At 46.5% G+C, this 61,121-nt stretch overlaps 2 protein-coding genes and 1 pseudogene across 2 annotated transcripts; 1 reads left to right on the top strand and 2 right to left on the bottom strand.

Moving 5' to 3' along the window:
- Positions 1–384: 384 nt before the first annotated feature.
- Positions 385–29,748, bottom strand: LOC138777119 (sodium/hydrogen exchanger 6-like; the record flags this gene model as incomplete). Its single annotated transcript, XM_069956229.1, has 15 exons — positions 29,353–29,748; positions 17,439–17,638; positions 16,304–16,381; positions 14,593–14,669; positions 12,429–12,541; positions 10,451–10,556; positions 9,440–9,581; positions 9,135–9,240; positions 8,680–8,768; positions 6,654–6,767; positions 6,066–6,177; positions 5,308–5,461; positions 3,480–3,510; positions 1,432–1,511; positions 385–490 (listed from the first exon to the last, which is right to left on the bottom strand). Coding segments are annotated over exons 1-15 (1,785 nt in total), but the record flags the coding sequence as incomplete, so codon positions are not given.
- Positions 29,749–41,585: 11,837 nt separating this feature from the next.
- LOC138777117 (ER membrane protein complex subunit 5-B) lies at positions 41,586–48,173 on the top strand. Its single transcript, XM_069956228.1, has 4 exons — positions 41,586–41,731; positions 45,829–45,881; positions 46,256–46,359; positions 47,209–48,173. Exons 1-4 carry the CDS (start codon positions 41,653–41,655, stop codon positions 47,369–47,371), a joined length of 399 nt encoding a protein of 132 aa, XP_069812329.1. The 5' UTR covers positions 41,586–41,652; the 3' UTR covers positions 47,372–48,173.
- A 6,154-nt stretch (positions 48,174–54,327) lies between these two features.
- Positions 54,328–61,121, bottom strand: part of LOC138777120 (integrator complex subunit 6-like) — a 17,386-nt pseudogene continuing 10,592 nt past the window's right edge.

The raw sequence follows: 61,121 nt of genomic DNA, 5'->3' as shown, positions 1-61,121 counted from the left end.
ATGATAAGTACGTTAAATAATAATCCTTGTGATCTATATAGCAGTGTCCCTAATAAAACTGAGGGTGGACTGTACTATAAAATGTCTATAGCACAAACTCTTAAAGTGTACATGTCATGAACGGCCCGCTGCAAATCAAATGAGATTTCCCTCTCTTAAAGCCAGAAGTTGGGGTATCATTGGATACAACATATGAATGACCCTTAATGGAATAGGAATAGGGTCAACACGCATTACGGTCTCATTGTGTGTTCGCATCCATGGATACGACCTTCCGGATTCAGCCAGGAGATCGCCGATGCTGGGCCGTCACTACAGGTACACTTTCACATAAGAGATCTGATGACTATTCTCTCTATATCTTCTCACAGGTCACCATCTTACCTCATAGGCTTGAGGACTTGTCAGGCATCTTGCAACTGGGCCACAACAACTGGGAAGTGTAGCCGTGAGAGGAGGGCCGCTGTGTGTTAGCAAAGGTTTCAGATAGCTACAAATGTTAAGAGAAACTGCAGAGAGATATATTATGGAAGACAAAAGAACAACAATGGAACTGCACTGGTACATTATTGGTCATCTCCTCAAAATCAATCTTAAAAGTTTTGATTGGTCGGAGTCTGATTGTTTAGACCCCAGCCCGGGGGGTAAGCTTGAGGCAATTTGCTTCTCTCCTAGGCTCCTTGTGATCCCCATCCTGCTGCACTAGACACACTCCATTATAAGTCTGTGGAGCCCAACGAGTGCAACTGGATGGTGAGCGGATAAAGTGAAGCACACAGACGTGCACTTCTCCCAGCTCGTACTAATGATCAGTCAGGGTCAGAAACTTTTACCATGTGTCTGCGACATGTCACATTTGTTAAAGGGGTCTTTGCAAATGCAATGCATTAGCAAAATTTCTTTTTAAAGTCTGGTCCCTTTTTCTCATGTTAACAGCGGTCGCCTAAGATCCCGACCACCCCCATCAGCTATGCAGCGGGACTGGCCGATGGGACCAGGTAAGTATGTTTTTACCACTTAGGTCTCCCTCTGACATCCCACAAGTCTTCAGGCTTGGATTATCCCCGGAGGCATGGGTAATGCCAGAGGGAGACAGAGCAGTGCAGAGTCTCGACCTTGCTCCCTCCACGCTGAACCATTAAGAGAAAAGGTGTACCTGAGCAGAATGTAGGGAGATGGGACAACCCCTTTAAGTGACAAATACATGCTATTTATGTTTGTAGGGTTAATAGGGAGTGCCAACTATTAATAGTGCCCCACAACTAAGCAGGTTCCCAGAAAGCAGCTCACTTGTAGTCTAATAGAAGCCCCTTTTTATTAACACTATGAATCCTGACTAGATGTGTGAAGAGCAATTATATAAAGAGTTCTATATGACCATATATAAGTAAGAAATAAATCAGTGAAAGCAAACCACAAAACAAAGGATACTTGTGATCAAAGTTGTACCAGAGTCTAAAAATCCAGGCACTCTCCGCTTTGGTACTCCTCCGCTCATTCTCCGGAACTCCCTGGAGAGACAAAAGGGTTAAAATAACCTCAAACCCGCGTTGTGGTGCTTCATGCAGAAGAACGGGCACCCGCCATAAATCCTTAGGGACTCTGCTCCAGCTTATCATACATGATGGCTGTAACATATATATACAGATTAGACACCGATACGCTTTTTTTTAAGCTTCAGATTCCTATATTTAAAGTTTTAAACATTTTTAGGATTCTTCTAGAGACATGTTTCCACTTTACACAGACAGAGCAGTCTGCCCCCCTTCCTACAGCTGTTGGCTGGAAGTTTCCAGGAATCTGCAGATAAATTGATATGTACGATGGTAATCCCTATCAGATTACACTGTTTTTCTTCTCCCATGTTATTTGATCATAAAGGAACATGGGGGCGCAATGTCGGTCAATCAGGAGAGCCGCCTACGCAAACACATGAAGCCGCGTGGTCTGTTTGCATTGCTGCGGCATTACATCACAAACAATGGTGATTTTGGTTTACAGTAGCATTCTATGCTTTCTGTAATCTTCTCTTGTATATTATTACTATTCCTTTCAGCTTGATACACTACAAAAAAAAGTTAATTTACAGCTACATCACTGGGCTAATCTCCTCTGAAGTCAGCACTGACCTTTCTGACCTCTGAACACTGGCCTTCACACAGCTCCAACTGTGTAATCCTTTGTTCTCTGCACTCTGCTGCCGACTAATCTCCCTCCTCCCCCCTCCCCTCTCCATAGAACAGACAGGGGCATGTCTGCTACAACAAGACGTGATTTCCTGATAATGAGCAGTGAATAAGAGAGGAGGGAGGGGGGAGGGGGGGGAATGGGAAAAGTCTTTTTAAATGCAGATAATGGCATATTTGCCTAATAAACCCAATGACAAAGTTTCTTAAAATCGCCTGTATTATTGATTTCTGCAAAAATTTAAAATCTAAGTCTTCCCATACTTATCAGCTGCTGTATGTTCTGCATAAAGTGGTGTTTTCTTTTTAGTCCGACACAGTGCTCTCTGCTGCCACCTCTGTCCGAGACAGTTACTGTCTCAGACAGAGGTGGCAGCAGAGTGCACTGTCGGACTGAAAAGAAAACACCACTTCATGTAGGACATACAGCAGCTGATAAGTACTCGAAGATTGGAGTGTGATAGCTTGGGTGGAAATGAGAGAGTGTAGTGATGCTGCGGGAGGATCCATTATAGCTGACTGTGCTGCATTGCCGGGGACCCTGACAGGACACCGCAGGGCTGCTAAGGAGCAGACACCTAGTAACAGTACCACCACAAGGCATCCAGAGCAGCAACCAAGCTACCCCCACTATGGTAACCTCTGCTCCTGGTACTACCAAAGGGGAAAAAGTCTGATGTTTTCATGGAAGCAATATGTCACTATCCAAAATATCTACTTCTACATATTACTTTATTGGCTTTTTTTTAATATAACCTTTAACTGTGTCACTTTTTCAGCGTTAAATACATTCAGACATCGTAGAACATTATAAGTCACACACCTATGATCACAGATCCCAGTAGACATGGCAATGGATGTCACTATGATTTTTAGACTTCTGCTTCCAGAATGGACATGAGGAGCAAGGGGGGGGGGGGGGGAAGGGGTGTTCATACTAGTAGCAAGGCTCCTGTATTATTCCCTACAGACCTAGAGAAAAGCATACTAGATCCTACTGATTTAGCGCTATGCTTATATGTGTTGGATCTGGCAGAGATTTCAAACCTAAGGACAGTCTGTATCTCCTGCTTTGATATTCTGGAACCTTTTACAGATCTCTGGCACACTGGGCATGCTGAGCAGACACCAGAGAGGTAAAAAGCCTTTTTGTAGCAATTTGTGTAAAATTCTGTATATGCAGAAGTGTACCAAAAATAATATATACTGTACATCCAATAGACGTCATTCCAAGGATATGGAAAAAAAACTTCCACACTTAAGATTTTAAGTAACATGAAAAATGATATTTACCATTTGGTCGAGGTCTGTGTCCACTCCCACTCTGCAAATGAGAATAAGGCATAGTTATATAGGTATAATAAAGACCACCCCCAGGCCAGCATCAGACAAACATCCTACCCTACCTCCAACCTGACATAGTCATAGTTATAAGAAACATCTTAGGGACAGCGGCTAAAGCAATGAGTATAGGCTCGTACATGCAGCACCTGTCTCAAGGAACACGGATCGGGCAGTCTGCAGGTATTAGGACTACTTTATTGGGGGATCCAGTAAGGGATCCGATCTGTTCCTGGTTTTGTTATAAGAGTGCAGATATGCTGGTGAAAGCGGTGAAGTGACATCTAGTGGTTGATTCATAAAAATACATTATTCACGTTATTTAGCACCTAGATCCCTACATTTATGTAATCATGGCTTATAAACAGTATGGCGGTGAATTAAATAATAGAAATAATTCTTTTCCATCATGGAGAATCAATCTTGTTTATGGTAGTGAAAAAAAAGAAGGAAGGTCATATGGATAGTTGTGTGCTCGCATGGGTACAATTAGAAACATAGATTGTCGGCACAAAAAGACCACTTGGTCCATCTAGTCTGCCCTTTTACTACTCTTTCAGTAAAGTAATATGTTGTCATGTTGCTACTTATCCTTTCCCAAACTAATCTCTCACTGTGTACTCTTGTTCTTAAGTTCAGTTTTATATTAAATACACTTTCCTTTGAATCTTATTAAGTTCTTTAACATATTAAAGGTTTGGATCATGTCCCCCCTTTCCCTTCTTTTCCTTCTTTCCTGATATGGTTTATGCCTGACATCCTCCACCATTTTGTGGACTGTCTTTGGACCTGTTCTATTTTATAAATATCTTTTTGTAGGTGAGGTCTCCAGAAGTGGACACATTATTCCAGACGTGATCTCACCAGAGCTCTATACAGCGGGATCACAATCTCCTTCTTCTATTTGCCTTCCCCACCACCTGGTTGCACTGGTGACTCATTTTAAGGCTGTTAGAAATCACTTCCCCTAAATCCTTCTCTCCTGAAGTCTTCACCAACACAGAACTGCCAATGTGAAACTTAGGGGATTCCTCCTGCAAAAGTGCTTTATTTTACATTCGGAAACATTGGATAATACACCATTAACAATAACCTTCTGATATCTATCCTGCAGCCAACCACAAATCCACTAAAATATCTAGGGAATAAGTCCACTTTTCACTAACTCCTCCATCAGTTCTTTATAGGGAACTGTGTCAAAGTTTTTAGTCATATTGTCACAATTACTATAAATGCTAGTCAGCACCTAGTTTTATGATACTCATATGCTCTTCAAACACCAGCCCGTACGTAGGACCACTGACTACCACACAACTGTAGAGACTGCCCAACAGCTGTATTCACTGGTCTGTCTTAGGCTACAAGATATGTTACGTTAGCGCTCTCTCTCTAACTGTGCCTGCAGCTGACATCAGCAGGGAGTTAGTAAAGGACTGCAGTAGTTCTAGTTACCTCCTAGCATCTCATATTCAAATGTACAGTCTGCAGGTAAATTAAACTAATATACATCAGACACACTGACACTGGGGCACAGAACCCATTACCAAATGCCAGGAAGTACAGAAATGTTTGTTAAAGGGGTTATCCAGCACTACAAAAACATGGCCACTTTCCCCCTACTGTTGTCTCCAGTTTGGGTGGGGTTTTGAAACTCAGTTCCATTGAAGTAAATGGAGCTTAATTGCAAACCGCACCTGAACTGGAGACAACAGTAGGGGGAAAAGTGGCAGTGTTTTTGTAGCGCTGGATAACCCCTTTAAAGACAATCAAATCTCCATACCTGATATGTAAGCATGATAACATTGCGGTCGTTCCTCCTCCAAACACCCACACAGTGAAAAACACTATAAGAAGGGTGGTTGAGAACATTGTCTGTCTAGCATAGGTGGCAGTGTCTCGAATAGCCAGGGCAAAGGCCATTGCTCCACGTAAACCTGAAAAATGGGGGAGGGGGGGAACAAATGAAAAAACAACAACTACCAATTCATATCATATGTGTCCAGTGTGTAAAGAGCATGTCATTCTAAAGTTAAAGGAGAAGTCCGGAAATTTCAACCAGCCAGCAGATAATGAGTAGGCACTTACCTCTTGCCGTGCCAGCAGTGAGTAGCGGGACCGGCCTTGGGACCCCCATCGGAAGGGGTTTTCCTGCAAGTTGTGATGACACCATGTCTCAGAGGAAAAGGCCTGTCTCGGCTGATGGACTGACTGCTCAGCCAGTGACTGAAGCAGCGTCTTGCCCCAGTCACTGACTGGCTGAGCGGCCAGTCATTCAGCCGGGTCATGAAGTGTACACCCCAGCGATCCCAGAGCCCAAAGGGGGTTCCGAGGCTGCTCCCACCACACAGGGAGAGGCAAGTTCATACTTGCTGTCGAATTCCCCTCCGCCCCAGACAGATTTTCAAAATCCCCGGACTCCTCCTTTAAATGAATGAAAGCATTGGGATAATATGGGTCTGTAGGATTTACTTTTGAGAGGCTACAGAAAATTAACCCTTTTCTTTGCTTTATTAATACTGTCTAAGTAAGCCGCCATACCTGCAAACATCATCATGTGTTGGAAGTTGGGGCTAATCTTGTTTCTTCTCCCCAGGTTTAGTAAGAATGAAAGTGGATAAATATTAGCTGCTCTTCCAAGGAACACTGCAATCTGTATGGTTACCATTAAGGACATTGGAGCTAGAGTCTACAGATAAACTGGTCCCAGTATTATAAAAGTGCAGTAGTGGTCTTATAAATGATAAGAAATCCTTTATATATCCTTTGGATGTTGTTTCACTGAGTCTTATTTTGTTTTCACTTCTAAGAATTTCACAAGGGGATAACTCTTCAAGGGTTTTATACACAATAAAGTAGTATTTCCTTCACTCCATTAACAGTGCCTCACACTGGGTAACAGCTGTACCTGGTGTCACAGCTCATCCTGTTTACTTCAACACCAGAAGCAGCCGCTACCCAGTGAATGGCAGTGTATAGTAGGATATATAGAGGCCACACTGATCACACATTTGCCGAGGACCCTCCAATCAGCTGATGAGCCGGAGTGCAGGAAGCCAGATAGTGATGGCCATCAAGAAATAAGAATCCAATCTGTATAATTTCGATGTATATTTTAGGAAAGGATACAAAAGTTCCCAATATAAATGTGGCATTGAAGCTGTGATTCTGAAACGTGAAGAGTGTGAGACCCATGTAGGAGAAAATGAAATTTTCTGCCAAAAAATTCAAAAGCTCAAACAGCTGAGAAGAAAAACAAGAGAAAGCGATTAGTGTGGAACAAGAACGACATTCTCATCATGTAATGTTTCTATAGAACAGAACAAATCCAGAAGAGGCCTGTGACTGTCCAGAAGATGAGGGAATATCAGAGCCACCTAGCCGAACATTAAAATCTAGACAGTCAGTCTTGGTGGTATCTGCTTACCATCTTATGTCTATGGACTGTTAGAAGAGAACTAGAAGAAGAAAGAGAACTAAAAGGGACGGTTTACCAAAGAGGGCTTTAAGACAGTGAGCTCTCAGAAGGCTTTCCATACACTGGAAAATATGCACTAGAACCTTGCACATTTTTGACACACCTTAAAGGGGAACTATCAGCAGGTTAGACAAACCTTACCTGCTGATAGCCCACTATAGCACCGGGGACGCTGAGGAGGAAGGTATGTGTCTTACCCTACTCCTTGTCACCGGTCCCGCACTGTAAGTCGGTGTACTCTTCGGCCAGGTGCACTGCCCCACCCCCACAGCACCATCCAGCCTGTGGGACAGTGCTCCTGGCCAACTAACAGCAAGCGACCGCTGCCGAGAAGGAAGGTAAGACACATACCTTCCTCTTAAGCAGGGATGCCAAATTTAGGACCTCCAGCTGTTGCAAAACTACAAGTCCCATCATGCCTGGACAGTCAAAGCTTTAGCTTATGCTGTCCAGGCATGATGGGAATTGTAGTTTTAAAACAGCTGAAGGGCCTGAGTTTGACACGTCTGCTCTTAAGTGTCCTGGGCACTATAAGGGGCTATCACCAGGTTAAATTCATCTAACCTGCTGATTGTTCCCCTTCAAGACATATGCCTTCTGTTAGACAATGGAGAAAGGTGCCTAAAGTAGTGTGTAAAATGTAAAATTATTATCATTTTTTTATGCAAATCATGCCAGAATTCTGGACCATTTATAACATCATTTAAAGGGAACCAATCACCTCAAAAATGCATATATAGCTTTTCAAATGTGCCGTTAGAGCACACAGCACACTTTTCATACATGTTTCTATATACTCCCTGCCTCCCTGTGTAATCCATAAAGTAACTTTATAAAACTGGCGCCCGGTATGCAAATTACCTCAGGTAGTCACCTGGGCGGTGTTCGGTTAGATGGTAGTCACGGTCACTCCGGGTCCACTGGGCGTTCTTCGGCGGTAATCACGCCCCTTTGGGCGTGATTCAAATCACCCAGTAGCTCTGACATCACTCGGGAGTGCGTCGTGCATGATGTGGGCGCGCCTACGTTCTTCGCCGCCGCGCATGCGCAGTACAGCCGCTCCCATTCTGGCTGTACTGCGCCTGTGCAGAATAGCCTTGAACTCCGGCTCACACTGAGTTTGAGGCTATTCTGCACAGGCGCAGTACAGCCTGAATGGAAGCGGCTGTACTGCGCATGCGCGGCGGCATAAAAACGTAGGTGCGCAGACGTTGTGCTCCCGAGTGACGTCGGAGCTACTGGGTGATTTGAATCACGCCCAGAGGGGCGTGATTACCGCCGAAGAACACCCAGGGGACCCGGACTGACCTTGACTATCATCTAGCCGAACACAGCCCAGGTGACTACCTGAGGTAATTTGCATTCCGGGCGCCAGTTTTATAAAGTTACTTTATGGATTACACAAGGGAGGCAGGGAGTATATAAAAACATGTATGGAAAGTGTGCTGTGGGCTCTAACAGCACATTTAAAAAGCTATATATGCGTTTTTGAGGTGATTGGTTCCCTTTAAACATCTGCCCATATATATATCTGCCCATATATATATATATATATATATATATATATATATATATATATATATATATATATATATTTCAAACAAAAAAAGGTAATTTAAAAATAAAATTTAATTAACACACAAAAGTACAGATTTACAATATAACATGGCAGAATACCTGTTTTGTACGAATCTGTGATTCTGTGGACAGATTATTATAGGTGTAATGTGCCTGAGTAATGCCACAAAACAGCACCGCCACAACTCCTGCAATAAAATCAGAAATGAAATCCATTAAGCCTATGGCATGAAGCATTATACAAGGGTAAATGATTACAATGACCAAACTAAGACCAACGAAACATGATCAGAGGGAAAAAACAAAGACAGCAGGGCAGCTTGCATCATAATTTCAAGCTTTTTTACACCAAAACTTATTTTATCAAAATAAATTAAAAAAAAAAAGCGGTGTGAATAAGATAAATCTCCTTCACACTTTTTATATACGCTAAGGAACCTTTTCATTATTTCCATCATAGATGTGACATCTACGCTGCAGACATAATGAACCATCACCATGAATGGCCATCATTGAATAAGGTATCCTGACAATATGAAAATCAGCCACCAAACCTGTGTAACCGCACGCTTCAGCAAGGAGGAATGTGCTCCAAGACATCAAGAAGAACAGGCCCGTCTCCAGCAGAGGAAACTCCCGCAGCTTGGTGAACTTTGTCACGTGCAAAATGGTTAAGGAACATTTCTAGGTCATGTACATCACTACCAATACACACTGCACAAGTAAATGATGGTGTATAGGAGATAAGGTGCTATTTAAAAATGATATTACAGAGAGCTATACTTGTCTTTTTTTTTTTAGGTTAGACTGTAAGAACCCCCATAGTGTAAGGTGAGCTGCCCTAAACAGACAAGGATATTATTGCAGTGAGCAGTCCTGTGGCTGCGCCCATAGCAAATGATCCACTGAAAACTCCCAGAAACATTCCCACAGACTTTAACATGGCGGTGATGTCAAACGTATGGCTGTTGTCTCCAGCTGGCTGGTATGCCACGATTGACCTGAAAAATAAATTAATAAAAAATAAATAAATATATACAGAATTAGATGTTAATAACTACCTGTTATGGTATAGAGACATATAGTACAAGTGCAGTGTATACAGCTCAGCACTGCTGAAAACAGTCTAAATATTAAAGAGTTACTATTACTTAAACTTGACTTGTTCAAAGTTTTGAACAGGCGGATTCTGGGTGCTGAGGTGTCTACTGATCTCTGGAACAAAACAGGGAGAAGTGCTTGACTGAGCGCTTCTCCCTCAACCTCTCCTCGAGACTGGTTGCAATGATTTTCTATAGCATTAGGGCCATATTAGATGGCCTGATGTCTCCTGTAAGCAAGCCTAATAAACGGCTCGATAATAGTTTAGCAAGGGCATGCAGCCCTTGCCCTTAAACTGTATACATATCTCTCCACAGTCTCTTGTCTTCTAAACTCTGCTCACTTCCCAGACCTGCCGCTGTGGCTTCAGAGCGGGTCTCTGAACTGACAAGCTACTCAGCCAATGGACGGCCAGAACCACTGAGGCGGCCTGACGGTTCAGAGACCCGCTCTGAATCTACAGCAGCAGCTCCAGAAAGTGAGCAGAACGAAGAAGAGCAGGGACTGTGGAGAAGTATGTATATAGTTTTTCTTTTTACACAGTCATCAGCCATTGGCCGTGCATCGGTATTACACGTTGATCTCCTATAGCGAAGGGAGAGAAGCACTCAGTTGCGAACTTCTAACCAGTTCTAGTGATCAGCTGGGATCTGAACCCAGTCTAAGTTGACCAGTCACACTACTGAGTGACTGGTCATAAAATGCTTTGGTAGAAAACCCTTCAATAAAACAACAACCAATTAACTCCGGAAAAAAGTGAAGAACTTACGATGACAGGACTATGGCCACGGCATCATTTAGGACACTTTCACCAAAGAGAAGAGCGTACAGTTCCACATCTACTTGCAATTCGTGAAATATGGCTAGTACAGTCACTAAAACATAAAAAAAATTACATTCTCAGTAAGTCATCTGACCAAAAAAAAAACATCAGATTTGCAATAAAACAAAAGCATGACCTTATCCAACTTGTAATTATGACTGGCAGACATACAGATGGAAGAATAAAGAGCCTTTCATAAGTGAGGAAGATGGAGCCAAACCGAAATTACAGGCTGGTGTCTCAGGCAGACCTCAGACTTCATACAGAAACAGCAAGTAAGCAAGTTTAGGGCTATGCCCCATGGTCACCAATGTATGACTATTTCCTCCGTGTTTAGGCTTCCTGCAGGCCTTACCAAGGGTAAGCTGGCTGAGTGTATAACCTTTAGCAGACAACCAGCTGGCTACATTAGGTAAGGGTCCTTTTTCACAGGCCAATTATCACTAATGAACCAGCGATCAGCAGATGAATGAGTAAACTTGTTAATTGGCCGATTGGATTTTTCGTTTTGCCATATAAACCATCATTATCGGTCACACATCTCCAAGTCTAAACAGGACAAGAGCGGCGGATAACAATGCATTTTAAATAGCTGCACAAATGGAGACGGAGTGAACCGTGCTAGGTGACTACTATAAGAAGTTATCTGGATACAGAACATTAAGATTTTAAGGCTATGTTCAAAGGACATACATACAACGGTCAATGTTTGCCATTGTGTTGAGTGTCAAACAATGGCCATTCGTGTATTAAAAATTATATTGAAATCAATGCACAATGGGCGAAAATAATTGACGTCAATGCAAACCATTAAGAACGTCCGTTGTTTTAATTGAAAATGGCCGTTCTTGTCATAAAATGTACGTTGCATAAACGTAGCCTAACGGTGCGTTCACACGTACAGGATCGGCAGCAGATTTGATGGCTCAGATTTTATTTGCTTTGAATCTGTGCCATCAAATCTGCTGCCGATCCTGTACGTGTGAACACACCCTAAGGGTAGCTTCACACGTACCGCATCGCAGCAGATCTGTAGCAGATTTGACTAAATGAATGAACACAGCATCAAATCTGCACAGTCAAATCTGCTGCCGATCCTGTACGTGTGAATGCACTCTTAGGGTAGCTTCACACGTACCGTATCACTGCTTTTTAAATGCTGCGTTTTTATTGCTGCGTTTTTTACATGCGAGTTTTGATTTTCATATGAAAATCATGTGAAAATCAAAACGCGCATGTTAAAAACGCAGCGATATGGTACGTGTGAAGGTACCCTTAAAGTGAAAAAATAGTCTTGGCTTTCAGAGGTGGAAAATGCCCCAAAAGTCCTGGCAGCTGAAGTATTAAAGTGAATGAACCCCCTCATAATAACTTTTTTTCCCATTACCTTGTCGGTGCCGGCTCAGAGATTCCAGTGACGCGGCCCACTTTTCAAAACACCACCAGGTTCCTGCGCTCAGCACTGTTTTTTTCATGTGCACCGGCTCGCTGGATGCAGTGGAGGTGGGGGCCCAGGGTAATGATATTTCCCATGCCTTCAGTGACGCACTTTCATTAGAATCAAGCCTGACTGCATCACCGAGGGGACGGGATATTGTTACACAGGGGGTGCCGGACCCACCTCTAGTGCATAGAGCAAGCTGGTGCACATTTAGGAGCTGGTGCCAAGTGTGGGAACATTGTCATCTTCAAAAAGGGACTTTGCCTCCGGGATCTTTGTGCTGGTGCCAAAAAGGTAATTAAAAAAAAATAATGAGACGGTACACTCACTTTAAAGTAGTTCTGTGGGTGACAACATAAAACAGCCAATTATTTAATATTCTCATGTAATGTGGCCATATTTTACACTTCTGATATTTTGGTGCTATCCAAGTACCAACCATAAGACAAGACTGTACACAGTATACACAGCGCATGGGTTCACCTGGATCAGTTGCTGAAATGATAGCTCCAAAAAAAAGGCAGTCTGTAAAGTAGAAGTCACCATCTAATGTTCCAATTACTTTCATTAGCTTGACACATCCATACATCAGAGACCTGAAGAAATAATCAATAAGAATATAATTAGGCTAATACACAGACCATTATGCCTTGAGGAAACACCCACAGGGCAGGGAGAAATTGTAGTGACCCCCTTGAGTATAATAATTAGTAGATTTTCCTGTAGCTGCAAAAAAAAAAAAAAGTTGCAGAAGGTTGTGGAGGAATTATGGACCATTCCTTTAAAACTGCCTCACAAAAGCTGATCAAAACCTGTATGTATGAGTGCCAAGTGCTGGATGAAGGTGGTGCTGTGGATATCGCCTATCTGGACTTCAGCAAAGCTTTTGATACAGTTCCCCATAAAGAGCTGATAGAGAAGTTGGAGAAAATTGGACTAAATCCCTGGATAGTTCAGTGGATTTGTGGTTGGCTGAAGGAGAGATATCAGAGGGTTGTTGTTAATGGTGTATATTCTGAGCAGAGACTGGTTACAAGTGGTGTGCCACAAGGGTCTGTTCTGGGTCCTATTCTTTTTAATATGTTTGTAAGTGACATAGGAGAAGGGTTGATAGGTAAAGTTTGTCTGTTTGCTGACGACACAAAAGTGTGCAATAGGGTGGATATTCCTGGAGGTGTCAGTAATATGGAAAATTATTTAGCTTTGCTAGATAAGTGGTCCAAACAGTGGAAATTGAAGTTCAACGTTTCCAAATGTAAAATAATGCACTTGGGGAGGAGGAATCCTCTATCCGAGTATCACATCGGCAGTACTGTGTTGGAAAAGACTTCAGAAGAGAAGGATTTAGGGGTAATGATTTCTGAAAGCCTTAAAATGAGTCACCAGTGCAACCAGGCGGTGGGGAAAGCAAATCGTATGCTGGGGTGTATAGCTAGAGGTATAACCAGTAGGAAGAGGGAGATTGTGATCCCGCTGTATAGAGCTCTGGTGAGGCCACATCTGGAATACTGTGTCCAGTTCTGGAGACCTCACCTAAAAAAGGACATTGATAAAATAGAACGGGTCCAAAGACGAGCTACAAAAATGGTGGAGGGTGTGAGGCATAAACCATATCAGGAAAGACTTAAGGATTTGAATCTGTATAGTCTGGAGGAAAGACGGGAAAGGGGGGACATGATTGAAACCTTTAAGTATGTTAAGGGACTAAATAAGGTTCAAGAGGGGAGTGTTTTTAGTAAAAAACTGAGCTCAAGAACAAGAGGACACAGTAAGAGGTTAGTTGGGGGAAAGATCAGAAGCAATGTAAGAAAATATTATTTTACTGAAAGAGTGGTAGATACCTGGAACAAACTTCCAGCAGAGGTGGTTGGTAAATCTACAATAACAGAATTTAAACACGCCTGGGATAGACATATATCTATCCTAAGATAATAAGGAAGAAAATACTAAAAGGGCGGACTAGATGGACCCAGTGGTCTTTTTCTGCCGACAATCTTCTATGTTTCTATGTTTCTATGTTTCAATAAAAAAAAAAAAAAAAACAGGCAGGTAGTCGTTGAAACTTTTTGCAGTTAGCCCTTGGAAGAGACATTAAGGATGGGTTTACACTGCGTTTTTGCAATCCGTTTAACGTATGTTTTTTTGGGGGGAAAAAATGGATGCAAAAACAGAGGCAATTGTGTGTCACGCGTTTGGATCCGTTTTTCCATTGACTTCCATAAAAAAATTTTTTTAAAAAACGGATCAAAACGGATGTGTGTTTTTTTTAATGGACACAAAAGTAGTGTTGACTATGTTTTTCTGCCCGTTAAAAGTAACCAATAAAAAACGGATATGCTAAACGGATTGCAAAAACGCAGTGTGAACACAGATTTTTCTTCCTGCATGGTGGATGTTTACTCAATGTATTCTTTAACACACAAGCACTACAACTGAATACTGAAATATACTGTAATCAATACTGAAATACAGACAAGTTCAAAGGGTAGCTAGACAGATGGAGAGACAGAGATAAAAGATCGATAGATATAGGATGAATATAAGATAGATTGATACATAGTTATAAAAAAAAGTACACATCTTATTTTACTATCCTAGTATTACTAGGCAACATGTCATTGATGCAGTCATATAAAACGATACATACCCAATCATAAAGCAGGAAATGACGGTCCCTAGAAAGGCATAAGCAAGTATCGAGCCCAGATTTCGGAAGAAATGCCTCTATAAAATAAGACAATAAAAGGGTCGTTTAGGTTATAGTGAGATATTCTATAACTAAACATGAGCTACACTCAATAATACTCAATACACTCATTATAAATAGTTTTTCATCGCTCACAGAGAGCTCCTTCCTGCTAGCATTTTCTCTAAGTGCTATTGCTTTCAACCAGTCTGTGCATAAAGAACTGTTACTCCTTACATGTGAACAGGACGGGCTGCAGTCCTCTGCACAGCTGGGTGGTCGGGAGTGTCAGTAATGAAGCCACAATGCTGCATCAGTGCTGTGTACCCTTCTATCCCAGGTTAGACCCTTACCAATCATAATCAATAACAGCATATTTTTACATACATACATATATATATATATATATATATATATATATATATATATATATATACACACACATATACATATATACACACAATCCCTTTATGAGAGGAGATTATACCAGCTGGCCATACACTGTCCAATATACCCAAGGACAGCAAGGTGTGTCTAATGGATGTAAAATTCAATGGCCATACAGCTACTATCCACAGCTACATGATGGATCAGCAGAAAAGCCAGCAGGGGTGACACGGGGAAGACTGAGGTCCACATGCACGGTGTGCTGTCTGTGCTCAATCCTTGTGTCCCTTTCAACTATTTACATCCATAGGAAGCAGATGTAGTTAAACACTATGGCAGAGAAGGGATGTAGTGCCCTTCAGGGGAACATCTGCTGTATGAAGAAACCTCAGGTGGTAAGGGGGCATCACTACTGTGAGAAGGGTCTGCATGAGGGAACTATTACTGTAAGGAATACAAGTCAAGATGACCATCTGGAGCAATGTTTTAACCTATTACTATAGTTATGGGGACACCACTGGGCACCATACTGGGGGAAGAAGCAGCTAGGTATTGTTAAAACAGGATGCTGACAAGAGAGGAGCCAATGGAGTATTCCACAGGCCAATTGTGAGGAGCAAATGAGCGATATCAGCGCTCATTCACTCCTCGTTCACCGCTCTCTGGCACTGCTATTCCACGCGGCGGCGAGCAGGTGAGTGCAGGAGGGGCAACGGGGGGCTGCCCGGGTGATCACTAGATCGTCCGGGCAGCCCATAGTGGATAGAGGCGGTCTGCTACCGCCGTTCCTATTCCACGGAGCGAAGGCAGCAGATCGCTGCTATCACAGTTGTTTGTTTTTCAACATGGTTGAAAGACAAAAGACTGCAACGATCAGCCGACATGGACAATGTCAGCTGATCGTTGCCTTCTATTCCACGGGACGGGGCGAATACGGTCGATAATCGTTCCGTGGGATAGGGCCTTAAGTTGTGGCTGGAAGATATCATGCCAGTCAGGGTCAGATAGAGAAGAAGAAGCAACGTGAACAGCTCCTAACAAAGAAGATGTGCCTGTGTGGTTGTAAGTATGTGTTACCCTGGCTGGAATCTACTCAGGCGTCAGACATGTTTTGCCTCTCAATACTGAACCTCTAGCTACCCTTCTGGTATTGTTAGGAAAGCACAACTTATATGAGCTGATAAAACAAAGGACTAATCCACAGTGTGTGATACGCTGCTCATAGCCAGGATGACGGGTGGAGAGGTAACACTATCGCTGGGTGGCGGTAGTTGTAGATACTTACTCTTTTCAAGCTGTATCCTGCATAAAATATAATTGGAGGAAGAAGAATATTGAAGAAAACTTCAGGGTCAAACGTAACCTGCAAGTAAAGCAAAGGAACGCCGTTTATACATACACTTTATGCTTTAAAAAATATATCTATTTGGATGTGCGGTCCCTAAGTGACATCTATGGCCAATATGACGCCTCTGAAAGGGACAGGGGATAGGGATGCACCTACCAGACAATGAAAGCAGAGGCGTCCTCCAGACAATGTTATGCTGGGCTTGTTATATAAATTAGTCTGGCTATACAATTACGCTTGCAAAAGGAGACCACTTTATAAGCCAATCTTAACAAATACTTATGGTTCGTTCTTCAGTTGCATTGGGTTCGGTTAGACTCAATGGAAGGGACAGGGAGGCATGCTATGACAGAAACCAAGACTGAACCTATAGGGACCCCAATGGAGTCTGCATGGTGGCACTGGTATCTTTTATATGACTTCATAAAGAGAAGCCATAGCCCAGTGTGAACAGAGCCTACTCCTTATTTGACTCAGGTATGACTGCATTCAAGGCCTTGTCATCCATGTTGTAAATGGCAAATCTGCTTAGTGATACAAACAATACATGCATCACTAGGAATACCTGCCATTCAGGACCCCAAGAAAGTTGAGTCACAAGCACTAGGTAGTGCTGACAGCTGCACATTGGCAAGAAATGCTTTACTACCAGAAAACTGTGAAAACCTCTGGGGCATGTGTATTGGTGGTCATCCCATCTATCACCATGTTAAGAAAGTCTATGAATAGCATTTGTAATGATATGACAGAAAGACATTTCAACCTAATTTTTTTTACTCTACAGGATATACTATTCATAGTGAAACTAGAAATCTTCCAGCCGCATACGAGCTCTTATCTGCTGTGTATATCTGCAGCATGCTATGCAGGTTATGTCACGGTTCCTGACTGCGGCCACTCTGAGCAGGCTGCAGCCAGAGCTGGCTGGCCTATGAACTCAATGACGCCTCTGGCATTGACACAAGCATGGCCAGTAAGCGGATCTACTTGGTAGTCCTATAGCGACACAATGTATTATAAGAAGTCTTCATGTGCAATAAGCTGCCTGCATTATATAAGGGGAGATCCTCACCTTCCTGAGCATCTCATTGTCTTGCACGTTGTTAACCTCCTTGTCGCTGATTTCCCCTTTAAGGGTGTACTCGTAGAAGGCGCCACTGACGTTTACCACAAGCGTGGCCGGAGTCACTTGTTGCTCGCAGCTTATAGTTATGTTATTCACGTCACTGGGAATGTGCACTCCGTATCGCAACACCACACCGACAATAACACCTGCAAGACAACAACATGGCTGCTTCAGAAATGGATAAGCCAGACTCTATACCGTCTCCATACTGGATTCTAATATAAATCCCATCTTTATATACATCTTTAGAGTATTATTATTGGATGCACAGTAGCATGGCAGAAGTTCATGACAGACCCCCTGTAACATAAGGGCAATTGAGCTGCAAGAAATTCTGATCATTTAGGTGAAATTAAAGGGAACCTGTCATCACTTTCATTCTGCCCGACCCACACGTCACAGGGGTGGTCCTGGCATCTCCTCCCCACCAGCTTGTGATGATAGGGTCACATTTTTTTTTTTTCTGATAAACCTTTATTAAAACAAAATTTAGGTGTAATTAAAGTACAGAATGATAATAATGTCATCATAATAGAAGTCCTAGAAGTGGCATAAAAAATTATTCAGTGGGCGGGGGGGGGGGGGGGGTGTCCTTTACAAAATAGAAAGAATAAAAATCTGCAACTGTATAATAAACGCAGGGACAAAATAACATCCAATAGTCTTAGGTGGAACAACACCCTGTATGCTAGAAAACATTCAGCATTCATTATAGGAAGTAGTAGGACCAAGTAGGTGGCTCAGACTGTAATAGAAGACAGGAACAGGATAGGAAGGAAGAGAGGACAAAGTACACTAAGATATCATCAGTGGTTGTGCATAATTAGGAAAGTACACCAAATATTTTATATATATATATATATATATATATATATATATATATATATATATATACACACACATACATACATACATACACACACATACATACACAGACATACCTACAGCCCTCAAGGCTCAATCAGTCGTGCAGCTGGATTTGGCCGCGAGGACGTTTCTGGCTGTTTTTAATGGCTGGCAGCGACATCCCGTTACATGGGCAGATATGAAGCCAACAACTGACACTTTCAATTGAGAACAGCTGATCAGCCAATGAACAAGCTTGCTTGTTGGCTGACACCCTACCAGAGTTCTCTGGGATACCTGTATGCAAATAGATATGGTTTTGTAGGACAGGGAGCCAATAACACAAGCCACCCACTGAGATAGTAATGGGAGAAAATCTAACATCCAGTTACACTGCCCCAATATCTGTATTCGGATAAGGGATCCCTACAGCATAGGTTGCTGATTGGGGGAGGAATGGGGAAGAAGGCAATAGTCCCAGTGGCTAGACTAGTGAGGTCAAAGGGATGGGGGTCCCTATTATATCATAAATTAAATTATAACACAGTAGTTCTAAATGTCCCCACATTGACACTGCCGTAACCTTATAAACTTGGTCTCATGTTATGAAGGCAAGATTAATAATCTGGTGCCAAGCAATAATAAGTGATTGGCCAGGATCTGACTGCCAAGAAGAGCCGAGATAAGGAGGAAGGTCCCCGAGACCAGAGATCTAATGCATGTCATTGTCTTCATATTACTCACAGTTGTAGTGCTATATCAATATTAAGTGAAGCCTAACGTGAATGTATGGACAGTAGGCAGGAGGTTAGCCTGGTGTCGGGGTATAAATATACAGGGACTTTCTATAGGTTTCTCTTTCCCATAGAGGTAGCTGTAATGTGAGCAGCCATAAATATAGAGATCCCACCTTCCCCTCCTGATGCCCCCTGACATCACAGCGCCATAGGTTTTATTGAGCCGTCTCTCCCAGAACTTGTACAATGCATGACCGCACTTGTGACTCTCCCTGTCTCTGCCAGATCTACAGTTCCCCCAGATATATGTAGTTGGGGTCCATGTATGGATTAAGGTTTGTGGAAACATCAGACAAGCTAATGGTTAGGACTTGATGAGTGAACTTGCTGAACGTTTGCTCCCCACAGCTGGAGAAGTTGGATGCAGCCCTAGGGCGTCCTGGAAAACAGGGATACAGCATTATAGGCCATACAGTGTATCCATGTTTTCCTGGCAGCCCTAAGGCTGCATCCACCTTCTCCAGCCACCAGGAGCCAAATGACTGAACATTCAACAAGATCCCTGATCACTAGGAGGAATCCTCATATAGATTATATTTGGTATAATGTGCTCAAACATTAGCATATATTTGGTATAAACAACTCGCAAAACATCCCCCAAAGAAAATGAAGGGTCCCAACACTTTTCCCCAGTGTTCACACAAGTTACCAATGCCAACACCTATACCCACATGGTCAATAACCAAAGCATTATGCCACACCTTACAGGGACCACACACCTGTGTATAGGAGGGGGACCCCAAACTTCAGGAAGAGCTGTCCACCCCTAGTGCTGAGGCTGTATACTCCCTGCTAGAACAGTCATGGAGTCGCTACATCATGGAGGGGAAGTCATATTCATTATGAATATTAGAAGTGGAAAATATTAGCACAGGAGATGAAGAGGAAAAACAACTCCTACTGAGACAACACAGTTCCAGCACATAATAAAACACAATGGGATCAGCTGTCAGCAGGTGCAGCCAACAGGGACATTGCCTCCGCAGGACACAGCAAACATGGGAGCTGGTGCACGAACCAGCAAGAGAAGAAGCAATGTCTGCCCCAAAACAGGCAGCTAAACATAGCGTATACCCACTACTGTCTATTATATAAGCCGGTGCCTATGGTCATAGTTACAGAACAACACAACCACAGGGCACAGTGTTCATGCTGTATATACTCCTTATAGTAAACAGGTAGGAAGCACAAGACGCTGCACCTAATATCACAGTGTGGTGGGAGTGTTACCCTATGGAGGTTTCTGTTTGTACATTCTGCAATGGTAGAAAGAAAATTGTATATAATTTATTATATATCGATATATACACACAGTGGAGAAAATAAGTACAGTGGTGCCTTCGATTACGCGCATAATTCGATCCGGGACCGTGCTTGTAATCCAAATCCACTCTTAAACCAAAGCAAATTTCCCCATAAGAAATCATAGAAATGCAGACAATTGGTTCCACACCCCAAAAATAATGATTTATTATTCTGAACAACATGTAAAACAAATGAAGCAAACATTAAGAAACTGCAGAATATACTCTACAGTATAGCAATTAGCATGTGGTGTATAATGTATAGTAAGTGCATAAACCTGAAAAATAGCCGCAACAAGCTAGAGTAGAGAAGCAGGGCTGCTGTCAAAGGTCTGTGTGGTCACATGACAGCAATGGAGAGGGGGGGGGTGTTCAGCACAGACCAATTAGGACTGACAGAGACTGCAGGGAGCATGAAGGAATGAGCAGGACATATGTGGGTACACACATGCAGCACTCTCTGTCCGGGGAGAGATTACCTCCAGAGTCCTGTCCCCGATGCAAGCCCCAGCCTGAAGTGGATCTGCTATGATTTGGAAGGTGAGGGAGACGTCTTCGGTCAGAATACAGGGCTGTAGCCCCCGCTATGCAGACCATGCCCCTCCTTCACTCGCCCTCCCACCCAGCACAGGGAGCATTTAAACCAAAACAATGCTCTTAAACCAAGTCACAATTTTTAAAAACTGTGAGCTCTTAAACCAAAAGGCTCTAGTTACTCCTAAACCAAGGTACCACTGTATTTGATAAACTGACAATTTTGCAAGTTTTCCCACCGACAAAGCATGGATGGGTGTACAATCTTTATTGTAGGTACACTTCCACTGAATCTATAAAAATATTCCAGAAAAATCAGATTGTAAGAGCTTTAAATAAATAATTTGCATTTGTCGGCATGATATAAGGGTCCATTTACACAGAAAGATTATCTGACAGAGTATGTGCCAAAGATTTGAAGCCAAAGCCAGGAATGGATTAGAAAAGAGGAGAATTCTCAGGCTTTCCTTTATGACCTGATGTCTTTTTATAGTCTGTTTCTGGCTTTGGCTTCAAATCTTTGGCAGATAATCTTACTGTGTAAATGGACCCAATGGGGGAGATTTACCAAACATGGTGTAAAGTGAAACTGGCTCAGTTACCCCTAGCAACCAATCAGATTCTACCTTTCATTTTCCAAAGAGTCTGTGACGAATGAAAGGTGGAATCTGATTGGTTGCTAGGGGCAACTGAGCCAGTTTCACTTTACACCATGTTTGATAAATCTCCCCCTATGTGTTTTGATCACCCACCAGCCAGCAAGAATTCGGCTGTTACCGGTATGAAAAACGCCTGTCCACACACTGAATTACACGCCAACCTCTCCACCATGGCCAAGACCAAAGAGCTTTCTAACGTGTTTACACAAACAGATCTGACAGATTTTGAAGCCAAAGCCAAGGATGGATTTGAAAAGAGGAGAAATTTATGACCTGTTCTCTGTTCATAGTCTTTTCCTGGCTTTGTCTTAAAAAATCTGTCAGATAAATCTGTGAGTAAACACGCCATTAAGACAAAATTGTAGACCTGTACAAGGCCGGTATGGGCTACAGGACAATAGGCAAGCACCTTGGTGAGAATGCAACAACTGTTGACCCAATTATTAGAAGAAAAGGTGTCAATCTTCCTTAATCTGCGGCTTCATGGAAGATCTTGCCTTGTGAGGTTACGATTAGGGATGGTCCGAACCTGCCGAGGTTTGGGTTCATACGAACCTGAACTTTTGGCAATGATTCCCGCTGTCTTCCACCTCCGTGGAGAGGGTGGATACAGCCGGAGGACCGCCTGGAAAACTGGGATACAGCCTATGGCTATGGCTGTATCCCAGTTTTCCAGGCAGTTCTCCGGCTGTATCCACCCTCTCCACGGAGGTGGAAGACAGTGGGAATCATAGCCGAGAGTTTAGGTTCGTATGAACCCAAACCTCGGCAGGTTCGGACCATCCCTAGTTACGATAATTCTGTAAAAGGTCAAGAATTCAGCCCCGAAGTACACAGGAAGACTTGGTCAATGACCTCAAGAGAGCTGGGACCAGAGTCTCAAAGATCACCACTAGTAACACACTACACCATCATGGATTAAAATCCTGCAGGGCACACAAGACACCCCCCAGCACACGTCTGGGCCACGAACATCTGGTTGAGGAAGCATGGGAGAAGGTCATGTGGTCAGATAAGACCAAAATGGAACTTTTTGGTATTAACTCGCTGTGTTTGGAGGAATAATAAGAAGGAACATATAATAAAGGGACAAACAATAAAAGGGACATACAAGGGAGATTTCGGACAAGATGATTTCCTATCTCTATCACCGTTCTGTGACCTAAAAAAGTCAACACCACAATCTTTTGGTAGTTTCCATTACAACTATTTACTTTCAGTCTCCTGGATGATGATTCACCACAAAGCTTCTTGGTGCCTCATTCACACACGTTTTTTTCACTTGAATTGAAACATGCTAGAATCCCCATCCCATTGTTTTTCATGGGGGATGCCCCCAACAAGGGGGGTGTTAAAGTAAGACAAAAGCCCTTTCAGCAGGTTTAATAAACTTCCTTTATTAGGCCATGTTCACACTACGTGAGTTACGTAATAATCAAGGCTGTTGTTTAGGTTCTGATTGGTGAACTCTTTGACAGAAATGTGAGCTCACAAACCAAAGCAGAACATGCGCGTTACAAATGCAACGACAATGCAGAAAATGACCACAGCCTAAGAATCCACCATAAGACCTATCACATGATGTAAAGTTCTTCCACATTAGACCGAGGCCTCATTTACATATTCCATATTTTTGTCCATAACTGCGGATCTGCAATTATGGGTACAGTAATACAGTTTCTATGGCCCTATTCACACAATTTTACGGCTCCGTCATTCTAGCTAGTGATATCATTTTGACTATTTCACAGTGGAAAGACCAAGGCTAGGTATCCACCCACAGACAGCTGTTTTGGGGCGTTGCCAGAATTCTGCTCCACACTGATGAAGGGCAACACCCCGAAACAGCTGTCTGTGGATGGATGCCTAGCCTTGGTTCTTCCCTTGTCATTACATTGACTTATAGAGCCACTTAATATGGCAGTTTTGGTGGTTTACTTACAGGAGCCACCCCTTGGCTGGGTCCTTCCCGGAGGGATATTTGGCTAGTCCTGTGTTTTGAGACTCTTCAATGAGGCTCCACGGGCTCTTCTTTTGCATATTCATGTTTCCCAGGGGGCATGTTTCCCACTGCATTGAGCGCTTTCACTAGCAGCCGGCAGTGTTATCGTTTGGCTGGTCTCCCAGAGGTCAGCGATCTGTTTCTCTTATGCCTCACAGCGGCAGCACAGCGGACGTGAGGTTAAGAAGTCTCATCCCCACCAATCAGCTGGAATAGGACGTCAATATGGAGAGTTCGAATTTTTTTCTGAAAGGTTTTCCCCTGAAGAGGTTTAGCTGATCAGTGCTGCACCGGCCTCAGTACTAGCCGTCAATTAGCGTCTGTCCTCAAGTCTAGGCTACTGCATGGTGAATGGACATCTATATGCCGTAATAAAGCATGACTCCAGCTTCCTCCAGCTATGGGGGTGTATGGAGGATGTGTATTAAGGCTACAATGACACAGAACGTATCTGCTGTGGAGAGTAGAGCACAGCACAAAGTCTGCAGTGGATATGAATGTGCCCATTACAGTGGATACGGTAGATATAAACGTACCGCAGGCTATAAAGTATCCAAATAAGACTATCACCATGTGATGAAACAATCCAAATCACATGATGGAATACTGAAAAGCTAAACTAATCCGGCCAAATCTGCGCAGTGTTCATTCCTACAGCGAAACTCCCAGAAATCCATGAGCGTTCAGGATACACAAGCGGACGGGGGCAGCGGAGACAGGCAGGCGGGAGGGGACGGGGGCAGCGGAGACAGGCAGGCGGGAGGGGACGGGGGCAGCGGGAGACAGGCAGGCGGGAGGGGACGGGGGCAGCGGGAGGGGACGGGGGCAGCGGAGACAGGCAGGCGGGAGGGGACGGGGGCAGCGGAGACAGGCAGGCGGGAGGGGACGGGGGCAGCGGGAGACAGGCGGGAGGGGACGGGGGCAGCGGGAGACAGGCGGGAGGGGACGGGGGCAGCGGGAGACAGGCGGGAGGGGACGGGGGCAGCGGGAGACAGGCAGGTGCATAAAGGGACAGCGGGAGACAGGCAGGCGGGAGCAGGCGGGGACAGCGGGAGACAGGCAGGCGGGAGGGGACGGGGGCAGCGGGAGACAGGCAGGCGGGAGGGGACGGGGGCAGCGGGAGACAGGCAGGCGGGAGGGGACGGGGGCAGCGGGAGACAGGCAGGCGGGAGGGGACGGGGGCAGCGGGAGACAGGCAGGCGGGAGGGGACGGGGGCAGCGGGAGACAGGCAGGCGGGAGGGGACGGGGGCAGCGGGAGACAGGCAGGCGGGAGGGGACGGGGGCAGCGGGAGACAGGCAGGCGGGAGGGGACGGGGGCAGCGGGGAGACAGGCAGGCGGGAGGGGACGGGGGCAGCGGGAGACAGGCAGGCGGGAGGGGACGGGGGCAGCGGGAGACAGGCAGGCGGGAGGGGACGGGGGCAGCGGGAGACAGGCAGGCGGGAGGGGACGGGGGCAGCGGGAGACAGGCAGGCGGGAGGGGACGGGGGCAGCGGGAGACAGGCAGGCGGGAGGGGACGGGGGCAGCGGGAGACAGGCAGGCGGGAGGGGACGGGGGCAGCGGGAGACAGGCAGGCGGGAGGGGACGGGGGCAGCGGGAGACAGGCAGGCGGGAGGGGACGGGGGCAGCGGGAGACAGGCAGGCGGGAGGGGACGGGGGCAGCGGGAGACAGGCAGGCGGGAGGGGACGGGGGCAGCGGGAGACAGGCAGGCGGGAGGGGACGGGGGCAGCGGGAGACAGGCAGGCGGACGGGGACAGCGGGAGACAGGAGGGAGACAGGCAGGCGGGAGCAGGCGGGGACAGCGGGAGACATGCAGGCTGGAGGGGACGGGGACAGCGGAAGACAGGCAGGCGGGAGGGGACGGGGACAGCGGGAGGAAGGCAGGCAGGAGGGGACGGGACAGCAGGAGACAGGCAGGCAGGCGCGGACGGGGACAGCAGGAGACAGGCGGACGGGGACAGCAGGAGACAAGCAGGTGCATAAAGGGTCAGCGGGAGACAGGCAGGCGGGGACAGCGGGAGACAGGCAGGCGGGAGCATAAAGGGACAGCGAGAGACAGACAGGCAGGTGCATATGGGGACAGCAGGATGAAGATCAGGAGGGTGGTGTCCAGGCAGGAGAGCGCAGGCACAGCCGGGACACGGGGGCGCACAGGCACAGCCGGGACACGGGGGCGCACAGGCAGTGGCGGATTATAATATGGGCGGTTTGGGCGGCCGCCCGAGGCTCCGGGGGGGGGGGGGGGGCCCACGCCACGCCGCCCACATTATAATCCGCCACTGACTCTCTGATGTGCGGCTGCCGGGGTGTCCCGTCCTATCCCCGGCAACACGCGCATCAGAGAGCTCCCCATGCGCCTGTGACTTCCGGCGCACGGGGAGCTCTCTGATGCGCGCGCTGCCGAGGATAGGACGGGACACCCCCGGCAGCCGCACATCAGCCGGAGGCTGCAGAAGGAGAGAGGCTCGACGGGGGAACGGACAGCAGGTGAGTTGTGTTGTTTTTTGGGGTTTTTTGTGTTATCTGCTGGCAAGAGGGGGACCATCTATAAGGAGGGGAGAGGGGGGGGCCATCTATAAGGGGGGGAAGAGGGGGGGGGCCATCTATAAGGGAGGGGGGAAGAGGGGGACCATCTATAAGGGGGGGGGGGGAAGAGGGGGACCATATCCTATAGGATTAGCACCCTCCTCTCCTGACATCCTGTGCTGCTGTGACTTCCCCTATAAGATCAGCACCCTCCTCTCCTAACATCCTCTGTGCTGCTGGGACCCTGCGACCTCACCTATAAGATCAACACCCTCCTCTCCTGACATCCTCTGTGCAGCAAGGGACCAAACATTGTTTATTGGGGCCAGCAGGGAGGGGAGGCAGGCAGTGTTTATTGGGGACAGCATGGGGGGGGGCAGTAGTAGATTATAATGTGGGCGGATTAACCGGGGGGGGAGCAGGTTGCGCGCCACTGCGAGCAGGCACAGCCGGGACACGGGGGCGCGCAGGCACAGCCTGGTGTCCAGGGCTCAGACCCGTTCCCTAGATAGCGCTGTACACAGGCTGTGTGTCACTACTGTCCTTACACACACAGTAATGGTGCTCAGCTCACACCTTCATCACAGGTTTTGTTTAAAATGCTAAAAGCCAACGAGACACCGGTATATAACAGATAAATATATGAGATGTCAGCGCTGGTTTTTTTCTCAATTGATGATGCAGAACAACAGAATGAACAGCGCAGGTGTGAACCCGGCCCGAGCAATACGTCGCAAAGTTACAGACATAAGGGGGGTTTCTTCTCGGCTTGTTAATCCATAAGGGAAACCCTGCAATGCGTATTAAAGGGGTACTCTGCCAACATCAAAAGGTATCCCCAATCCACAGGATAAGGGATAACAAGCTGATGGGTGGGGGTCCAGCTCAGCGCCAAACACATGAGGATCATGGTACAGAATCATCAAATCCTAAATGTGTGAACACTGCATTACTGGGCTACCTGCGGCTGGCACCTCTACCCACGGGGGCACCTGCGGCTGGTATGCATATACACAGGGGCACCTGCGGCTGGTATGTATATACACGGGGGCACCTGCGGCTGGCACCTCTACCCACAGTGGGAACCTGCGGCTGGTATGTATATACACGGGGGCACCTGCGGCTGGCACCTCTACCCACGGGGGCACCTGCGTCTGGCACCTTTACCCACGGTGGGAACCTGCGGCTGGTATGTATATACACGGGGGCACCTGCATCTGGCACCTCTACCCACGGGGGCACCTGCGGCTGGCACCTCTACCCACGGTGGGAACCTGCGGCTGGTATGTATATACACGGGGGCACCTGCGGCTGGCACCTCTACCCACGGGGGCACCTGCGGCTGGTATGTATATACACAGAGGCACCTGCGGTTGGCACCTCTAGCCACGGGGACACCTGCGGGTGGCACCTCTACCCACGGTGGGAACCTGCGGCTGTTATGTATATACACAGAGGCACCTGCGGCTGGCACCTCTACCCACGGGGGCACCTGCGGCTGGCACCTCTACCCACGGTGGGAACCTGCGGCTGGTATGTATATACACAGAGGCACCTGCGGCTGGCACCTCTACCCACGGGGGCACCTGCGGCTGGCACCTCTACCCACGGTGGGAACCTGCGGCTGGTATGTATATACACGGGGCACCTGCGGCTGGCACCTCTACCCACGGGGCACCTGCGGCTGGTATGTATATACACAGGGGCACCTGCGGCTGGCACCTCTACCCACGGGGGCACCTGCGGCTGGCACCTCTACCCACGGGGGCACCTGCGGCTGGCACCTCTACCCACGGGGGCACCTGCGGCTGGCACCTCTACCCACGGTGGGAACCTGCGGCTGGTATGTATATACACAGAGGCACCTGCGGCTGGCACCTCTACCCACGGGGGCACCTGCGGCTGGCACCTCTACCCACGGTGGGAACCCGCGGCTGGTATGTATATACACAGGGCACCTGCGGCTGGCACCTCTACCCACGAGGGCACCTGCGGCTGGTATGTATATACACAGGGGTACCTGCGGCTGGCACCTCTACCCACGGGGGCACCTGCGGCTGGCACCTCTACCCACGGGGGCACCTGCGGCTGGCACCTCTACCCACGGGGGCACCTGCGGCTGGCACCTCTACCCACGGGGGCACCTGCGGCTGGCACCTCTACCCACGGGGGCACCTGCGGCTGGCACCTCTACCCACGGGGGCACCTGCGGCTGGCACCTCTACCCACGGGGGCACCTGCGGCTGGCACCTCTACCCACGGGGGCACCTGCGGCTGGCACCTCTACCCACGGGGGCACCTGCGGCTGGCACCTCTACACAAGGGGGCACCTGCGGCTGGTATGTATATAGACAGGGGCACCTGCGGCTGCCATGTATATACACAGGGGCACCTGCGGCTGCCATGTATATACACAGGGGCACCTGCGGCTGCCATGTATATACACAGGGGCACCTGCGGCTGCCATGTATATACACAGGGACACCTGCGGCTGCCATGTATACACACAGGGGCACCTGCGGCTGCCATGTATACACACAAGGGGCACCTGCGGCTGCCATGTATACACACAAGGGGCACCTGCGGCTGCCATGTATATAAACAGGGGCACCTGCGGCTGCCATGTATATACACAGGGGCACCTGCGGCTGCCATGTATATACACAGGGGCACCTGCGGCTGCCATGTATACACACAGGGGCACCTGCGGCTGCCATGTATACACAAAGGGGCACCTGCGGCTGCCATGTATACACACAGGGGCACCTGCGGCTGCCATGTATATACAAGGGGGCACCTGCGGCTGCCATGTATATACACAGGGGCACCTGCGGCTGCCATGTATACACACAGGGGCACCTGCAGCTGCCATGTATATACAAGGGGACACCTGCGGCTGGTATGTATACACACAAGGGGCACCTGCGGCTGCCATGTACAGTGCCCATCTGTGACATACATGCATATATGGCCATTGAAGTCTCGGCATCATACAGTACATGTTTTCTTGTCTGGTGTGGGTAATGCAGAAAGGGTCGTGTAACTACAATCGCATGGAAACCGCATCCTAACTGGCATCAGGTGACAGCCGTCTCCAGGATTGTAGGGCACCGTTCACACAGGGAGCAGATGACACTAAGTTTGTGGAGTTACACAATGAGGAGTGCCGCCAGCCCCGCCCCGGTACTGACCGTAGATCATGGCCAGACCGGTCTCGTGGAGGAAACGGAACCTGCGATGCTTGAAGAGCCAGATGGTGAGGATGGTGAGGGTGAGCAGCAGGATGAAGATCAGCAGGTTGGTGCTGTCCAGGCGGTGTATGGCCTCCACCTGCTTCTCTGTCACGATCTCCTCCAGGGCGCTGTCCTCTGCCCAGCACAGGCTTATCGCGATAATCACCAGGAAGGGCACTGCCAGCCCGGGACCCGTGCCCGGGGAGCCCGGCATTACCCGACCGCACGGCGCCATGACAGGGGCCGGTCTGCCAGGGAAGGTCCTCCCAGGGAATGAGACAGGGAGCAGCGACGACTCCGCCCCCTAGTGGAGAGGAGGCTCAAAGCCCCGCCCCGGGGAGAAGAGGGAGGAGCTAGCCTGTAGCGTCACTGAGATATGTGCTCCGGCCAACTGACGCCCAGTAACAGCCCGGCAGCTGCAGCTACACGGCAGTCACGTGATGAAGGGGATCTCCGTCTCCTGCAGCAATTATATGGCTACAACCAGGCTACTTGTTCTATACAGCTCTCATCTCCAACCAGTGGGCCCCGGGCTGTCCACCCAACCTGGGCCCCCCACCCCAGTCAATCCGCCCACATTATGATCCACTACTATTATTTTCCCCCCTTATAGATGGTCCCCCTCTTTCCCCCCCTTATAGATGGTCCCCCTCTTTCCCCCTCTATAGATGGCCCCCCTCTTTCCCCCTCTATAGATGGTCCCCCTCTTTTCCCCCCTTATAGATGGTCCCCCTCTTTTCCCCCCTTATAGATGGTCCCCCTCTTTCCCCCCTTATAGATGGTCCCCCTCTTTTCCCCCCTTATAGATGGTCCCCCTCTTTCCCCCTCTATAGATGGTCCCCCTCTTTCCCCCTCTATAGATGGTCCCCCTCTTTCCCCCTCTATAGATGGTCCCCCTCTTTCCCCCTCTATAGATGGTCCCCCTCTTTCCCCCTCTATAGATGGTCCCCCTCTTTCCCCCCTTATAGATGGTCCCCCTCTTTTCCCCCCCTATAGATGGTCCCCCTCTTTTCCCCCCTTATAGATGGTCCCCCTCTTTTCCCCCCTTATAGATGGTCCCCCTCTTTTCCCCCCTTATAGATGGTCCCCCTCTTTCCCCTCCCTTATAGATGGTCCCCCTCTTTCCCCCCTTATAGATGGTCCCCCTCTTTTCCCCCCTTATAGATGGTCCCCCTCTTTTCCCCCCTTATAGATGGTCCCCCTCTTTTCCTCCCTTATAGATGGTCCCCCTCTTTTCCCCCCTTATAGATGGTCCCCCTCTTTTCCCCCCTTATAGATGGTCCCCCTCTTTCCCCCTCTATAGATGGTCCCCCTCTTTTCCCCTCTATAGATGGTCCCCCTCTTTTCCCCCCTTATAGATGGTCCCCCTCTTTTCCCCCCTTATATATGGTCCCCCTCTTTCCCCCCTTATAGATGGTCCCCCTCTTTCCCCCTCTATAGATGGTCCCCCTCTTTTCCCCTCTATAGATGGTCCCCCTCTTTTCCCCCCTTATAGATGGTCCCCCTCTTTTCCCCCCTTATAGATGGTCCCCCTCTTTCCCCCCTTATAGATGGTCCCCCTCTTTTCCCCCCTTATAGATGGTCCCCCTCTTTCCCCCTCTATAGATGGTCCCCCTCTTTCCCCCTCTATAGATGGTCCCCCTCTTTCCCCCTCTATAGATGGTCCCCCTCTTTTCCCCTCTATAGATGGTCCCCCTCTTTCCCCCTCTATAGATGGTCCCCCTCTTTCCCCCTCTATAGATGGTCCCCCTCTTTCCCCCTCTATAGATGGTCCCCCTCTTTCCCCACTTATAGATGGTCCCCCTCTTTTCCCCCCTTATAGATGGTCCCCCTCTTTTCCCCCCTTATAGATGGTCCCCCTCTTTTCCCCCCTTATAGATGGTCCCCCTCTTTTCCCCCCTTATAGATGGTCCCCCTCTTTCCCCTCCCTTATAGATGGTCCCCCTCTTTCCCCCCTTATAGATGGTCCCCCTCTTTTCCCCCCTTATTGATGGTCCCCCTCTTTTCCCCCCTTATAGATGGTCCCCCTCTTTTCCCCCCTTATAGATGGTCCCCCTCTTTTCCCCCCTTATAGATGGTCCCCCTCTTTCCCCCTCTATAGATGGTCCCCCTCTTTTCCCCTCTATAGATGGTCCCCCTCTTTTCCCCCCTTATAGATGGTCCCCCTCTTTCCCCCCTTATAGATGGTCCCCCTCTTTCCCCCCTTATAGATGGTCCCCCTCTTTTCCCCCCTTATAGATGGTCCCCCTCTTTCCCCCTCTATAGATGGTCCCCCTCTTTCCCCCTCTATAGATGGTCCCCCTCTTTCCCCCTCTATAGATGGTCCCCCTCTTTTCCCCTCTATAGATGGTCCCCCTCTTTCCCCCTCTATAGATGGTCCCCCTCTTTCCCCACTTATAGATGGTCCCCCTCTTTTCCCCCCTTATAGATGGTCCCCCTCTTTTCCCCCCTTATAGATGGTCCCCCTCTTTTCCCCCCTTATAGATGGTCCCCCTCTTTTCCCCCCTTATAGATGGTCCCCCTCTTTCCCCTCCCTTATAGATGGTCCCCCTCTTTCCCCCCTTATAGATGGTCCCCCTCTTTTTCCCCCCTTATAGATGGTCCCCCTCTTTTCCCCCCTTATAGATGGTCCCCCTCTTTTCCCCCCTTATAGATGGTCCCCCTCTTTTCCCCCCTTATAGATGGTCCCCCTCTTTTCCCCCCTTATAGATGGTCCCCCTCTTTTCCCCCCCTTATAGATGGTCCCCCTCTTTCCCCCTCTATAGATGGTCCCCCTCTTTTCCCCCCTTATAGATGGTCCCCTTCTTTTTCCCCCTTATAGAGGGTCCCCCTCTTTCCCCCTCTATAGATGGTCCCCCTCTTTCCCCCTCTATAGATGGTCCCCCTCTTTCCCCCTCTATAGATGGTCCCCCTCTTTCCCCCTCTATAGATGGCCCCCCTCTTTCCCCCTCTATAGATGGTCCCCCTCTTTCCCTCTTTATAGATGGCCCCCCCTCTTTCCCTCTTTATAGATGGTCCCCCTCTTTCCCTCTTTATAGATGGCCCCCTCTTTCCCCCTCTTTAGATGGTCCCCCTCTTTTCCCCCCTTATAGATGGTCCCCCTCTTTCCCCCCTTATAGATGGTCCCCCTCTTTTCCCCTCTATAGATGGTCCCCCTCTTTTCCCCTCTATAGATGGTCCCCCTCTTTCCCCCTCTATAGATGGTCCCCCTCTTTTCCCCTCTATAGATGGTCCCCCTCTTTTCCCCTCTATAGATGGTCCCCCTCTTTTCCCCCCTTATAGATGGTCCCCCTCTTTCCCCCTCTATAGATGGTCCCCCCTCTTTTCCCCCCTTATACATGGTCCCCCTCTTTCCCCCTCTATAGATGGTCCCCCTCTTTCCCCCCCTTATAGATGGCCCCCCCTCTTTCCCCCCTTATAGATGGCCCCCCTCTTTCCCCCCTTATAGATGGTCCCCCTCTTTTCCCCCTTATAGATGGTCCCCCTCTTTCCCCCTCTATAGATGGTCCCCCTCTTTCCCCCCCTTATAGATGGTCCCCCTCTTTTCCCCCCTTATAGATGGTCCCCCTCTTTCCCCCTCTATAGATGGTCCCCCTCTTTTCCCCTCTATAGATGGTCCCCCTCTTTCCCCCCTTATAGATGGTCCCCCTCTTTTCCGCCCTTATAAATGGTCCCCCTCTTTCCCCCCCTTATAGATGGTCCCCCTCTCTTCCCCTCTATAGATGGTCCCCCTCTCTCCCCCTCTATAGATGGTCCCCCTCTTTCCCCCTCTATAGATGGTCCCCCTCTTTCCCCCTGTATAGATGGCCCCCCTCTTTTCCCCTCTATAGATGGTCCCCCCTCTTTTCCCCTCTATAGATGGTCCCCCTCTTTTCCCCCCTTATAGATGGTCCCCCTCTTTCCCCCTCTATAGATGGTCCCTCTTTCCCCCTCTATAGATGGTCCCCCTCTTCCCCCCTTATAGATGGTCCCCCTCTTTTCCCCCCTTATAGATGGTCCCCCTCTTTCCCCCTCTATAGATGGTCCCCCTTTCCCCCTCTATAGATGGTCCCCCTCTTTTCCCCCCTTATAGATGGTCCCCCTCTTTTCCCCACTTATAGATGGTCCCCCTCTTTTCCCCTCTATAGATGGTCCCCCTCTTTTCCCCCCTTATAGATGGTCCCCCTCTTTAGATGGTCCCCCTCTTTCCCTCTCTATAGATGGTCCCCCTCTTTTCCCCTCTATAGATGGTCCCCCTCTTTCCCCCCCCTTATAGATGGTCCCCCTCTTTCCCCCTCTATAGATGGTCCCCCTCTTTCCCCACTTATAGATGGTCCCCCTTTTTTCCCCCCTTATAGATGGTCCCCCTCTTTTCCCCCCTTATAGATGGTCCCCCTCTTTTCCCCCCTTATAGATGGTCCCCCTCTTTTCCCCCCTTATAGATGGTCCCCCTCTTTTCCCCCCTTATAGATGGTCCCCCTCTTTTCCCCTCTATAGATGGTCCCCCTCTTTTCCCCCCTTATAGATGGTCCCCTTCTTTTTCCCCCTTATAGAGGGTCCCCCTCTTTCCCCCTCTATAGATGGTCCCCCTCTTTCCCCCTCTATAGATGGTCCCCCTCTTTCCCCCTCTATAGATGGCCCCCCTCTTTTCCCCTCTATAGATGGTCCCCCTTTCCCTCTTTATAGATGGCCCCCCTCTTTCCCCCTCTATAGATGGTCCCCCTCTTTCCCTCTTTATAGATGGCCCCCCCTCTTTCCCTCTTTATAGATGGTCCCCCTCTTTCCCTCTTTATAGATGGCCCCCTCTTTCCCCCTCTATAGATGGTCCCCCTCTTTTCCCCCCTTATAGATGGTCCCCCTCTTTCCCCCCTTATAGATGGTCCCCCTCTTTTCCCCTCTATAGATGGTCCCCCTCTTTTCCCCTCTATAGATGGTCCCCCTCTTTTCCCCTCTATAGATGGTCCCCCTCTTTTCCCCTCTATAGATGGTCCCCCTCTTTCCCCCTCTATAGATGGTCCCCCTCTTTTCCCCTCTATAGATGGTCCCCCTCTTTTCCCCCCTTATAGATGGTCCCCCTCTTTCCCCCTCTATAGATGGTCCCCCCTCTTTTCCCCCCTTATAGATGGTCCCCCTCTTTTCCCCTCTATAGATGGTCCCCCTCTTTCCCCCCCTTATAGATGGCCCCCCTCTTTCCCCCCCTTATAGATGGTCCCCCTCTTTTCCCCCTTATAGATGGTCCCCCTCTTTCCCCCTCTATAGATGGTCCCCCTCTTTCCCCCCCTTATAGATGGTCCCCCTCTTTTCCCCCCTCTATAGATGGTCCCCCTCTTTCCCCCTCTATAGATGGTCCCCCTCTTTCCCCCTCTATAGATGGTCCCCCTCTTTTCCCCTCTATAGATGGTCCCCCTCTTTCCCCCCTTATAGATGGTCCCCCTCTTTTCCCCCCTTATAAATGGTCCCCCTCTTTCCCCCCCTTATAGATGGTCCCCCTCTCTTCCCCTCTATAGATGGTCCCCCTCTCTCCCCCCTCTATAGATGGTCCCCCTCTTTCCCCCTCTATAGATGGTCCCCCTCTTTCCCCCTCTATAGATGGCCCCCCTCTTTTCCCCTCTATAGATGGTCCCCTTCTTTTCCCCTCTATAGATGGTCCCCCTCTTTTCCCCCCTTATAGATGGTCCCCCTCTTTCCCCCTCTATAGATGGTCCCTCTTTCCCCCTCTATAGATGGTCCCCCTCTTCCCCCCTTATAGATGGTCCCCCTCTTTTCCCCCCTTATAGATGGTCCCCCTCTTTCCCCCTCTATAGATGGTCCCCCTTTCCCCCTCTATAGATGGTCCCCCTCTTTTCCCCCCTTATAGATGGTCCCCCTCTTTTCCCCACTTATAGATGGTCCCCCTCTATAGATGGTCCCCTTCTTTCCCCCTCTATAGATGGTCCCCCTCTTTTCCCCCCTTATAGATGGTCCCCCTCTTTTCCCCCCTTATAGATGGTCCCCCTCTTTTCCCCTCTTATAGATGGTCCCCCTCTTTTCCCCTCTATAGATGGTCCCCCTCTTTCCCCCTCTATAGATGGTCCCCCTCTTTCCCCCTCTATAGATGGTCCCCCTCTTTATAGATGCCCCCCCCCTTGCACAGCAGTCAGTAAATAATAAAAAAACACAACTCACCTGCCATCCGTTCCCCTGTCGATCCTCTCGGCTCCTGGTCTGTCCCCGGCTGCCTCCGGCTGATGCGCGGCTGCCGGGGATGTCTCGTCCTCTCCCCGGCAGCGCGCACATCACACAGCTCCTAGTGCCGCCTGGGCCCTGACTTCCGGTATTGGGAGCGCACGTTAGAGACGCTCAGTACCGGAAGTCAGGGCCCAGGCGGCACTAGGAGCTGTGTGATGTGCGCGCTGCCGGGGAGAGGAGGAGACACCCCCGGCAGCCGCACATCAGCCGGGGACTCTTGTGACCGCAAGCGAAATAATGCTTGCGGTCACAAGAGTGCAGTGGGGGGCCGGGCCGCAGCAGCGTGGGCAAATTATAATGTGGGCGGCGCGGCATGGGCCCCCCCGGAGCCCTGGGCGGCCGCCCAAACCGCCCACATTATAATCCGCCACTGTCTCCAATCTGAGGCAGATTTATCTGACAGATTTTGGAAGCCAAAGCCAGGAATGGATTTGAAAAGAGGAGAAATCTCAGTCTTTCCTTTATGACCTGATCCCTGTTTAAAGTGTCACTGTCGTGAATTTTTTTTTTGCAGAAATCAATAGTCCAGGCGATTTTAAGAAACTTTGTAATTGGGTTTATTATCAGAAAAATGCATTTTTATCATGAAAAAGCAGTTTGAAGCTCTCCCCCCTGTCTTCATTGTTCTCCTATGGAGAGAGCTAAACAAAAGACCAAAACAGGACAACAAAGAGTTAATCTACAAATATCTCACCCTTTATCTTCTTGGACAGTCACCAGTGACCTGTCTGAGCTCGGATTACAGCTGTCACCCAACTCTGTGCCTGTAATCCTCTGTTATCTGCTTTCTGCTGCCGGCTAACTCCCTCCTTCCTCCTCCCCCCTCCCCTCTCCCTAGAGCAGACTGGGTACGACTCCTGCAACAAGTCACAATTTTCTGATTTTTCGGAGTGGATGAAAAAGAGGAAGGAGGGGGGGACCTGGGAAAAGGCTTTTTACATGCAGATAATGGCAGATTTGGCTAATAAACCCAATTACAAAGTTTCTTAAAATCGCCTGGACTATTGATTTCTGCAAAAAAAAAAAATACGACAGTGACTCTTTAAAGTCTGTTCCTGGTTTTGCCTTCAAAGATCTGTCAGATAAATCTGCCTGTGTAAACGCACCATTAGGGCCCTTTTCCACGGAACGACTATAGTTCATAAACTCGCTCCAACAACCACACGTTACCGATAATTGCTTCGTGGAATTGGTGTAAATGACAAAGGCGAAATCGTTATATTGTCGTTCAAAATGTCGAAAAATCGTTGGTCTTCAATAATCGGTTTGTAAAATTAAAAATCTTTCAGTTGTTTGTAAAAAGGTTTAAAAAAAGTAGGTGTGTCATATGGTCATGACCACCCCAGCAAGTCTATGAATGATAAACGTTCCCTGGAATAGGGCTTTTAGGGTCCTATTACACTGGACGATTATCGTGCGGAAAATCGTTATATCTTTCGAATTTAAAGGATAATCGTTCTGTGTAATTGCAGGCAACGATCGAAAAATCGTTCGGATGTCGTTGCACGTTAATTTAGATCTGAACCTAAAATTATCTTTAATCGTTCGCTGTAATTCCACATTCATTCGCCTAATGGTGTGTTTACACAGAAAGATTATCTGACAGATTATCTGACAAAGATTTGAAGCCAAAGCCAGGAGTGGATTTGAAAAGAGGAGAAATCTCAGGCTTTCCTTCATGACCTGATCTCTGTTTATAGTCTGTTCCTAGTTTTGGCTTCAAATCTTTGTCAGATAATCTGTCAGATAATCTTTCTGTGTAAACGCACCATAAGTTCCGCATTTGTTCACTAATCGTTTAGTGTAATGGTGCGTTTACACAGACAGATTTATCTGACAGATTTTTTTAAGCCAAAGCCAGAAATAGATTTGAAAAGAGAAGAGATTCCAGTCTTTCCTTTATTACCCGTTCCCTGATTATAGTCTGTTCCTGGCTTTGGCTTCAAAGATCTGTGAGATAAATCTCTCTGTGTAAACACACCATTAGGGTCCATTTACACAAATATTATCTGATAATTTATCTGCCAAAGATTTGAAGCCAAAGCCAGGAACAGACTATAAACATAGATCATGTCTCTTTTCAAATCCATTCCTGGTTCTGGCTTCAAATCTTTGGCAGATAATCTATCAGATAATCTTTCTGTGTAAATGGACCCTGATATGGTGAACGATTTCAGGTTAACGATAAACAATCTCATTTGTGATGGTTTATTGTTATGCTGCGTTTACACGTAACGATTATTGGCCCGATCGTACGAGTAGCGATGTCGGATTTACGATTTTTTTTTTTATAACGATCAGCGTTTAGACGGTACGATATATCGTACGAAAATTCGCACTGCGATCGTTTTGCGAACGTTTAAGCCTATCTCACACATTAGTTAAATCGGCGAACGACTGTTCACACGGAACGATTTGCGAATTTTTTGCGTACGATGAACGACGATTTGCTGACCTGATGAAAGATCACGATGTACGATTTATCGTGCGTCGTTCGATCGTTCGCTGCGTTTACACGTACGATTATCGTTCCAATTCGACCGTTATCACGCAAATTCGCACGATAATCGTTACGTGTAAACGCAGCATTAGTCATTAACAATCGCTCCGTGTAAAAGGACCCTTACAGGATCTGCGGCAAATTTGACGACTGGGGTGGGCACTGATCCAGAGAAGGCAGAAAAGGGGGGAGGGGCTGAGGGTTATTTAATACCTGTGGTCTTCTACCTAATATAGGTGAGAATTTGCTACCAGCTGGGGACTTCCTGAGCACCTACTTTTTTAAATCCTTGAGAAAGTCCTTAGTGCGGCCCTGATAAGCAGCACTGCATATACTGTATGCATCACCACATGCATGGCTGGGTGGGGATGGGTGCAGTACTGTACCTTGCCTCCATGTGCTGCTGATTTTATATAGAGGTTATATGTGACTATCTCCATCAGTCCAATATGCCCAGATGATGTAGGATAAAAAGAGTCAAAAATACAGGACATTACCTCGTGTGATATTGTAGATGCCAGCGTCTCCTGTCGGTATGTCGGGATCCAACCTTAATGGACTGGGGGCGGGGCTACTGCCCCCGAGCACCGATCCTGCCCACCCCTGGCCGACACCCTCTATTGATGATCATTAGAAGGGGCAGGCCAGCATTCCGCCCCCGCCGGCCTACCCCTTCTAATGATCATCAATGAGAGAGGGGGCAGATCACCACTTGGGAGGCGGGGCCGAATCCGTGCTCAGGGTGGTAGCCCCACCCCCAGTGCTCCTAAGGGCTTATCAGCCAGAGGATTTCACAGCTAACAGCGCAGAGGATCAAGGTACAACACATGCCTTCCTCCTCAGCCCTGCGTCCACTAGGAAGCTGTCAGCAGGTTAAATTCAGGGAATTCAACTCGGCACCACTCACTTCCTGGTTCGGCGGAGGGGGAGCAAGGATGGGAGGCAGCGGTGCTGTGCTGAATCAGCTCAGCATTGCTTTGTCTCCCACTGAGCCAAGTTCTTGCAATGTGTGTAAGTTTAGTGGGAGACAGTGGAAGGGAGTGAAACTATACTTACTGCAACTAAGGATCCTGGCCACCTGAGTGCATCACAGCTCGGCCACTGATCTCAGAGCAGAGAGTAGTGATCAGGAACCTAGCCAACAAGCTGACAACACTACAGGGAGAGAAAGGGGCCAAAGTTTAAAAGAATGTGCAACATTGCTTTCTTTTCCATTCTCTATCACAGTCATGTCAAACTCTGGCCCGTGGTGCCATTATTTTTGGCCCGCCAGGCAATTCAGACTTTGAATTACATCTGGCCCACCATGGTTGATATATATGAGACTATTGGGGAGGGCTGGCTACTATATAAGAGACTACAGGGGAAGACTGGCTAATATAAGAGACTATGGGGAGGCCTGGCTACTATATAACAGACTATAGGGGAGGGCTGGCTACTACATGAGACTAATGGGGAGGGCTGGCTACTATATAAGAGACTACAGGGGAGGACTGGCTACTATATAAGAGACTATGGGGAGGCCTGGCTACTATATGGGACACTTGGGGAGGCCTGGCTACTATGTAAGAGACTATGGGGGAGGCCTGGCTACTATATAAGAGACTATTGGAGAGGGCTGGCTACTATATAAGAGACTATGGGAGAGGGCTGGCTACTATATGGGACTACTGGGGAGGACTGGCTACTATATAAGAGACTATGGGAGAGGGCTGGATACTATATAAGAGATAGGGGAGGGCTGGCTACTATATAAGAGACTATAGGGGAGGGCTGACTACTATATAAGACACTATGGGGAGGACTGGCTACTATATGAGACTATGGGGCAGGGCTGGCTACTATATAGGACACTTGGGGGGCTGGCTATTATTTGGGCACTACTGGGAGGGCTGGCTAATATGTGGGAAAATTTTGGTTGGGTTGGCTACATGGGGCAATATTCAGGGAGTTGGCTATTACATGGGTTGGGGTTTAATCATATCATAGCAATTTATCATGTAATTTATCATAGTGCACAGTGCTGGGAGATGCACATCACTAGCAGTGCCAGGAACACCGCATCCTGCTCTGACAGTGCCAGGACCGCTGCATTCACGCTTCAATAATTATCTTGGTTGGCCCACGACTTTGTCCCATTTTTTAATTTTGGCCCACTGTGTATTTAAGTTTGACACCCCTGTTCTATCACTTTCCAAAAGTTTAGGCAATGGGAATACCCCACCCCACCAAGGGAGTCTGGCAGCTGCGGTAAGGGGTAACCTACTATCTCTAGGTATATTTAGGATACATGACGATCAGGAGATCTATTACATATGTACAGTGGTCCCTCAACATACAATATTATTTGGTTCCCGGACGACCATTGTATGTTAAAACCATGTTGAGTCCATAATAGAGATGAGCGAACCTGGAGCATGCTCGAGTCGATCCGAGCCCGAACTTTCGGCATTTGATTAGCGGTGGCTGCTGAAGTTGGATAAAGCCCTAAGGCTATGAGGAAATCATGGATATAGTCATTGGCTGTATCCACGTTTTCCAGACAACCTTAGAGCTTTATCCAAGTTCAGCAGCCCCAGCTAATCAAATACCGAACGTTTGGATTCGGATCGACTTGAACCCGAACTCAGTTCGCCCATCTCTAGTCCATAACCCTATGGAAAACTGGTAATTGGTTTTGAAGCCACAAAATATCACCCCAATAGACAGATAAAGCAAGTCCTTACATACAACAGTCAGAAAGGTCTACTGGAAGCTGTAAATTACTTCACATGTCCTGCAGAACCTGACTGTAGCATTGTATGTTGTATGTTGAGTCTGGTCTCAAGTTACGATGGTCCAAATAGGACCATTGCATGTTGAAAATATTGTATCCTGAGGCCTAAGTTGAGGAACCACTGTATAGGCAACCACCTTGTCTGAAGGTATCTATACTTTTAATTCAAACCCTCAAATTTGTATGGGGGTGTCCTATTTCCTGTCTTTATTTCAGATTTTCTGGCAGCAGCCTATTCCCCATGAGAACACATGGATGCTAGCATGTGTGGGTTGGATGGGAAAGACATGATGGGAGTTGTTGTTTGTCAGGGCTGGAGAGCCACAAGTTGGGGAAAGCTGGTTTAAAGTATTAAAAAAAAAACTTTAAAGAGCTTGTAGAGGATCAGAAAAACATGCTGCTCTCTCTACCCATAACTACATCAATCTCATCCATAGGTGGTTCCATTGAAGTGAGTGGAGATGAGCTGCAATGCCAGCCACAGCCTGTGGACAATTGTGGCGCTGTTTTAGGGGGAAGGCAGCCATTTTTTCCTGTGCTCGGTTATTTATCTGCTCTTTGGGGATTATAAGTAACCCTGACATAGGCGAGTCATTTTCCCCCCAATTATCAGTCAGGTGAAGAATCTGCCAGCCACAACATGGCGCCCGCACGTAGGTGGTTGGCCGGCAGAGCGTCACACACGTCACAGTACGCCGTCTCAGCAGTGTGACGTCACTGACAGCGACCGCCGGCTATTTGCGGTAGTATCTGGAAGTGGAGGCGCTCCGGGAACATGGCGTCTTCAATCTGGAAAGGGCTGGTCGGGGTCGGGCTCTTTGCGCTGGCACATGCGGCTTTTTCAGCGGCTCAGCGTAAGTCGTGGGCCCGGAGGATGAGGGTTGTCACGGGTGGGGCGGAGGGGATAAGCAGCTGCGGTAGGACAGGCCCAGGAGGCCGGGGGGAGGGGAGAGGCCAGCTGGAGTCAATGGGGGAAGTGCACGGAGAATAGACGGGAGGAGGAGGATTGTGTTCTATGGAGGGGCAGCTGGTCACCTGCTATATAGGATACAGAGTGTCAGGTGACCTCTGGGCGTCAGGTCATGGCTGCCACCCCCTGCCCTGTGTGTGATGGTATGGGATGTGTCCCCCCCCCCTGCCCTGTGTGTGATATTATGGGATGTGTCCCCCCCCCCCCCTGCCCTGTGTGTGACATCATGGGATGCGTCCCCCCCCTGCCCTGTGTGTGACATCATGGGATGCGTCCCCCCCCTGCCCTGTGTGTGACATCATGGGATGCGTCCCCCGCCCTGTGTGTGACATCATGGGATGTGTCCCCCCCTGCCCTGTGTGTGATATTATGGGATGTGCCCCCCCTGCCCTGTGTGTGACATCATGGGATGTGCCCCCCCTGCCCTGTGTGTGACATCATGGGATGTGTCCCCCCCTGCCCTGTGTGTGACATCATGGGATGCGTCCCCCCCCTGCCCTGTGTGTGACATCATGGGATGCGTCCCCCCCCCTGCCCTGTGTGTGACATCATGGGATGCGTCCCCCCCCTGCCCTGTGTGTGACATCATGGGATGCGTCCCCCCCCTGCCCTGTGTGTGACATCATGGGATGCGTCCCCCCCCTGCCCTGTGTGTGACATCATGGGATGCGTCCCCCCCCTGCCCTGTGTGTGACATCATGGGATGCGTCCCCCCCCCCCCCCCTGCCCTGTGTGTGACATCATGGGATGCGTCCCCCCCCCCCCCCCTGCCCTGTGTGTGACATCATGGGATGCGTCCCCCCCCCTGCCCTGTGTGTGACATCATGGGATGCGTTCCCCCCTGCCCTGTGTGTGACATCATGGGGTGTTCGTGCAGAACTGTAGATAAAGCTTGTGCCGATTTCTAATATCACTCTTCTAAAGACATCTGCTTGCTGTCAGTGAATGGGAACCTTGCTGATGTAAGTGCAGAGCTGGGTGAAGGGTTATGACCACAGGGACCCCCAGAATAGAGGTCAGATGTGTCCTAAATGAATGCAGTATGACCATGTCACCAGTGCTGGGTGTTGTACGGAAGCCCCATAGCAAAGCAATGGACCCAACACGTGCATTACTGCTCCATTCATTGGGGGAGACACATGGCCTCCATTCTCAGGGTAGTCTGCACTCATACACCCATATAACCAGCTGGGCTCCCGTGTCAGTTCACTATAATCAGGACAGGGGTGTAAACACTGGATGTTTCCATTCACTGACATCAAGCAGTGATCCACTTGAGTGAATAGATAACCCTATAATTGGGAGCAGTGGTTATGTGGCATCAGGGCGGCCCTCTTACCTATTGCAGACTGCCACAGAGGTGCCTCGCTATAGGAGGAGCCGTCTCATCTGGACTTTGGGCGTGGGTTGGGCGTCAGTCGCAGGTCACGTGACTTGAATCACACAATGCACAGCACTGTAGTGTACGTTGCATTGCATATTTTTTATCTTGCTTAAAGGAGATTTCCGCACATTAATAGCCTGTTCTCATTCGTATGGGCAAAAAGCTCCAGTACTGTGCAGCGTCCAAGTATCTGGAGCAATAAATAGTTTCCTATTCCTTTTGATTCCACTGTTAGTGTTGGCCCAAAAACTGCATGTGTGATGCCAGCCTAATCCATACTTCCATAGAGAATTGGAGAAATGTCCTAAGATTCACCCTGTGCCCTGTTCACACGTGTAACGGGGAGCTACTGTAATCTCTAGGGCTAATCCCGTAGGCATATACAATACTCAGCTTATTTTAAAAATTCAGAATGTGCTACTTATGTGTCTGTAGATGGAATACGCCAGTAAGGATCTGCATAATGGATGTATATAGATAGGACTAGTGTCAGCTGATCACTGGGCCTATACGTTTCATAATCGACCTGTGTAATGGGGTCCCCAAATTTGCACTGGAACAGCTTATGCATGGGTCCCATACGAGGTTGTGAAATACTATGCATGTAACAATAGAAACGGGGCATTGCACTTGTGAGACGTCAATAGGCAGAATGCACACAGCACTGAATCATCCCCAATGTAAAGACGCAGCTCTCCTTAGTATGCAGAAAATAATCGGGTCATAGTGTATTCACCCATCAGTCACAGCAACATTTCTGGCCCTATTTGGGATGTTTCTTAGATAATCCCAGTTTCGGCTATTGGTGAAGAATAGGTATGGTTTCATGTAACCATGCAGGTGTATAGTTATGTATACCACAGAGGATATGTTTGCCTGCGTGGATGGCAGGGCTGACATGATGGGAGTTGTGGCTTTCCAGCTGGGACAAAACTAAAGATTGGGAAGAGCTAGTTTAAAGTAATAAAAAAAAACAACTTTAAAAGACTTGTAGAGAATTAGAAAAACATGGCTGCTCTCTACCCCAAACTGAATTAATCCCGTCCATAGGTTGTGGCTTTTAGATTGATGCAGCTCAGCTTCATTGAAGTGGGTGGAGAGGAGCTGTAATGCCAGCCACAAGCTGTGGACAAGTGTGGCGCTGTTTGCAGTGTGCTATGTTGTCTAATCCTAGACAGAGTTGTGCTCATTTATTTTGAGCTCTTTGGGAATGATAGACATTCCTCTATACGTAATCCCGACACATGTCACTCAATAAAATTCCTTTCCTCCCAACCAGTAGTCGGATAAAGAACCTGCCAGCCACAATATGCCACCTGCATGTTAGTGGTAAGCCAGCAGTGTGTCAGACGTCGCTGTACGCCATCTCAGCAGTGTGATATCACTGATAACAGCTGCCGGCTATTTGCGGTACTATCTGGAAGTGGTGGAGGTTTTCCAGGAACTTGGCGTCTTCAATTCATTCTACAAATCTTGTTACCTTCTGGTTATGGGATACAAAGTAACATTGCATAAAGTTATATCACATTCATATTATACTAGTGCAAACCTATATCTAATGTAAGTGTTACATGGGTGTATTATACAGCCAGACACTTACCCGTTAACCACGTTGAAAAGAATCCATGCCGGTACAACTGCGGACTCATTGTATACACAGCTAGTGCTAGAGATGACACATGTACTGTAAGTGGCCCTAGTGCACATGACCCCTCGGTGTCATTATGCGCAGGTGTAACTAAACACAACCTGGCGTCTTCTCAAATATATGCAAATTATCCAAAAATAAATAAAATAACTTCTGCAACCAGTGTATAGAGTTTTACTGCAGCAGCGATGCATATACTCGACTTTAGCTCTATTCAAGGGGAGAGGGCAGAGGACCCCCAATGTTATATAAAGTGGTCCTAAAGGTTGGATCCCCACAAGCTGCACCTTGTCCTATGCAATCCATTCTCACATGGTCTATGGGGCCAATGGAGCTAGCCTAGCACTGTATGTGCTGTGGAATCTGTTGGCGGTATACAAATAAATATTATCATCTTTGTGCAGCCCATAGAATTGAATAGAGCAGTAGTGCACATGTTTTTCCTCCTCCCAAGTGTTTCAGTTTCCCAGAGAAGTCAGGGGTGAAACTCCGAACACATTGAAAGCAGAACAACATTTGCAGGAATAAATGAATGAGTATCTGATTCATTTAGCCAGTGTTTTTGCAGATTTGCTAAACTCCAGGTTTTCGGTGTAGCTTATGTGTAGGTATCTGTGATGCATGTGTGCAGTTCTCTTTCAGTGGTCACCAGTGGGCAGATCACAGACTGCTCTTCATACACCTGTAATGTTCTTGGGTGGGTACATTGCACAAAAAAGAAATTATGGTACAAAGTGTTCCAGCGCTGCCACTGAATATCATCCAAGGACTCCGATATTGTGGGAAAAAAGGATTAATACTTTATTACAAAGCATATAATTAGCACAAGGTTGGGGAAACTCTCCCTTCCTCAGAACAGATGTGCATCTCTCCCGAAACATGTCAACCGCGTGCTAATTATATACAATTGAGAACATGACAGTTTAATATTTTATGTTTCTATTTTCAGATCGTTCCTACATGAGATTAACTGAAAAAGAAGATGAAACGTTACCAATAGATGTAAGTAGCACCACAAGCACCCAGGTCCAGTTGCCATGTCTTAGGCCACTTACTGTATCTGGAAAAAGACCACTCTCTTCCTGACTGCACACTATATACACAGAATTTTTACCCTCCTATCAGTACACTACTTGATTAGAGTCCCCATTGTGGTGCTGTGACCTGCCATCTCTCTGGACAGGTCTTTAGACTGGGTCATTGTGTGTGCAGGATAGCCTTTGACTCTGCCCCGGGCACCAAGAGGAAGAGGTGCTTGGTCTGGTTATGGTGTCATGGATAAATGGTGTGGTTGTCTCCACAGAATAATTCCTGTTCATTCATCCCGCCATGAAGCTGATGTAGTCCTAATAATGTGTAATTTTATTCCTTTGCAGATAGTCCTACAGACTTTACTGGCGTTTGTAGTCGCGTGCTACGGCATAGTACATATTGCTGGAGAATTTAAAGACATGGATGCCACTTCAGAACTGAGGAATAAGTATGCACGTTTACTTCAGTCAGGTTTGGGTGGAACAGAAGCTCTAAGGGGTCCATGTTGGGCCTGATCGGGAATAGGGAAAGATCTATCAATGCTGGCGGGGGAAGAAGTTGGGGTCTACCCTGATGTGTTAGGTAGCATAAGAGTGTCTCCTCTAAGACTGCCATTATCCATCACTATTCCGTTCTACATTATTTTTCTTGGAGGACACTTGGAGGAGGCTGAGTGACATTGCACAGTAACATGCTACTCCATAGGCCGCCATGATAGGACCTTCCTCTAGCCAAATCAGGAGAGGGGGATCGAGGGGGTGGAGATTCTCTATTTTATAAAAATGTCATATAAGTAACTAATCCCTATAATCTCCCTTGGTTTTAGCAAGTAGAGAGATGCCTTTGTATCTTCACAGGGAATAATAAAGCTCTTCTAGTTTCCTTTAAGGGTTTGCCACCTGTGCTTATGTTTACCAGTAGGTTTCAATAGAGTGATTAGAACTAAGGGCCTGTTTACACTGCAGAAAACAGGCAGAAATTCCAAGCAGAATCCCCGCCGTGGACTCCACTTGGAATTCTGCCTGCCACACTGTCTCAATGTTATGTATAAGGCGTCTCCGCTCAAAGAAATGACATGTCTGCAGCGGGGATTGCGCCCAGTTTCTTCAGTGTGAACGGGCCCTAAGAGTGCTATCTGCCATCTTTTGCTGTAGTAACAATACTAACATGGGGTTACTAGGAATGTGCTTGGTTGCTATTAGAATAGGTTGCGGCCTTTGATGGCAGTATATATGCTGGGGTAGTGCTGTATAGAAGTTATTTATTTTTTTAATAATTTTTTTCCCCCTTCGCTAAGGACATTTGATACTTTAAGGAACCACCCGTCATTCTATATTTTCAATCACCGGGGACGAGTAATGTTCCAATCCCCAGAAACAGAAGAATCCCATCAAAATCAACCAGGCTTCATATCCAACGCATCACTGAAGTTACGAAAACTAGAAGCAATGCAACGCTGAAAACAAACAGATTTTTACAGATGACTATAGAACAGAACATTGTGGTAACATCAGAATCCGGGGGGGGGGGGTGGAAACTTTTTTGTTCGCTTTTTTTTTTCTTTTTCTGGAGCAGTATTTATATTGATCTTCCAGACTTTATAACATGGGAAATAAAGGACTTTGTACACTTCTAAAGGAGGACTGTGTGGTGGACGAGCAATGCACTGTAACTTATTGCTGCAATTATACTGTAAAATTGTCTTATCTCAGAAACAATACCCAACGCTGCAGCTCAATTAAATTGGCTTGAATAAGAGGAAAACTGTGAGTTGTGTTCAGAATATGTACATGGTTTATCTAGGAAGCTGTAGTGCAAATGTCCCTGCATCCAGAGAGCCTCAGTACTTGTTGCTTCTGCTGTGTGATAGTCATTCACCCGCATGTAATCATTAACCGCCTGCTCCCGTCAGCGAGCGGGGGGGGGGTCATTCACTGACGCCAACAGCAGAGGCCTGCAGGCTGTGGAACTACAACTCTCAGCATGTGGATGTCAGGGCATACTGGGAGTTATAGTTTCACACTAGCCGGAGATCCATAGTTGTAGGTGACTTAGGTTTATTTAGGATTTTTCCTCATATCATTGCGCGGAATGAGATCTTTCCGGTTAAGTTGTTTAATGGTTTTCCTTCTAATGATTTGTGATTACATTATTGCATTACGCCTGGATATACTCCAGTATGCCGGCGTTATTTGTGCTTTTCCTTAAAACATGAACTCTGAACCAGACGGATCTAAATAAAGGAACAGTCACTGACCCAGATCTTGTTGTCTAAAGCGTTTTTTATGTATATGGAAAACTGAGAGGGCACAAAAAGTAAAGTATGGTGGCGATGTAACTCACTAGATGAATGAGATGTGGTGGTGGGGAGATGCCAATAGGTATTCTTGGGCACCAAAGAGAGGTTGGACTTAAGTTTCTCCTCTGATGTTGTGGGGTTGTCTGTATTGAAGAGACCATGTAATATTGCTCTTGGTGTTGAGGCTGTGGTTGCTGTTTGAAAGAGGCGGTGCTTAGGGTGCATTTAAAGATATTTATCTGACAGATTTTTGAAGCCAAAGCTAGAAACAGACTATAAACAGAGAACAGGTCATAAAGGAAAGACTGAGGTTTCTCCTCTTTTCAAATCCATTCCTGGCTTTGGGTTCAAAAATCTGTCAGATAAATCTGTGTAAACACACAAGTTGCTGGGCTTTTGAAAGATCTATTAGTCAAGGATAATTGGAAGTCTTCAGAGCTGCTCTAGTGACTCTCAACTCGGGCAGCATGATGACGAGTTCCCTTTAAAAAGAGAGAGAACACATTTAAAGGGGTTGTCTGAAATTAATCAAGTTTTAATATACTGCTGCTGTTTATAGAATACAAAAAAAGAGCCTGTGCTTACCTCTCTGCACTCCCCCATTGTCTCCAGAGTTACAGCCCGCTCAGCCAATCACTGGCTGCGGCACTGTTACGTGTCAGTCAATGATTGGCTGAGCAGGCTGTCACTGCTGAGATGAGTCTGTCTCGGAAATGGAGGTGGCTGTGATCAGCGGGTGATACCAGAGACCCATAGGAGGACACGGCAGGGATTGCGGAGAGGTAAGCATAAGCTCTTTTTTTGTTGACTATACAACAGCAGCACCGTATTTTCCGGTGTATAAGACGACTCGCAACTATAAAATATAAAGTGTGGGATATATTCGCTGTATAAGATTACCTCTCTTCCAACAAACACCAAACAAATACTAGATTTGCATTTCCAGGGAAATACATAGTGCTTGAAAAGAGTGCCCTTTTAACAAAGAGTGCCCTTTTAAACTTTAACCCTTGATACCCTCTCTTTAAAAGCGACTTGGGTACCGTCCCTTTGAGAGACTTGCTACACGGCTGCCTCAGCTCTGCTACATAGTGCGTGTGTCGGCTCTGCTACACGGCTGGCTCAGCTTTGCTACTTTCCTGAGTGAACTCTGCTACTTATAAGGGGAAAGATCATTGCTCGGTTACCATGACAATCTTACTCATGTCCGTGAGACAAAATAGTTAAAGGGAACCTGTTACTGGGGGACGCAAGCGCAGAGACCGCCCGACCCCCTGGTGCAGCCCCCGGATACTTACCCTTTCCGACAAGTCTCGTTCCTGGAGCCGGTCCCAGGACGAAGATATCAGCGCCTGAAGACATGTGACTGTTGTGATACATTGACTGAAGAGACCTTAGAATTTCTATTGGCTGCTATATTTCAGCTATTTGCATATGTTCTGTGATTGGCAGAGTTTACAGTGTGGCCATTATTTTCTATGGGAAATTTAAATGTAAATTTCTGAGATGACAAATCCGTTCAGAACCAAAAGTAGATAGCGCACCTGTCACCGCCAAGGGCTTCGAAACGCAGTTTGAACAGTGTTTGTGTGCAAAGTGGTTCGGGCTGTATTAATCGCAGAAGAATGGCTGGAAGAAGAAGAATACGGACTACAATATAGGGCATTTTCAAGCGCTATAATTAATAATAAAAAAAAAATCTGAGAGTAAGAGAAGGAGCTACAGTAATATTGGTAGGATAAAGGGTAAAAGGTGTGTTTCTGGGCATAGCGCCACTCTGCCATATCTCTTTTTCCATAGCTTGGGCGCCTGCAGCATGCTGTTCCCTTCATACGGGCACTGTATACAGCAAGGATGCGCCCATTTTTTTTTAGCTCAGCCTACCCTATGTAGCGACCACAGATCCAGTCTGGTTCTGACGTTTTTCATCACCTGGTGTATAAGACAACCCCTGACTTTTGAGAAGATTTTCCTGGGTTAAAAAGTAGTCTTATACACAGGAAAATACAGTATATGAAGTGTCAATGTTAGACAACCCCCTAAGGTCTTTCACTTTAAATTTGTTATGGAGCGTAGCACTTTAAAGGGGTTATAGAACAGTAGAGAGGCTACCGACACCTTTATCAGAGCTCTCTATCTCGTGTCAGTTCACCATCATGAGACTTGTGTGTTACTAGTGATGGAGTTCATTGTTCATGATCTTACTGCTGAGCCTGGATCTAAGAATACTATCATTGTGACAGTGACCTCATTCTCCTGATGGAGCTATTATTTCCTCCTATTATACCCCTGCTCTAAGTGGTCAAAAGTGCATTAAAATTAAAGGGCTTATCCAGTGCTTCAAAAACATGGCCACTTTCTTTCAAAGACTCTTGTCTCCAGGTCAGGTGTGGTTTGCAATTAAGCTCCATTCACTTCAATGGAACTGAGCAGCAAAACCTCGCCCAAACTAGAGACAATGTCAATTCAAAATATTTGCCACCATTTCTTGGCTAGGTCCCACCTCTGTCCCTCCTCCCCACACTCTTCATTAGGAATGCCCCTGGAACATTTTCTCCTGTGTGAACATTGCACAGGTGCCCTGACGATCCAGCCCATGTTCAGTATTCACACAGGTGAGGAGTAGAAGACAATCTGCCTGGAGCATTCCTAATGATGAGGGTGGGGAGGAGGGACAGAGGGTGTGCCAGACTTATGCATACACAATCTAAGCCCTGGCCGTTGGGCACAGGGCTGCAAGTTTAAAAGTTGTTTTTAGGACAATAACTGCATCACCTGCCGAACGGACCCCAGGACAGATCTTGGATTAAATGCAGCTATCCGAAGGTACAAGTGGTTTTGGGGGGGGGGGGGTCAGATTGTGGGTACAGAGTTGCTTTAACACAGCCCAGATTTCCTTGTTTTTTGCCAGAACTGACACTCAACATCTTTGTAAAAGTTTCAAGTTAAAAGGGGAAATTCCAGCTATTTTTTTCCTTTGAAATCAACTAGTGTCAGAAAGTGCCAGAGATTTACAATTTACTTTTCTTTTAATATATCTGCTGCTGTACGTACCACAGGAAGTGGTATATTCTTTTTAGTCTGACACAGTGCACTCTGTCAGTATTTTTTTTCTGGGGTACCCATTTAAAGGGAATCCGTAAGCAGCAATTTACATACAAAACTGCAGACGCCGTTAACAGGCGGAACTCTGCAGCGGAGTTTTCCAATGCGGAATCCCGCCTGTCTCAGTGTGCCATAGCCAGTCTATAGGAGAGCGCATGCTCCTCCGCAGCCGCCGCTCTCCGCTCAAAGAAGTGACATGTCAAAAAATGCATTTTTATCATGAAAAGCAGTTTGAAGCTCTCCCCCCTGTCTTCATGGTTCTCTTATGGAGAGGGGACGGGTGGATGGAGATGAGGCACCAAAACAGGACAGAGTAAATTTACAGCTACATCAACGGGCTATCCACTCTAAAGTCACCACTGACCTCTCTGAATACACTTTCACACAGGTCCCGCTGTGTAATCCTTTGTTATCTGCTAACGACTAATCTCCCCCCTCCCCTCCCCAGAGAACAGACAGGGCTTGACTGATGTAAATGAGTCGAGATTTCCTGATAATGAGCAGTGAATGAGAGAGAGGAGGGGAAGACCTTGGGAAAGTCTTTTTAAATGCAGATCATGACATATTTGCCTAATAACCCCAATTACAAAGCTTCTTAAAATCGCCTGGACTATTGATTTCTGCAAAAAAATAAATACAACAGTGACACTTTAAGCCCCATCCAGATCTGAGGGCTGAAACATGCCAACTGCAATTTAGACAGTTTATGAGTAGCATTACTGTTAGCAAAGCCAAGCCAAAATATCTTCTATAGTCCCTACTGTCAAACACAATGGTACAAAGGTCCTGATGGGCATCAGATTGTTTATCTTGTCCTGCAGAAATTATGAAGTTATACAAAGTAAATATATAATACCTGCTATATAAATAGAGATAAGCACATTCCCCTATGTTCTGCAACAAGCACCAGGAGCTGAGAACGAAAGGACAAAACTAGCCGTCTGCCTTGCTGAAAGCCCACAGTTCTTATATGCTTTGTTTAAAGTTAAAAATCTACAATTTATTTTTCACCCACATTGCTAACAATGGTTTAGTCCCACATAACAAAAAATTGGAAAAGCGGATATAAAAATCTCAATATATTTGCAAGAGGAATGTACGTCTCTGCCTGTATGAGTGTATAACTCAGGACAGCACTGAGGCAAGGAAAGCCAAGACCCCAGATGGCAGTGAAAATCCTCAATGCAAGTGAACAGGAAAAGGCATTTATGTCCTGTGTAAGGAGTGTTTATATGGCTAGGAAGTCATAGGGTTAATGTCATTCTGTTTCTGTAAATAAATATGAAGTAAACACCAACTTTACAAGGAATCGCATCGACAATAGTGGGATAAGCAGATTTTTAGTTTGAAATATAACCAATTATAAAGTATGTTTCTGAGCATGAGATTACAAGATGTTCCTGTGTCAGTTGATAAAATCCTGTGATTACAGCAGCATCTGCATTGATTCAGAAACAATAAAGGAAAGTACTACAGGAAACTGGGGGGAGGTTTGCATGTTGGAGTATCAAGTGTAATGCGAGATGACTGGTTTAAATAGAGACTGTATCCAAACTGCAGGACCATTGTTTCTTTAACAGAGCGGGCAATGTTAACTTTCAAAGAATTAAGATGGGGGTCTTGCAAAAAGCACTACACTGTAATGCCCCTATTCCACAGGTCGTTTAGAGGAGCAAACGAGCGCTCTCAGCGCTCGTTTGCTCCTCGTTCCCCGCTCGCTGCCGCTGCTATTCAACGCGGCTGCAGCGAGCGGGTGAGTGCGGGAGGGGGCGGCGGGGATCTGCGGGGGGGGGGGCTGCCCGGGGGATCGCTGATCGTCCGGGCAGCCCATAGGATATAGCAGCGTCTGCTGCCGATGCTCCAATTCAACGGAGCGACGGCAGCAGATCGCTGCTATATCAGTCGCTTGTTTTTTAACATGTTGAAAAACAAGCAACTGCAACGATCAGCCGACATGAACGATGTTGGCTGATCGTTGCACTCTATTCCACCGGGCGATTATCGTCCCTAGCGGCCGATAGCGGCCGAATACGAACGATAATCGTTCTGTGGAATAGGGCCTTAACATTTTCATTTTCCACTGGAAGTATACCAAATGAAATGTGATTAGATTAGAAGACAAATTGTTTAAAGGTGTTGCCCACCGAAATTTTTCTTTCAAATAAACTGGTGCCAGAAAGTTATATAGATTTGTAATTTACTTCTATTAAAAAAATCTCGTCTTCGCATACTTATCAGCTGCTGTAAGTCCTGCAAGAAATGTTGTTTTATTTTTAGTCCGACACTGCTCTCTGCTGACATCTCTGGAACTGTGTCTCGGTTTTCTATGAATCCCCATAGAAAACCTCTGCTGATCTGGACAGTTCCTGTCTCAGCCAGAGGTAGCAGCGGACAGCACTGTGTAAGACTGAAAATAAAACAACATTTCCTACATGACATACAGCAGCTAAGTAGTATGGGAAGACTTGAGATTTTTTTTTTTTTTATAGAAAATTACAAATCTATATAACTTTCTAGCACCAGTTGATTTGAAAGAAAAATATTTTCGCTGGACAACCCCTTTAAGGTTGTATATTGATTATAAATGAGCGCAACTGGAGCATGCTTCAGTCTAGAAATGAGCAAATCCACAGTAGGAACTTGAGTCCCATCATTTGGCATTTGAATACCGCTGGCTGAAAAGTTGGATGCAGCCCTAGGGAGGAAAACAGCTTCCAGCCTATGGCTGTATCATTACAGGACAGTAGGACTAATGATACCGGTCTGTCAGCTGAGGGCCCTATTGGGTTGCAGCCTGCATGACTCACATAGATGGTTTGCCTTCCAGCACCAAGCCTGTACATATACATCTGGCCTCACTAGTGTAAAATATAAAATTTTACTTCCTTTACACATTACCTGAACCGATCCTATACATAGGTTACAGTCATATCAAACCACAATTACAATTTAATAAAAAAATTTATTATATATATTTATGTATATAATTTTATATACAAGACAAAAACTTCTATATACAGTTAAAATATCACAAATTACAGAGCTAATAACAATACTGTCCAAAATAGTTCTTCTGTATGAACATTAAAATTAAGTAAACGTTAAAAAAAAAAAAAGAAAAAGAAACAAAGGAGTTCTCCTTTTCTAGTGCTTCCAAAGCACAGCGAGTGCAAGGCCACCTGACGAGTCTCCGTCCTGCTCACAGGATGAAAGAAGTCGGGGACCTGGGGAGTCTCAGGTGCACTTTCTTAACGTCTGCAGACAAAACAGAAGAGAGTCTGAGGTAGTTTGTTTAGTGACTCATAAGATGTATACAGTCACAGGGCTGTCTTTAATGTCCCTCAATACAAAACGGCAGCCTATTCTGAAAACGGGACAAGCTACCTCATGTACTCATAAATGCGTCATGCAGAGATCATCACCAGGATCGCAGTCAGGCAACTGCTGGTTCCCCCAGTTGTCAGAGTACAACTCTCAGTCTGCCTATAACCAACCACCAGTTGCTTGCTTCTGATCAAAGTGATGGCCTGTGCTAGAGCATTGTTTTGCCTCTCACTCCCTCAAGTGCTTTCTACAGCGTGAGCATTGTGTTATTAGTGCCAAATGAGTACATTCATCACCTGTTGGAGGGCCACCAGTGGTTATCATCTCCAGCCTGCTCACCGGGCGGCCCCCTCCATACAGAAAAAGCCTCACAGTTCATTGTAAGTCCTGATGCCTACATCAACTTGTCACTCCGTCGCTTGTCTTCTGTCTCTGGCCAGAAAGTGTCCCGAGATGCAAGGTGTTGAAGGAGGTCACCATGTCCTCTTTCTTCTGCGACAGCAAGCTCAACCCTGGTCCTCAGTCTTCTGAGCACACTGCTATCTGCTGTTCACATGGTTGACAATGTTTGGAACACCGCTGGAGTCCAGTTCAGATAGAAATCTTTCCAAGTGCTGTATTAACACTCTCTTTTTAAACCTGATTAGTAAAAATACACAATATAGATGTAGGTTTAATATAGTTAATTCCAATGTAATGCTTCACTGCTCCCCAAGAAAAAATAAAAGGGGAACTGATCTACATCCTATTAAACTATACATTAGGGATTTATTAGGGGGTGGCATATACTGATGATGCACCCCCATCTTCTGAAGAAGAAGTGGCTACTGGTTTCCAGAGCTGACCAGAGGACAATAAAGTAAGAGCTTCTATATAAAAATATATATATTTTTTTTTTAATTATCTCCTGCTGGAATTTTTCTTTGACATAATCTCCCATCACAACTCACTTCGGCACAGTTTTCTCTAAAGTGGCACCTATTTCTGTACAAGGAACAATAAGTGGCGTGCCTGGTCTCCTATAGAAGGCAGAGAAGTGGGGGAGGGCTCCTGCTGCAGCCAGTTGCCTTCAGCCAGAGACAGATCTGAGGTTTGTGAAAGAGGGTGGGCATAATAGATGAGCTTCTGGTACACAGGATTCTTTATATATTTCTTGGCGTTTTGATTACAATAAAAGAAAGAATGAGATCAAAAGCAGCGGACGATACCGAGAGGCTTGGATTACATGTTGGGTAGTGTTCCTAGCACTTACCGTGCAGCTTCCTTGATTGTAAATTCTATGAAGGTTTTCTGTACTTCAGAGGGTCCTTGCACTTCTTCAAGCAGGGCGAAGATTTTTTCATAATCTGAAGATACAAATAGATAAATGTCAACTGGAATCCATGGAAAATCTAGTACTGACGCCAACAGATGAATCAGCAAACCACAATGAGGTCATTACTGGATAATGTCATCAAAAATGAGGAAAAGAATAAATTATGTAAAACGGATGAAGCTGGAAACAGAGGCTCGCTGCCAAAGAAAGAAAAAAAACACTGAAATGTTATTCAATTATATGAATAGTAAAAAAGGTTAAAGTTTAAAAGTATTAGTCTATAAAGAGTAATGAGGGGGGATTTTACAGGGTGATGAGGGGAACCAATATATCAGGTGAAGTGCAGAGGAATAGGGCAAACTATAAATGTCAACTAAATGTCACTCCGCAATGCTATCATGTGGTCCCGATGTGTGTCAGGGCCTCTAGGTCTGCAAGCCTTGGGCTGGGGCCCAGACTTGGGGGAACATTTATTATCTGGTTAAGATACAGCAGATGGGCCCGATGTGCATAAATATATTCGCAAACACTGGTTTTGTGAATCCTTTATTCGCATTAGGTCCCTCTGTGCCACATTTAGCATTTTTCTGCCAAAATGTCAATGTCAGTGAAACCTACGCCAGCTCCGAGCGTTCAGATCTGCCCAACACTAGTTACATGTCCTCAAAAACATGTGGGGTCTAAATGCTCAGTTTACTCCTAGATGATTCTCTGAGGGGTTTAGTTTAAAAACTGGGGTTCTCTCTGGGGGGTTTCCACCATACTAGTACCAAGGGGCGCTAAAGGTCTACATAGCACCTTAAATCCATTCCAGCAAAATTTGCACTAAAAACAGCGTTCCTTCCCTTCTGAGCCCTGCCGTGTGCCCAAACATCAGTTTATGGTCACAATGTATTGCTGTAGTCAGAAAAAAACTGCGTAACACACTGTGTTCTTTGTAAAAATGAGAAATTTGTATTATTATTTTTTTTATTCAAATTGTGATTTTCATGGCATAATGCTAAAAACTTTCCTGTGAGGTCTATTTGATCATTACAGCCCTAGATGAACTCTTTTGGAAAAGTAGTTTTAAAAATGGGATGACTTTGCTGTACTAGTATAGCACATAATCCCCAAAAATGGTTCCAGCAAAATCTCTGCTAAATATGCGAAACAGGCATCCTTCCCTTCTGAGCCCTGCTGTGTGCCCAAACAATGAGACTGGGAACTCTTTCCTTCCACGTGCACCACCGTATTATCACAGAGTGCTGTCTAATCTTCCACAAACAAAAAATTATAAGCCAATATGAGGTACTGCCATAATCAGGAGAAAAACAATGGAAACTGCAGTTCAATGTTTCCAAATGTAATATAATGCACCTGGGGAGGAGGAATCCTCTATCTGAGTATCATATCGTCAGTTTTGTGTTGAAGACTTAGAAGAGAGGGATTTAGGGGTAGTGATTTCTGACTGACTTAAATTAATCCCAAGTGTAACCAGGCGGTGGGGAAAGCAAATTGTATGCTGGGGTGTATAGCTAGAGGTATAACCAGTAGGAAGATGGAAATTGTGATCCCGCTGTATAGAGCTCTGGTGAGGCCACATCTGGAATACTGTGTCCAGTTCTGGAGACCTCACCTAAAAATAAGTTATTTATAAAATAGAACGGGTCCAAAGACGGGCTACAAAAATGGAGGGTGGAGGGTGTGAGGCATAAACCATATCAGGAAAGTTGAATCTGTATAGTTTGAAGGAAAGAGGGGACATGAGTGAAATAAAATAAGGTTCAGGAGGGAAGTTTTGTTAATAAGAAAAACTAAGCATTAGTTGGGAGAGAGATCAGAAACTTGAGAAAATATTACTTTACTAAAAGAGTAGTAGATGCTTGGAACAAACTTCCAGCAGATGTGGTTGGTAAATCTACAATAACAGAATTTAAACATGCCTGGGATAAACATATATCTATCCTACGATAATAAGAAAGAGGATACTATTCCTTTCCCTATATATCCCTTGAGGGATATAGTTTCCATAATATCATTTGGAGCTGGTATTTGTGATGGTTTGGCATTTCAATTCTTTAGCAAACCCAACAGGGTGCATGTAAAACACCCTGATAAAAAGAAGGGGGGGTCCTTCATTTCTGAGGCCTGTGCAGCACACAAGGGCGGTGGAAACACAACTTGTCGTGTTTGGAGGAAAAAGAATACTGAGTTGCATCCATCAAACACCATACCTACTGTAAAGCATGGGGGTGGAAACATCATGCTTTGGGGCTGTTTCTCTGCAAAGGGGCCAGGACGACTGATCCGGGTACATGAAAGAATGAATGGGGCCATGTATCGTGAGATTTTGAGTGCAAACCTCCTTCCATCAGCAAGGGCATTGAAGATGAAACGTGGCTGGGTCTTCAAACATGACAATGATCCAAAGCACAACGCCAGGGCAACGAAGGAGTGGCTTCGTAAGAAGCATTTCAAGGTCCTGGAGTGGCCTAGCCAGTGTCCAGATCTCAACCCTATAGAAAACCTTTGGAAGGAGTTGAAAGTCCGTGTTGCCAAGCGACAGCCCCAAAACATCACTGCTCTAGAGGAGATCTGCATGGAGGAATGGGCCAACATACCAACAACAGTGTGTGCCAACCTTGTGAAAACTTACAGAAAACGTTTGACCTCTGTCATTGCCAACAAAGGATATATAACAAAGTATTGAGATGAAATTTTGTTACTGACCAAATACTTATTTTCCACCATAATTTGCAAATAAATTCTTACAAAATCAGACAATGTGATTTTCTGGATTTGTTTTCTCATTTTGTCTCCCATAGTTGAGGTCTACATATGGTGTCAATTACAGACGCCTCTCATCTTTTTAAGTGGTGGAACTTGCACTATTGGTGACTGACTAAATACTTTTTTTCCCCACTGTAAATATTCTGCTTACAGAGCCGGGACTCAGTGACGCCCTGACGCTGATCCCGGCTCGGCATTTGATTCCTCTGGTTTGCTGCAGACCAGAGTAATACAACAATAATCTCATCGATCATTGCTGTATAAAGTATACTGCAGTGATCTCTATGAAAGATCACTGCAGTAATACTGAAAGTCCACCAGAAGGACTGAAAGTATAAAATTAAAAAAAAAAAAAAATGTTTTTATTAATATAAAAAATCCCCTTCCTTAATAAGTCTGAATCACAGTATTTTCCCATTTTATAAATAATAATAAACAAACATGCAAAAATATTTGGTATCGTCGCGTGTGTACTCGTCCGAACTATCAAATTATCACATTCCCGATCTCGCATGGAAAATGGCATAAGCGCAAAAACCTGCCAAAGTGCCAAAATTGCGCATTTTTAGTCACATCAAATCCAGAAAAATTGTAATAAAAAGTGATCAAAAAGTCACATATGCGCAAGTAAGGTACCAATAGAAAGTACAGATCATGGCGCAAAAAATTACACCTCACACAGCCCCATAGACCAAAGAATAAAAGTGCCATAAGCATGGTAATAAAATTTATGTTCCTTAAAATTACTCTTTTAAAAAAAGGTTCTAATTTTTAAAAGCCATCAAATAAAATAAATGCAAAGCGCTATGGCCTTTTAAACACGAGGAGGAAAAAAATGGAAGCGCAAAAACGAAAATTTGCCTGATCCTGAAGTGGTTAACTGATCCCGATTTACAGACAAAAAACCCCCCAAAAACTGATGTGTTGATGACAGAGGACCTATTTAGTTCAATGTGGCCATCCTCCACATCTGTTTTGAAATCAAATCTGATTTTAGCTGCTGATCCATTCCACAAAAAAATTAGGACCTGCAGTCCATTTCTGCAGAATGGAGGCTTCGATAGTAGTCAACCGCTCCGGGTGCCGCTCCTCCAATGCTGCCATCAGCCGCTGCTTGCGGGACCTCGGGGCATCAGTCATGTGCCTGCCGTGCAGTCCTGGCTACTGTGCCCGGGCATTTCCGTGGAGTTCGGGTAAAGTATGTCTGGGCTTCTGACGGTCGCTGCTCGTGGAGTTGTGATTCCAGACAGAAGATCAGCCCCCCCAGACCCGCCCCCTAGCAGAGCACATGGCCGGGCGCAGGGAGAGGGCAACTGCAGCAGCCACAACTACAGGCGCTCTGTGCAACTCCTGCCCCCGGTGTGCTATACTATGCAGTGCGCAGACAGTGTGTACTGAAGGACTGCAGTCCCATGCAACACTAAGAGCAGACAGTCCTATGTAATGACTGCATAGTACACTCTCCCCCTGATATTTTGCAAGTATATTAACAGCTCTGCTACATCTGTTGGGTATCCTGTCAGACTTCTGCCTATTCCCTGTGCAGCTGGCGTGTATAGAGCCCACTATGCAGTTATGAATATGCATAGTGGGAGGGGGCGGGGTAGGCAGGTCGCAGCAATGCTCTCCAGCCCTGAGCAACGCCCTAAATGCTCTTAACCCCTTAAGGACAGAGCCTGAAATGGCCTTAATGACAGAGACAAATTTTATGAATATGACCAGTGTCACTTTATTCATTAATAACTTCGGGATGCTTTTACCTATCCAGCCGATTCTGAGATTGTTTTCTCGTGACATATTGTACTTTACATTTCTGGTAAAACGGAGTTGATACTTATAACAAATCTTTATGAAAAACACCAAAATAACGTGAAAAAATGCATTTTTCCAACTTTGAAACCTTTCTGCTTATACAGAAAATGGTTATGCCACATAAATTATATATTAAATAGCATTAGCAACATGTCTACTTTATGTTGGCGGCTTTTATTAAACTATATTTCATTTTTTTTGGACAATAGAAAGCTTAAAACATTAGCAGCAATTTTCCAAATTTTCAGTAAAATTTCTAAATCAGATATTTTTAGGGACCTGTTCAGGTTGAAAGTGTATTTGAGGGGCCTGTATGTTAGAAAGCCCCACAAAGCACCCCATTTCAGAAACTGCACCCCCCCCCCCCCAAACTCTGCAAACGCACATCCAGAAAGTTTTTTAACCCTTTAGGGGAGTCACAGAAATAAAAGCTAAGTGTGTAAGAAATTTGAAAATTTTTATTTTCTGTGCAGAGATTTTATTGTAATCCAATATCTTTTATAATGATAAACCTATTAGCAGAGAAATTCACCCCAATACTGATTGCCCCGTTTCTGCAGTTTATAGAAATAGCGCAATAGGG

This window comes from Dendropsophus ebraccatus, unplaced genomic scaffold (assembly GCF_027789765.1).
Source record: "Dendropsophus ebraccatus isolate aDenEbr1 unplaced genomic scaffold, aDenEbr1.pat pat_scaffold_500_ctg1, whole genome shotgun sequence".
NCBI lineage: Eukaryota > Metazoa > Chordata > Amphibia > Anura > Hylidae > Dendropsophus > Dendropsophus ebraccatus.
Note: the sequence above shows the minus strand (reverse complement) of the source record. Positions and strands in the feature narration are given on the sequence as shown.

What these genes read in the sequence shown, in the direction of transcription:
- LOC138777117 (XM_069956228.1), top strand. Translation starts at nt 41,653, where the DNA reads ATGGCGTCTTCAATCTGGAAAGGGCTGGTCGGGGTCGGGCTCTTTGCG. An exon ending in GGCTTTTTCAGCGGCTCAGC is followed by an intron (nt 41,732 to 45,828) that starts GTAAGTCGTGGG and finishes TTCTATTTTCAG; the next exon opens with ATCGTTCCTACATGAGATTA. An exon ending in ATGAAACGTTACCAATAGAT is followed by an intron (nt 45,882 to 46,255) that starts GTAAGTAGCACC and finishes ATTCCTTTGCAG; the next exon opens with ATAGTCCTACAGACTTTACT.